The sequence below is a fragment of the Sprattus sprattus genome, assembly GCF_963457725.1.
Source record: "Sprattus sprattus genome assembly, chromosome: 3".
NCBI lineage: Eukaryota > Metazoa > Chordata > Actinopteri > Clupeiformes > Clupeidae > Sprattus > Sprattus sprattus.
In genome coordinates this window covers 49,436,914-49,504,413 of record NC_137922.1, presented here as the reverse complement: position 1 = coordinate 49,504,413, position 67,500 = coordinate 49,436,914, and the positions used below count along the sequence as shown (strand labels likewise).

General features: G+C 44.4%; 5 protein-coding genes across 5 annotated transcripts in view; 3 read left to right on the top strand and 2 right to left on the bottom strand.

Moving 5' to 3' along the window:
• erbb2 (erb-b2 receptor tyrosine kinase 2) overlaps positions 1–17,424 on the top strand; it is a 38,841-nt gene extending 21,417 nt beyond the window's left edge. The window contains exons 15-27 of the mRNA XM_080834915.1: positions 2,078–2,232; positions 3,508–3,552; positions 4,050–4,188; positions 4,707–4,829; positions 5,310–5,408; positions 5,991–6,176; positions 12,208–12,363; positions 12,720–12,795; positions 13,400–13,546; positions 14,408–14,505; positions 15,052–15,237; positions 15,642–16,005; positions 16,949–17,424. Of these exons, the coding sequence (XP_080691041.1) occupies positions 2,078–2,232; positions 3,508–3,552; positions 4,050–4,188; positions 4,707–4,829; positions 5,310–5,408; positions 5,991–6,176; positions 12,208–12,363; positions 12,720–12,795; positions 13,400–13,546; positions 14,408–14,505; positions 15,052–15,237; positions 15,642–16,005; positions 16,949–17,292 (2,118 nt within the window). The 3' untranslated portion in view covers positions 17,293–17,424. The remainder of the gene's footprint in view (positions 1–2,077; positions 2,233–3,507; positions 3,553–4,049; positions 4,189–4,706; positions 4,830–5,309; positions 5,409–5,990; positions 6,177–12,207; positions 12,364–12,719; positions 12,796–13,399; positions 13,547–14,407; positions 14,506–15,051; positions 15,238–15,641; positions 16,006–16,948) is intronic.
• A 5,358-nt stretch (positions 17,425–22,782) lies between these two features.
• On the top strand, positions 22,783–28,939 carry LOC308363248 (DDB1- and CUL4-associated factor 7). Its single transcript, XM_080836048.1, has 7 exons — positions 22,783–23,439; positions 23,685–23,843; positions 24,454–24,565; positions 25,223–25,341; positions 25,636–25,845; positions 26,556–26,673; positions 26,873–28,939. The coding sequence occupies exons 1-7, from the start codon at positions 23,305–23,307 to the stop codon at positions 27,043–27,045; spliced, it is 1,026 nt and encodes a 341-aa protein (XP_080692174.1). The 5' UTR covers positions 22,783–23,304; the 3' UTR covers positions 27,046–28,939.
• A 1,751-nt stretch (positions 28,940–30,690) lies between these two features.
• On the bottom strand, positions 30,691–55,125 carry kcnh6b (potassium voltage-gated channel, subfamily H (eag-related), member 6b; the record flags this gene model as incomplete). The annotated part of the gene is made up of 11 exons (XM_080835554.1): positions 30,691–30,945; positions 31,831–32,038; positions 32,279–32,441; positions 33,340–33,597; positions 33,823–33,928; positions 34,184–34,377; positions 35,112–35,364; positions 41,706–41,905; positions 42,171–42,567; positions 42,966–43,385; positions 54,955–55,125. 11 exons carry the CDS (start codon positions 55,123–55,125, stop codon positions 30,691–30,693), a joined length of 2,625 nt encoding a protein of 874 aa, XP_080691680.1.
• Positions 55,126–58,329: 3,204 nt separating this feature from the next.
• Positions 58,330–61,398, bottom strand: taco1 (translational activator of mitochondrially encoded cytochrome c oxidase I). The gene is made up of 6 exons (XM_080834264.1): positions 61,355–61,398; positions 60,710–61,002; positions 60,120–60,226; positions 59,736–59,869; positions 59,317–59,479; positions 58,330–58,987 (listed from the first exon to the last, which is right to left on the bottom strand). Exons 2-6 carry the CDS (start codon positions 60,996–60,998, stop codon positions 58,778–58,780), a joined length of 903 nt encoding a protein of 300 aa, XP_080690390.1. The 5' UTR covers positions 60,999–61,002; positions 61,355–61,398; the 3' UTR covers positions 58,330–58,777.
• A 2,071-nt stretch (positions 61,399–63,469) lies between these two features.
• Positions 63,470–67,500, top strand: part of pth3r (parathyroid hormone 3 receptor) — a gene marked incomplete at both ends in the record, with an annotated part of 25,293 nt that continues 21,262 nt past the window's right edge. Inside the window, one exon of the mRNA XM_080835553.1 lies at positions 63,470–63,535. Coding sequence (XP_080691679.1) covers positions 63,470–63,535 — 66 coding nt within the window. The remainder of the gene's footprint in view (positions 63,536–67,500) is intronic.

Sequence of the window (67,500 nt, the reverse complement as noted above, 5' to 3'; positions counted from 1 at the left end):
ATCCATCCATCCACCCATCAATCTATATATCCATCCATCCATCCACCCATCAATCTATATATATATCCATCCATCCATCCATCCACCCATCAATCCATATACAGCCGCGGAAAAAATTAAGAGACCACTTCAAAATTATCAGTTTCTCTGGTTTTACTATTTATTGGTATGTTTTAAAGTAAAATGTACATTTTAGTTTTATTCTATAACCTACTGGCAACATTCCTACCAAATTTCAAATAAAAATATTGTCATTTAGATCATTTATTTGCAGAAAAATGACAATTGGTCAAAATAGCAAAAAAGATGCAGTGTCTTCAGATCTCGAATAATGCAAAGAAAACAAGCTCATATTCATTTTTAAACTACACAATACTAATGCTTACACTTAGGAAGAGTTCAGAAATCAATATTTGGTGGAATAACCTTGATTTAAAATCACAACTTTCACTTGTCTTGGCATGCTCTCCACCAGTCTTTCACATTGCCGTTGGGTGACTTTATGCTACTCCTGGCGCAAGAATTCAAGCAGCTCGGCTTCTTTTCATGGCTTGTGACCATCCATCTTCCTCTTGATCACATTTCAGAGGTTTTTTATGGGATTCAGGTCTCGAAATTGGGCTGGCCATGACAGGGTCCTGATCTGGTGGTACTCCATCCACACCTTTACTGGCCTGGTTGTGTGGCATGGAGCATTGCCCTGCTGGAAAAAACACTTCTCAGAGTTGGGGAACATTGTCAGAGCAAAAGGAAGCAAGTTTTTCTTCCTGGACAACGTTGTACTTTGCCTGGCTGAGGTTTGTAAAAGACCATAAGGATTGAAAAAGCGGACTGGAGGTTCTTCTAAGTTCGTCTTCTCTGATGAGTCTGATTTCACAGTAGGTGCAAGACTCTCTGGCTTGTAGGCCTCTCCAGGTCTCCGTCTAACCATCAGACGACCATGTGTTGGGCAAAGCTGAAAATTGGACTCATCAGAGAAGACGAACTAGAAGACCCTCCAGTCCGCTTTTTTCAATCCTTATGGTCTTTTACAAACCTCAGCCAGGCAAAGTACAACGTTGTCCCGGAAGAAAAACTTGCTTCCTTTTGCTCTGACAATGTTCCCCAACTCTGAGAAATGTTTTTTCCAGCAGGGCAATGCTCCATGCCACACAGCCAGGCCAGTAAAGGTGTGGATGGAGTACCACCAGATCAGGACCCTGTCATGGCCAGCCCAATTTCGAGACCTGAATCCCATAAAAAACCTCTGAAATGTGATCAAGAGGAAGATGGATGGTCACAAGCCATGAAAAGAAGCCGAGCTGCTTGAATTCTTGCGCCAGGAGTAGCATAAAGTCACCCAACGGCAATGTGAAAGACTGGTGGAGAGCATGCCAAGACACATGAAAGTTTGTGATTTTAAATCAAGGTTATTCCACCAAATATTGATTTCTGAACTCTTCCTAAGTGTAAGCATTAGTATTGTGTAGTTTAAAAATGAATATGAGCTTGTTTTCTTTGCATTATTCGAGATCTGAAGACACTGCATCTTTTTTGCTATTTTGACCAATTGTCATTTTTCTGCAAATAAATGATCTAAATGACAATATTTTTATTTGAAATTTGGTAGGAATGTTGCCAGTAGGTTATAGAATAAAACAAAAATGTACATTTTACTTTAACACATACCAATAAAAAGTAAAACCAGAGAAACTGATAATTTTGAAGTGGTCTCTTAATTTTTTCCGCGGCTGTATATATACAACCATCCATCCATCCATCCATCAATATTTCTTTCCATCCATCCATCCACCCATCAATCTATATATCCATCCATCCATCCACCCATCAATCTTTCTATCTATTCATCCATCCACCCATCAATCTATATATCCATCCATCCATCCATCAAGATACAAATTAATTATTGTTATTATATGAATTAATGCGATTATAGTACATGAAAACATTATTATCTTGCATACTTTCTCGCATACATAAGTCTGATCGTTATTGTCTCCCCCTGTCCTTCATCACTGTCTCCCTGTGTTGTCTCTGCATCTCGACGCACCTGTTTATAACTTTCTTTGAACCCTAGGGGGCGCATCAGTGCCTGGAGTGTCTGAATGTGCAGGACGGTGCCATGTGTGTGGCCAAATGCCCAAGTGGCAATAAGGAGGACCAGTTCATGGTGTGGAAGTACCCTAATGCCACTGGCCACTGCCAGTCCTGCAACACCAACTGCACCATGTCGTGAGTAACTGTGACATCCACCCCACACATAAGATCTGCCCCAGCCTATCCACCCCACACATATAAGATCTGCCCCAGCCTATCCCCGCCACACATAAGATCTGCCCCAGCCTATCCCCACATATAAGATCTGCCCCAGCCTATCCCCGCCACACATAAGATCTGCCCCAGCCTATCCACCCCACACATATAAGATCTACCCCAGCCTATCCACCTCACACATAAGTGCTGCCCCAGCCTATCCAACCCACACATAAGATCTGCCCCAGCCTATCCAACCCACACATAAGATCTGCCCCAGCCTATCCACCTCACACATAAGTGCTACCCCAGCCTATCCACCTCACACATAAGTGCTGCCCCAGCCTATCCAACCCACACATAAGACCTGCCCCAGCCTATCCACCTCACACAGAAGATCTGCCCCAGCCTATCCACCCAGCATATAAGATCTGCCCCAGCCTATCCAACCCACACATAAGATCTGCCCCAGCCTATCCACCTCACACATAAGTGCTACCCCAGCCTATCCACCCCACACATAAGTGCTGCCCCAGCCTATCCAACCCACACATAAGACCTGCCCCAGCCTATCCACCTCATTCATAAGATCTGCTCCAGCCTATCCACCTCATACATAAGATCTGCCCCAGCCTATCCAACCCACACATAAGACCTGCCCCAGCCTATCCAACCCACACATAAGACCTGCCCCAGCCTATCCAACCCACACATAAGACCTGCCCCAGCCTATCCCCACACATAAGATCTGCTCCAGCATATCCATTACACAGAACATCACGGATCATTGTTATATCAGCTGTTCGGACATGTAATATTACCACCTATGTCCCATGTGTTAAAAGCACATACTGCAGAGAGAATGAGCAAAAGCTTTCCACCATTTAAGATGCAATCTGTGATTCTGTCGAAAGGTTGTTGATAATTCAGCTAAACAGCAAATCAAATTACACCCCTCTCCTCCGTGCTCCTGAAGCAACGTGTTGATTGGCTAGAAGAGTGGTGCATGGCTCGTGCTGAAGCACTTTGTTTAAGCCAGGGCTAGTGAGGCTGTAAGTTTGTTTTGAGCACGCACAAAGAATTTGCTGAATTTGACAAGAAGTGTATTGGATCAGAATCACATGCTCTCCCTCTAAATGTTTTGTACTGCAGAAGGTACGAGTAAAAGCGTCTACCATGAATTTGTTTTCCAAAGCGAGGCTTCAGTTTGACATGACCTGGCACATATGAGTAAACCCACTTTCTTCTTTTCAGGTGTCCACTGGATGAGCGTGGCTGTCCCATCGCAGTGAAAACCGGGTAAAAATCTCCACACATACACACTTGGAATCAGCTGATCAAAGTTATAGAAATCATCCATTTTAGTGATTCACTGCAGTAGTTCAGTTAGCCCTGCAGTTCATAGCGCTATGTATTTTACTCATTAGAAGCGTGGGGGTTCCAAAGAGTGGCCATACCATCAGGCAACCTTAATCATACATACATTATAGTAACTGATTTTGGGGCCAGACTGGCTCAGATCTGGCAACCCGGGCATACATACAATACAGTAACTGACTTTGGTGCCGAACTGGCAACCTTAATCATACATACATTACAGTAGGTTACAATACAACTTGAAAGCATGGCAAATTATTTTTATCCTTCTTGCCAACATGTATTAGAAAGTATCTTCAAGTGAATCTGCCATGTTGTTGTTTTGTACTGAAAATAGGACCTCATAGATCAGCTGAACAAAATTATAAAGTCAGCAGTGAGGGAGTGTTATAACGGTCATCTCCATGGTAACCCCACAGGGCAGGCACCTCCATCGCAGCAGCAGTGGGTGGAGTTCTGCTCTTCTTCATCCTGTTGGGTCTGCTGGTGTTCTACATGCACCGCCAGAGGCACCGCAAGAAGAAAGAGAACATGAGGAGGATCATGCAGGAGCATGAGGTCAGACTCACAAAGCATGATGGGAAATGTAGTTCTCTCTCTCTCTCTCTCTCTCTCCCCCCCTCTCCCTCTCTCTATAGTTTTTTTTTAACAACCTTTCTACCAGCATATAACCTGGTAATATTCCCAGAGGTGTGAGTGTCTTTGAAGTTTTTTGTACACTGAATATAGTAATGCTTCTGGAGTGGAAAGGATTGGTAGGAGTTGTAGGACTTTTACTGTAACATTTTACTGTACTTTGCTTATATTTTATATGGAATATTTCCACCTCCAAAACTCTATCCCACATAAATATGGCTGCTATCATTGGCACCATTCACTCAATTTCACTCAAGCAAAATACTAACTAGTATGAATTTCTAGTCTTTTTTTTCCATTTTCACTATGCACAACTGAATTCACCATGAACCAGCACAAAGCAGCCTTGAGATGAACCAGCATAAAGCAGCCTTGAGACGGACCAGCAATCAGATAATCAGATAATCAGATAACGGTTTATGCTTTTCCTTGCTCCGCAGCTGGTGGAGCCCCTAACCCCGAGTGGAGCCACGCCTAACCAGGCCCAGATGCGCATCCTGAAGGAGACAGAGCTCAAGAAGCTCAGGGTCCTCGGTTCCGGAGCCTTTGGAACCGTCTACAAGGTCAGAGGTCACTGCTGTTAGCAACAGATTCACTTCATGTGTGAGAGGGTTTCCATAGTTACAGGTGTTCAGCCAGTGAATATTGGACATTACAGATGGGTCCTAATTTCAGTGACGGGCAACAAGCTGTACTCAACTAAACTAAAGCTACAGTGAAGCGAGCTAGGATGCTTAGGATCTTGCTCATGGTATTATTTGACACATGGGAATGTCTGTTAAATTGTATTACATTAAGTAATATTGTATCATTGTACCCTCAGCCTAAGCAGACTATGCCTCGCTAGATATGTAGTTAACTGTGTGTGTGTGTGTGTGTGTGTGTGTGTGTGTGTGTGTGTGTGTGTGTGTGTGTGTGTGTGTGTGTGTGTGTGTGTGTGTGTGTGTGTGTGTGTGTGTGTGTGTGTGTGTGTGTGTGTGTGTGTGTGTGTGTGTGTGTGTGTGCGTGCGTGTGTGTGTGTGTGTGTTGTTTTCTCTATGTAGGGAATCTGGGCCCCAGATGGAGAGCATGTGAAGATCCCAGTGGCCATAAAGGTTTTGCGTGAGAACACCTCACCCAAGGCCAACAAAGAGATCCTGGATGTGAGTCAGTCTGTCTGTCTGTCTGTCTGACTGTCTGTCTGTCCTTTGTAACATGTCTTTTCATTCAGTGGAACGTTATGCACATCCGCTATTTTTTGGTCTACACTGAGCCAGTTTGACTTTCACTGAAGGAGGCAGCAGGGGTAGTAAGCCCCATTGCACTTGATATACAGTAGTAGATTGTGCATATCCACAATTTGGCACTAAATGATCCCACCCTGTTCTCCTTGCAGTAGGCATGTAGGGTAATGTGTGTTCATCTCTGTTCTCTCTCTTTTTACTTAATTTTATTGACAAAGCGCTTTATATTTTCTCTCTTCTACTTTATTTTATTGATAACTCAATAACTTATTGAGCACTTTGACTTACCAGTGTGTATGCTACTGTACATTAAATTACTTAATTTCCCTCGGGATTAATAAAGTATCCATCTATCTATCTATCTATCTATCTACATGCCTTGCCTTGGTACATACGTAGTAGCATGTTGTGCCTCACTGCCATTTTGGCTCTAACCAGACCACATGTTGTGCCTCACTGCCATTTTGGCTCTAACCCGACCGCATGCTGCTTTCCCCACAGGAGGCATATGTGATGGCGGGTGTTGCCAGCCTGTACGTGTGCCGCCTCCTGGGCATCTGCCTGACGTCCACTGTGCAGCTGGTCACCCAGCTCATGCCCTACGGCTGCCTGCTGGACTACGTGCGGGAGAACCACGAGTACATCGGCTCGCAGTCCCTCCTCACCTGGTGTGTGCAGATCGCCAAGGTGAGTCCACACCCAGCCAGTTAGCACACACACATGGGCCTGTTAACACAACAGATTACTATATATCACTATGGTGATGTCATACGTACTGCATATATGGGCCATTCTACCGAATTGATGCAAAGTCATGTCGGATACATTTTGAATTTTTTTATGGTTTATTCCCAAAACTTTGTCCGTATGTATATTGTACCATATCTAAAGTACACATATCTAGTAAAAGAACAGTCAAGTTTTATAGACCCTTTCGCCGTTGGTAAACAATGCTCAGCGTTCTAGGTTGCGCACGCATTCTGGGGGCAAAAGAAATGGCTTAAGTTCATACCTGCGTTCGCTTTATCCTAATGATTTCGGAAGTTACGTTAATACATTGACATTAAGTTATGGAATCCAACTTCCCGATCCATATTAGATCACGGATTGGATAGTTGACCCATCAAAATGGACAGATATTTATACATACTTAATAGAAAAGCCCAGTGTTTACACAAAAGATACATTACGATCATTCAAGTCACTCGATGCCTATAACTACGTTGTCTGCGGGCATGTCCACTCCAGGATATTAAGTATTGCGACCTCAATGATGATTTCTGCGTCCTAAAATCTGAGGTGCTACCAAGCCAATGACAAGGAACAAAGACAATAATGTATAAACCATGTGTTTTTATCAACAAACCCACCAACGCTACCGCTTCACGTTAAATTGTACATGCATGGCAATAAGTCGACCTTATCATAAACGTTTCATCGTCAAGGTTTACGTGTGGGAACTACATAACCATTGCAACCAGGAGACACAACTGTAATGTTAGCGACTGAGGGCTGAGAAGCCCCCCCCCCCCCCGCTAATATTTACACTCTTTTAAGTCTCCTGTACGTCCAAGCCCAAACCTATTCTTGAGCTTTCAAACATTTTCCAGGCTATTTGGCATCTAACAATAAAAGCCTTGTAACTCTTATTTATGCTACAATACAACTTATATTTGTTATGATAGCCACATTTAGTATACTCGTTTTTGTCTTATACCATTTTTTTTCTGACATTGCAGGCTATAGGGTCTTGTTGCAGCCATGCAGCAGCAGTGCTGTTAAAGATTGAGCTCTATGTTAGGATGGGGAGGACAGAGAGGGCTTCTTGTACATCAGGAGCATGTAAAACAACACAAGCCTGCATACAGTGTGAAAAGCCAGACTATGGTAAAATGATTCACTGTGTCCAATGTGACAGCCACTTCCACTACGGCTGTGTGCAAATTTAAAGAAAGCAGTGAAAGAGGTAAAAAAAAAAAGCATGAGCTTAAGACAAGGTTCAAATAGTTTAAATTTAATAAAGACAGTATAGTACATAGTCATTTATTTGTCTGAATATCATTTGTGGATTACATTTATCAGCAAACACAGTACATTTTATATCATTTGGAAACAACAGACTTGCAGAGATTTGTGAGGGCACCACACACATTCACACATTACCTATAGTAAATAGGAGGTCAACTTGTGACACTGGAATGACCGATTGTAAGATTTTAAAATTCTTCCACCGGCCAATAACTCTTTCTATGTGAATTCTTACAAGTGAAAGTTGTCTTGATGTGTCAACCTCATTAGCTGGTAGTTGTCTTTTTCCTTCGGTGAAATTTGGAATAAGCAGGGTGGCACCATACGCGGCAAGCTCTTCTCTAATTAAAAGCCCCTATCAGCTAAAATGTCATCTGTAGGCTCCAAAAGATCTAAAAATCCCATTGATTGGTAATCTGCTTGTCTGACACCCGGCCACCCGAACCTGGGGATAGAAAGGATATGGCCCCGGCGGGTGTAATGCCAACTAAATACTTAACTGTATTGTGGTGTTTATATGTAGACCATGTCTGGGCCTGGGCAGTCAAGTTACTAGGTCTGTCAATGAAAAACTTTTGGGCATGTTCTTTAAAACAGCAGTCTGACTTGGCCACTTTATAAGTGGTTTCAACACTTTAGCCATAGAAGGTAACCAGGTTCTCAAAATGTATGATATTGTGCTGTTCGATACTTTAAACCAGTGGCGGTCCGTCAGGGCCTTCAAGGCCTTCTCTGCTGGCCTAAACATCATCAGAAAATAAATGTAATAAAATAAATTTAATTTTAATATTTTCTTTTCATAAATATGTATTAAATGATTCCCCATAGTCCATTATCTTCATTTCATGCTTCCAGCGTTGTTCATTTATGTTAGAGCTTTCATCCAATCATATTTCCGCTATCATGTGTTGCCACGCTCCTTTAAATCTTCCCAGAGAACAGAAATCTTCCCTGAGGCCTTCAGAATTCACATTGAAGGCCCGTGTACATCTGATTGGCTATCACAACTTGCTGTTTCAGTTCATTTAAGTTGAATGAACTGAAACAGACAGTTGTGACAACCAATCAGATTTCGAGTTGGCGACACTGGGCCTTCTAGAAGGCCCGGAAGATTTCTTTCCTCGTGTTGAACGTGACACGTAAACGTCCTTTGATTGGATACTGAGGCAGACCGGTGCAGTGCTTCAGTGCTCAGTTTAGCTGGCTAAAACGACGTACATTGGTTTCAATGCTTATTCTTCTAGTTGTTTCAATTGGTAAGACTAAATATAATTACATTAACCAACTCAAATAAATTAGTTTACACAAACTTGATAATTCCAGTTTTTGATACAATTACAACGCCATTTTCAAGACGGAACTTTCAAGAAAAACTGGATATCGTGAGGATGGGAAGTTTAATGAAACTGCTTTGCAGGTGGGACAATGCGATGTTACTTGTTAAACTTGTTAAACCTCACATTGAGTCACATAGGCTACTTTTGGTGGACTTAATAAAACTTTGTAGACTAATCCCTGAAAATCGCCTTTTATTTTTAAGTTGTGACAGTAATATCCAAGCGATCATATAACTTAGAGTTTACTACTCTTAATGTATTGTTAATACGGGTGTATTGATTTGAAATGCTCCGGAAATATTAATAAAGTCTGTTGTACTCGACTATGTTAAGGTGATGCAATGCTCACTTATACTGCCTTTCTGTATAAAATATACTGGTTCGAGAGCCATGGCGTCATAATGATGGTATTAGGAGGTGGATTCACTCAGTTTAACATCGTGTAGGACATCGCTGAAGGCCTAGTCGTGAAATGCACGGACCGCCACTGCTTTAAACCTAAATGCTATGTCAGTGTTAGTGAGACCCAATCTAAGTTTCATAAGCACAATCAGTAGGTGATCTCCCAGGGTACGTATTTCAGTAAACTTTTCTACATTGCCTTTTAGTTTTTTCAATAACCAGTCAAAGATTATAGTAGTTATTCCTGTGAGAAAAATAAACTGTACACTGTTATTTCTGACTGAGTGGTAAGAATACTTGTTGTTCTGAAGCTCTTCTATTAGCTTCTTGTCTCATCTTCAACTGTAAGACATTAATGTGAAGACAGGAAATATAAGTTTTACTGACAACACATGTAAAACACAAATAATGAGTAGCACAAGAACATTTTACATGTTTGATTGAATTGAAAAAGGTGTTCTCACCAGGGCAAAGATCTGTAGTCAATAGGGAAGGTGATTTAACAGATCTCTCAGATAGCAGTTTATTCCTTTGAAAATCTGTAAGATTAGATTGCACATAATAGAGGTAACTACTGACTGCCATTTCTCTCAAAGCTTGCAATACAGAGCAGGCGATGTTACCTTGGATAGCTAGCTTTGATGCCATAAGTTAACATCACCTGCTCTAGTTTGCAGGCACTGTTGGCTGCTAACTTATCAAGAGCAAACACGCCTTACCTCTCCAATTTAGCTTCAGGTCTCTGGCGAAGGGACAATGTCGGGGCTTTCGTAGTTAATTGAGGCTTCTCCTAAGAGTAAATTAAGCACAGACTCAACCCACGATCATTGTATGCATTGTATCATTGTAGGAAATTAATAGATGAATGTACTATGAACTAGCTAACATTAACGGTTAGCTAACGTTAATGGTTAGATATCGTTAACGTTAAGTTAACCTAAAATTGCCAGGCTAATATAAGTTAGATATGGATAACATTAGCTATCTAGGGAGCTGTTTTGGCCAACTAAGTTCTCAGATTTAACTAACACAATTTCAAGTCAGCTAACATAAACAAAATTCACTTACCGGATATAAAATGTGACCCACATATGCGTGCATTTTTAATGATGTCTTCAGTCCAGTCCACTGGTTTTATAGCTTGAAGCCACAATCTACGCCTGTTTGCATTAAACAGTCTTTTCCCCGAAGGAATGCGGTAGAAATTGAGACTTTATTTTTAGTTGACCTGTTTTGGCATCCCACAACACAACAAGATGGCATTTTTTTAACGAAGAAACCGAGACGAAGAAATCCTTAGCTTTATCTCTCCAAAATCCTCTTGCACTGTCACTAACTATGGCTAAAATTGCCGCTTTTTTGCCTCCAGAATGTGTGCTCTTAACGTTTACGACGTAGGTCATAAAAGGGTCTATATGGTATTTTCAGAATGTGTTGGAATGTTTTTCCTCTTCCAAAAATTGTCACTACCGAAACATCACATTTACTATAGTAAAAAAGTATTATTATTGACCTGTTCAGATTGTGTTTCCTTCCCTTCTCTGGAGAGTATTTTTACAAATATTTCTTGAAGGTTTTCACAATGAAATCCATAGAAATTGATTTTTTACCAAATTTTCAAGTTCAATTTATTTGTTTCGGTAGTGACTGCACTGTTTCGGTAGTGACTGCACTGTTGGATGGATGTTCATTTCTCTCCCAAAATCATCCAAAAAGGTGCTCTGGGCCGCCCTTTAGTCCACACAACACATTTATTTAAAAATGATGGGATTGTTCTACTTACCATTTCATTTTGTCACTACCGAAATCATCTGGTCACCATATGTTTCGGTAGTGACTGTTTCGGTAGTGACAATTCTAGCTAACTTTAAGCATAAATAAAGAATTCTAGCAAGCACACGGCTTGCAAACACATCTTTGAAGAGGTGAACACACATACAAACTATGGGATTTAGCTACTTACCATTCAACCATGAGGGACAGGGATGCAGTGTCACTGCATGGTCAAAAATGCAGGGTCGTGGCTAAAACACAGGCTCAGCCAATGGACTAAAACTCTTGTGTTTCGGTAGTGACATGAAAACTAGGGACATGATTTTTTGAGTATAGTAAATTGATTTAAAAATTAAACCCACAATAAATCTAAATATTCCAAGTTCTGTTTCAACCCAATCATAAAGATCTTTGAAAAAATTGAAAAGTGTTATTTAAAGGCATTGAAATTTAGATGTCAGGGTTGGGGACAGCTTCTTCCGAATAGAAAGTACCCTATAAATGATGATTTTGTATATATTTAGCTTATCACTATCTCATGTAATGCATTGTATATAGACCATAACATTTTATAATTAAATATCTATGCCTAAATACCTAATTGTTTTGTAAATAGTTTTTATTGTTGAGGGACTGCATATTACACGAATTCGGTAGAATGGCCCATATACATACATATGGGTTTCCTTGTCAGATACAACACATGTGAGTGTGTGAGTGTGTGAGTTTGAGAGTGAGTCAGTGAGTGTTTAAGTGTGTGAGTGTGTGAGTGTGTGAGTGAGTGTGAAAAAATTTAAATATATGTATAAACTACTTAGCAAGAAATACCATGTATTGGCCAGCTTCCTTCTTCAGGTGTTCAAACTGACCTTCAGCTGACCTTACCCTCTATATAATCTGCAACCTCCCTGTGGACAGGAGGGGAAATATCCCCGATCATTTGTGATGATGCTCTGCTGGTGTTTACTATTGATCTAGTAGTTGGTGATGTTGTTTCACAGCACTCTGTGGCTTGTGTCTGTGTGTGTGTGTGTGTGTGTGTGTGTGTGTGTGTGTGTGTGTGTGTGTGTGTGTGTGTGTGTGTGTGTGTGTGTGTGTGTGTGTGTGTGTGTGTGTGTGTGTGTGTGTGTGTGTGTGTGTGTGTGTGTGTGTGTGTGTGTGTGTGTGTGTGTACACAGGGCATGAGCTACTTGGAGGATGTGAGGCTCGTGCACAGAGACCTGGCTGCCCGGAACGTTCTAGTAAAGAGCCCCACCAACGTTAAGATCACAGATTTTGGTCTGGCCAGATTGCTGGACATTGACGAGACGGAGTACCACGCAGATGGAGGAAAGGTAACAGCTTTCAAATTGTCATGATACGTTTTTATTTCTCAATCAACAACATACAAAGTACATAGATGTAAACATAAAAAATATTTGAAAGATATAAATATATAGACACACTAATGCAGAAGAAAATAATAAGTGTGTTTAGACAAATACCTTAGTCATTTACACAGTACTGCATTTTCATATCATATTTTGATTTGATAACTGTGTGAATGTGATCCTGCCAAGGTAAACTACTTGTCTATTTTCTCTCTCTCTCTCTCTCTCTCTCTCTCTCTCTCTCTCCCTCTCTCTGTGTGTGTGTGTGTGTGTGTGTGTGTGTGTGTGTGTGTGTGTGTGTGTGTGTGTGTGTGTTTTAGGTTCCCATTAAGTGGATGGCCTTGGAGTCCATCCTCCACAGGAAGTTTACTCATCAGAGTGACGTCTGGAGCTACGGTCAGTTGTTTCCTATTTCCAGCATATTTACTTAACACACACACAGACACACAGACACACACACACACACACACACACACACACACACACACACACACACACACGCACACACACAGACACACACACACACACAGACACACACACGCACATACACACACGCACGCACACACACACACACACACACACACACACACACACACACACACTCACACTCACACAAACACCAGACACACATATAACACATCAAACACTGTCCTGTGTTCTTGGTAGGGAGAATTCCTCCTTTCTTAGTTTACTGTGCACGCACACACAAACACACACACACACACACACACACACACACACACACACACACACACACACACACACACACACACACACACACACACACACACACACACACACACACAAACACAGACTAAACATTCAGTAGTTAGTGTTCGGACAGAGGAGTTTGTGTATTTGCGTGTGTGTATTTGTAAGTACATCAGCTTATGTGTGTGTTTGTTTGTGTGTCTCCGTACACGTGGTAGTGTGTGTGTTTGTAAGTACATCTGCTTGTGTGTCTCCTTACACGCGTTTGTGTGTGTGTGTGTGTTCCCAGGTGTTACCGTGTGGGAGTTGATGACCTTTGGAGCTAAGCCCTATGACCAGCTTCCTGCGCGGGACATCCCCGAGCTCCTGGAGGGGGGAGAGAGGCTCCCACAGCCCCCCATCTGCACCAAGGAGCTCTACATGATCATGGTCAACTGTGAGTCACCCCAATCACACATCAAGCCCACGCTAGTGTTAGCGGCTGCACCCCATGCTAGTGTTAGCTGCTACACCACCATCACACATCAAACCACGCTAGTGTTAGCTTCTGCACCCCATCACACATCAAACCCACGCTAGTGTTAGCGGCTACACCCCAATCACACATCAACCACCCCATTCACACATCAAGCCCACGCTAGTGTTAGCCGCTGCACCCCACGCTAGTGTTAGCTGCTGCACCCCAATCACACATCAAGCCCACACTAGTGTTAGCGGCTGCACCCCATGCTAGTGTTAGCTGCTACACCACCATCACACATCAAGCCCACGCTAGTGTTAGCGGCTGCACCCCATTCACACATCAAGCCCACGCTAGTGTTAGCGGCTGCACCCCATTCACACATCAAGCCCACGCTGGTGTTAGCGGCTGCACCCCATTCACACATCAAGCCCATGCTAGTGTTAATCAATCAATCAATCAATCAATTTTTGTTTATTTGATCAAGAGGGCAGTGTACATTCATGAACATTTGAGATGTAAATGCACCCAATTATAGCCAAAAGGCTAGTTTCCATTGGCAGTTTCCCTGCCGGGATGAAAAAGGCTATACAACCTTAAAAAAAGGCATAAACGTACCGTCATCGCACATCAAACCCACGTTAGTGTAAGAGGCTACACCATCATAACACATCAATCCCACGCTAGTGTGAACAACTACACCGCATTCAACCATAGATACCATATCTATACCACAGTTACCATAATTACTCGTTGGACTTCACTGTTTGTCTGATCTTCCCCTTACATAGTTACCATAGTTACTCATGGGGCTACTCTGTTTGTGTGATGAAATAGGCTGGAAAATTGACCCGGAAAGCCGACCCAGGTTTAAGGAGCTGGTGACTGAATTCGGTACAATGGCCAAAGACCCTGCCCGCTACGTGGTCATTCAGGTTAGTGTGTGTGTGTGTGTGTGTGTGTGTGTGTGTGTGTGTGTTCATGTATTGTTATTGTCAATACTGTATGTGTGTGTGCATATGTGCACCTGCTGAAAAAGGCACTAGAGGGAAACGTATACGTATTTCAGATGTTCAATTAAAAACATTTTTAAAAAGTGGAGGCTTTTCTTTCTTCCTGTTTATGTCTGTGCATGTGTGTTTGTGTGTGTGTGTGTGTGTGTGTGTATGTTTATTGGAATTGTCGTACATAATTGTATGTGTGTGTGTGTTTATTGTGATTGTCATACATAATTGTCTGTGTGTGTGTGTGTGTCTGTGTGTGTCTGTGTGTGTGTGTATGTTTATTGTAATTGTCATACATAATTGTATGTGTGTGTGTGTTCATTGTGATTGTCATACATAATTGTCTGTGTGTGTGTGTGTGTGTGTGTGTGTGTCGAACAGACCTTCACTATGTGCAGTTTACCTTGGTGAGCAAGTGGACTGTCAGCTGAATTCCTATTTTGACATAAATGTGTGTGTTTGTGTGTGTGTGTACAGAACGATGAGCAGATGAACATGGCGGGCCCAGTGGACAGTCAGTTCTTCCGCAGGCTGATGGAGGAGGAGGGAGGGAACGTTCGCGAGCTGCTGGATGCTGAGGAATACCTGGTTCCGCAGCCCGGGTTCTTCCGACCCCAGGGGGAGAACCACACCAACGGACCCAGCAGACACCACTCGCATCGGGTCAGAACCACCTCTGTCCTGAATCCAGATCTTTTCCAAATCTATCGAGACAGGCATCCACACAAGACAGTTTCACTGAGTGAAAGGATCCATCTTATTTCTCACATCCGTCTCTCTGCTCCTCTCTTTCTGACTTGCTTTACTGTTTTGGTTGACCTATTATTCCAACTGGTAACCATAGATACCGAGTTTTGGATTGGTAGATGTGAGAGCTACTCCTAAGGTCATACTTGAACTGACAGTCTTGTAAATGGATGTTAAACAGGGACATTTCGTTTCACCCATTTAGTTTGACAGTCTTGTAATTGGATCTACGTATGTGTAGCAATGTGTCCATCTACAATACACAAGGATATTGCAAAACTGCAAATAATCAACAGGAACATTTTGTTTCATCCAATCAGAGCACAGATCAGCCGCTGATGGAGGTTGACGGCGTGCCCGGTGGGCGGAGCATGTACTCGTCCAATAGCACGCTGGCACGGAGCCAGTACCCAACGCTGCCGGTGGGTGCTGGTGGGGTGTCGGGGGGCAGTTGGGGGTACCCCACCCTGGCCCGCAGTATCTCCCACCGCTCCCAGGGGGCGCAGTCCGACAACGTGTTCCTGGACGGAGGGGTGGACGGGGAGAACGGCCCCCCTGCCAGTCCAGGGAGGTACTGCATGGACCCCACCTTCCCCAACGGGTTCCCTGAAGGAGAGGTGGAGACGGACGGAGGCCACAGCCCCTTCTCAAACACACTGCCCCGCAGGCAACACAAGCAGCCAGGTGAGTGTGTGTTTGTGTGTGTGTGTGTGTGTGTGTGTGTGTGTGTGTGTGTGTGGTGTGGTGTTGTGTTAGTGTGTGTAAGTGTGTGTGTGTGTGTGTGTGTGTGTGTGTGTGTGTGTGTTTGGTTGTGTGTGTGTGTGTGTGTGTGTGTGTGTGTGTGTGTGTGTGTGTGTGTGTGTGTGTGTGTGTGTGTGTGTGTGTGTGTGTGTGTGTGTGTGTGTGTGTGTGTGTGGTTGTGTGTGTGTGAGTGGATGTGTGAGTGTGTGTGTGTTTGTATGCATTTAGAGTGGAGACGTAGTCTTTTGTCTATCCATTTGAACCAGTTCATGACAGAGGATGATCAGTTTGTGCACATTGTAGGTTAGCTCCCTGTACCATATGTGCAAGTGTGTGTGTGTGTGTGTGTGTGTGTGTGTGTGTGGAAAGGAAGGTTTGTGGGGTTGTGTTTATGTGGGTGTGTTGACTTATGGCCCCATGACTCATATCCCTTTGCAAATTACATGAGAGTGGGAAGGAGTGACACACTAAGTCGCTCTGTATGTAGTGTGTGTGTGTGTGTGTGTGTGTGTGTGTGTGTGTGTGTGTGTGTGTGTGTGTGTGTGTGTGTGTGTGTTTGATGGATTTGGCCCTAATCTGATCCAGATCTCCAGGATCTACACAGGTTCAGTGTCAGCAGCTGTCTGTCCAGTTGGGGAATACGATTAAAGGAGCTTAAAAGCTTCAAGTTGCTTAAAATCATATTTACACAAATTAAAGGCGCATTTATACAATACTCAGATGTAGTCAGAAAGATTGAGGGGTTGACAGTTGCAAGTTAGAAATAGGTGGCAGGTAAATCATAGCTTGTTGACCGCCAGAAACATGATTTTGTATCATTGTTGTTGCGCTGGCAAGGCAGCAATCCTGTTGTTTTGACTGACGTTGTCTATCCCACCTCCTCCAGAGTATGTGAACCAGGAAGTGGAGTCGGATCGTCCGAGCACGCTTCCCAGGAAGAGGGTGGAGTATCGGCAGCGCAACGGGATGGCGACGGGTCACAGCGTGGACAACCCTGAGTACCTGGTGCCGCCCGGGAGCCTCTCCCCCGCCTACGACAACCCCTACTACCTGGACCTGGTGGGCAAAGCGCAGGCGGTGGCTGCCGCTCACGACCGGAGCACGGGCGGGCACACACCAACCGTGTCCCCATCGCACCGGCACCTGAACGGCTTCGTCACGCCCACCGCTGAAAACCCGGAGTACCTGGGGCTGGCGGACACCTGGAGTGGACAGAAGGATCACACCTGAGATTGACACACCTGGGACAACTGAGAGAGAGAGAGAGAGAGAGGGTGAGAGAGAGGGAGAAGGAGAGAGAGGGAGTGGGGAGGTGGAAGAGAGAGGGAAGTTGAGAGGGAGATCTGGAAGAAAGAGTGGAGAACTGTGGAGAGTGCAAATGTGAATATGTGTGTGTGTGTGTGTGTGTGTGTGTGTGTGTGTGTGTGTGTGTGTGTGTGTGTGTGTGTGTGTGTGTGTGTGTGTGTGTGTGTGTGTGTGTGTGTGTGTGTGTGTGTGTATGTGTGTATGTGTGTGTGTCTATGTTTGTGTGTATGTGTGTGTGTCTATGTTTGTGTGTGTGTGAATGTGAGTGGGACCACTCTCTATCCTTGCCCTCCCTCCATATGATCAAACCATATGTAGCATTGCAGGGAGACACTACTGGACTCCTGATGTTGATGACGCACACAATCGTGTTTCATGGAAACCGTTTACAGAGTGCAAGAAAGTGGCTTCCACTGCCTTCTGCAGAAGCCAAACAGTTGCCATTTTCTCTCCACAATATTTTACTTTTTCCAAAGCAAATCAGGTACTACGCCAACGACCATTTGCATCACATGTGGTTGAATGAGAATGAACACAAAGTGAAGTCAGACTAACAAAATCTTATTTTTCTATTTCTTTGATACCACAAAGGGACTTCTTGACCTATGACCCCTAAGTCCTCTTCAGAAGAATCACACCTTAGCCTTTTGTGTGATGGTGGGTCAACTCCTCTGCAGTATGTCTAGGTCTTCTCTGTTTGTTTGTGCACAGTGGTGGATAGAGCACAGACAACAAGAATGGATGCAAAGCTTTGTGCAACTCCCAAGCAGATTTTTACATTTCCATTACCTTTAATGATATAGCAGAAGCTCCTCTCTGAAGTGGCATACAGAACAGATCTTGGTTAGAAGTCTTTGTGTGCCCACTGGTGATCAGGGAACCTTGCTCTACACGTAAAGCCACTGGAACACAGATCTGATTGCCTTGGTGATCCTGAGCCATCCCATAGCCACTTCCACAGATGCCTGTCACTTGTTCCTGCAGTAATCAGCCCAGCAGCAGTGGTGCACATCACAGTACCCTTGACGGCCGCTGAAAACTGGAGCCCAAAACTGACTCAGAACAGATCTGATTCAGAACCGATTCAGATCAGATCTGACTCAGACTGAATTTAGATCAGATCCAGATTTAGAGCAGCTACTCTCAGCTTTGAAAGCTGGGAGAGGGGAGTTGTAAGAGAGAGGAAAGTTGAGAGGAAGATCTGGATAAAGGGTGGATGACTAGAGAGCGCAATTGTGAGTGTGTGTGTGTGTGTGTGTTTGTGTGAGTTTTGGTGTATGTGAGTGGGACCAGTCTCTATCCTTGCCCTCCTTCCGCATAATCACACCATAAGTAGCATTCTGGGGAGACAGTACAAGCATCAAGACCAACTTTTGCTTTTCTTTACTTTTTTTTTTAATATATTTTGTGCAAAATGTGCATAAAACTCAAACATTCAGATGAACACTGGGAACGCTTGAAGTCATCCCCAAACACTTCATGACAATCATCTTGGATTTACAAGCAGAGTAGAGGTCTAACGCCAGTCAGTCATTCTGAAGTGTCAGTTCTAGAATCCTCCACTGTCATAAGTCCTCAGTCTTCCAGTTTTCTCTGCTGCGGGTGAATAAAATAGGAAGAGTAGAACGCCAGTTACCCCGGCCCCTCCCCCCGTTTAGCAGTTCTCTTTTCAATGCGCCATCCGCCCCTGCACCCAAGGCTACAAACACACACACACACACACACACACACACACACACACACACACACACAAACTTTGTGCAGAGTGCTTAATATTCATGGGTGCATTTTTAAGAATGCAATGTTCGTCTCTATGCGACCTCCAGAGGTTGTTGCCTGCGTGAGCACTCTCAATGCCTCCCTTGTGTGGCTCTGTGCTCTCCCAAATGTGCAACAGGTTTATGTGAGTTGTTTTGTTGTGTTTTTTTTTTTCATTTTTTTTTTTTTTCTGGATGTCAATGTTGTGGAGTAAAAAAAAAATGAAGGGGGACATATCAGGTTTCAGACTTTTTTAGAGCAGCTTTATCTGAGGGTTAGTCTTAACCCTTTCTGTGGCAACTATGTGAAACGCCATTTCTTTACAGTCTTAGGATTATCCACTCGCTTAGTCAACACCTATCCACACCACCTAACTAGGCCCCATTTCCTCCTCCTCCTCCTACCTCTGTGGGAAACCAACACATTTAGGGGAATGGTTCCTCAGTAATGGTTCCGTGGAGCGCTTTGGAATGACAGGAAGAGTTTGTGAATTAGATCGTCATTAAGACAGAGAGCTGTCCTTGACTAAACGGCCATTGTGAAAAGAGAGTCGCCCGGACTGAGAAGTCTATTGAGAGAATGCAGTGGTGTTTCCTGATGTAAGCCAAAACAATGACTTGTTTGTGTGTGTGTGTGAGTGTGTGTGTGAGACTGGCTGGAAGGGGGTGAAAGTATTCATTGAATTTGTGCCTATTTTCTCCATGCACGGGTGGCAGTGTTGTTGCACCCTTCCTGCATAAAAGACGTCAGTGTCCAAACTTGGTATGGCCTGTTGGTGGTGAGACTGCGAATGCAGTCATAATACTCTGACCAAGTGCGATAAATAATTGCGTTTTTTACCACTCCAAAGTATTTTAAACCTTTTCATCAGTCTTCAACCATTTTATCCACCAAACACCACCCTTTCCACATTTCTCAGCTTGACCACTGCAGCCACTACAATCATAATCTTTGTATTTTTCATTCACTTTTCACTTAAACATCAGCAATGATGGTATAGTTTTTCAACAGCATCAGCTTCTCCCTGGTCTGGTAGGCTGAATTTAATGGATTCATGCCAGACCTCGGCCAGATTTGGCTGTGTTCTGGGGAACTCCAATGTTCTAGAATGCAGAATCTAGAACACTCAAGTTCAAAAGTACATGCAGGATGTTCAGGGGCAGGTGCCTCCATGAATGAGCATGATTTTATTTTCATAAACTGTTTGCGTTGCAACTGGAAGAAGCTAAATGGCTCTCAAGTCAAAGGACTGCGTACGCTCATACTATAGCATTGAAAGAGAGAAGAAAGCACTGGGGTTTCTTAGCAACTGAGAGCCAACTGAGAGAGAGAAACTCAAATTGAGTTTGATCTGACCTGGTGGGCTATCGTCTAATGTATCTGTGGTTCTGGTCCAGTGTATATTGGGTTTCATTCTGACATTGAATCTCTCACAAAGTGATTGACAGGAAGAAAAAAAAACACTACTGTGTTATTGCAGACCTTATATTCAGCACTGACAGGAGATGCTTTAATCTAGTTCAACACTGCAGTTACCAAACCTGTTGGTTTTTATACAAATTTGGATATTTCTAGATCTAACTAAAATTAGATCATGTAAATCTGCACATGATTTGATCTTGCAGTCCTACACACACACACACACACACACACACACACACACACACACACACTCGGACCGGGTGTGAACCTCATATTTTTGAAACGTTGCTAGAGAAGATAAATGAATTCCAGCATACCGTGGGAGACCTGGACTTAGAGACTGCTAAAGGTGCCTTTGAAGGAATTATAAAATCAGTGTCTCTAATTGTGATTTTGAAAAAGTAAATGTTCCTTTATATTTTTTCATGTGAATGTTTTTTATATATATCATAGATGTTTTTATTGTGATGGCGAGAGGAGGATGTTGTTGTAGTAGTGGGTTGTTTGATAGTGCCTTTCTGTAAGTGAGCCAAGTCTAGGTGCATTTATGCTGTTGAAAAATAAAAAATAAAAATCCTTCCAGTACATCAGAAAGTCTTTAATGAGGCTATACAGTATGTAAATGAAAAACAATTTCTATGCACACAACCTTTTTGGGATACATTTTTAATGGTACTTTAGAATTACATGATCGACCTGGATTTTCTTTTTTAGCAACAACTACTGAATGCACCTAAACTCTCTTGTAAATACTGAATTGCTTTATAACGGTACACAAAAGCAGGTTATTCGGCCGAATTGGACTCAAAGCACTGCGATCATTAGGCCTGAGAGTGGCGCTCTCAGGCCGGTATTGATTCAATCCATTTCCCATTTGATGATCATTTTAAAGGTGCAGTCCGCGATTGTATTCCCATACACTTATTATCAAATTCCGCGAGTTGCTCTTGTCTTTGTACACAGTCCTGGCTCTGTAAATGGGAAACAAATAAAGTGACACAGACAGAGCTTCACAGCCAATCAACACATGTGCTCCAGGAGCATGGGAGGGAGAGATGTAATTTGATTGAGAGCAAATATCAAGAACTTCTCGTGAAACCAAATCGCAGACTACATCTTTAAATAAGGAACAGCAGATTGAAACAGATTTGGCCCACAACCTCCGCAGACCCTTTGTGGGCAAGGGCCAGGTCATAGATTATTGTCATTGTCCTGAGAAAAGGTAGCCTGGCTCCACTGCCAGTTGCTCCCAGCACTATTTCATACCAGGCTAGAGTAAAAGTGCAGAGACAATTAAAGCTATAGTCAACTGCTATATGACATTTAAAGGCCTTTTTGAAAATGCCTGAAGTGTGGAACATGAGTTCTACCACTTCTGGTAGTGTTATAATAGGCTGTGATCTTTGATTGAGTGTTTTATTTACTGGGCCTTCAGTGCTAAATCTACTGTTATGGGCTAGGATCACTAAATTGACAATATGAATAGGATCTGGTGCAAATATGTGAAATATTGTAGAGAATAATGAATGCTTTGAAGTGGAAAAATGTTTGAGATACGTTTAGCCTATACTGTGTGTGGCATATAAATTAATATGATACATCCTTCCACCATAGTGTCTTTTTTTTAATGTCATGTCTTCACTTATTTTATAAGGAAACAAATTAGGCTACTGGATTCAGTTGATTTAGTATAAACATTCTTTATCATTGGGAATAAGTAGAGGACTACTTCCAGTGCTGTAAGAATAGAGGGCAAGTTTTAAAGCTCAAAGGCATAGGACACGTGTTTTTCACCTGGACAAAATGCTTTAAAAATGCTACATTTGGGGCACAAGATCCCAGTTGCATGCAAGTAGATGTGGTTAGAGTCCGTTTTATCATGAGGTTAAAATCTTTTCTAATTTTAGGTCTATGCAGTTCAGTAGGCCTCTACCAGTTTAGACTTAACTTTATATGGATGAGAAACCAAAATAGAGTTATACAGAGAAACATGGTGTGTCCATCAATGTACAAAACTTTCAAATATTTTTGCCGAACAGGGCAAGGTTCCCGAATGGGCTTTGTAGGAATGTTGTGGAGGGCTAGGCAAATGGATAAGGTACATTAACTGTCAGAGGCAGTTCAGTGCTACGAAATACGAAACTCCACTTCCGGGTTGGAGTGGACATCCGAAAGCCGTCAGATCCAATCATATGGAGATTTTGCAGCTGTTGTGTGATTCCTGCTGACATCGACTGTAAATTAGGAGTTGGGAAATAGCGGAGCACATTTTCCATAGCAACAGCCCACGAAAGCCCTTCTGCATTGCTCTGAACGATGAACACGGCGTGTACCGTTTTCTAGGCAGATGAAGAGCTAGCTAGCCTATTCGTGTAGCTAGCAACAGATACAACTTGCTAGTTGGCTGTTTTTATTTCATTTCGACGACGCAGCCGCCATTGTATGTTAGATTAGTTACCAATTTCGGTGTCCTTAGGACCAACAAAGTGTATACTGCTTCTGGTTCCTGGAGATACCTTGCATTGTTTTATAGCTACATGTTTGGCGGTCTGTTATTAGCCTTTTGCACGCAGACGTCTACTCTAAATAAGGCAATACATGTCCAATCAACTAGCTAGCTAACTCAGCTAGCATACGTACAGCTTGCTAAATCTGACAGGTAAACAAAAAAAGACTCTCTTACAAGAAGCTGTACACAGCCGTGTGGCGGGTGTCAATTTGCAATTGCTGAAGAACTCCCTTGAAGGTGTTTAAACCATGTCTCACGGAAAACGAAAAGAAATCTACAAATACGAGGCACCATGGACTGTATACGCGATGAATTGGAGCGTTCGTCCAGACAAGCGTTTCCGTCTGGCTCTTGGAAGCTTCGTGGAAGAATACAACAACAAGGTAAGAAAGTATCCTTTAACTACTCCAATAAGCCGTATGACTATACTACACTGTTTGTATAGTATTGTGTGATGTAAGTATTAATGTGTAAATCAAATTACATTTTGAACCTCTACTTAATGGAATAAAGGGAGCCAGGATATGTCAACATAATGTGTTCTCTATCTACCTCTCTCTCACCCTGTATGGAAGTATTTTACAGGTGTGACCTGCACTGACAAGCGTACCTTTGTTCTGCCATACAGGTTCAGCTGGTGGGTTTAGAGGAGGAGAGTTCAGAGTTTGTGTGTCGGAACACCTTTGACCACCCGTACCCCACAACGAAAATCATGTGGATCCCTGACACCAAAGGGGTGTACCCTGACCTTCTGGCCACAAGTGGGGACTATCTGCGGATCTGGAGGGTGAGATTGCCATGGATAAACCCTTATCGTTTAGGCTTATAAGCCACCAACTCATGGACTAATTGCAGGGGTCTTATGCTGTCATAGTTTTGATCCTGGAACATTCACTGCAGTTTGGGGTTTGCCATACCCACTAAACATGTCCATTAGGAGTTAAGGGTGATGTAGGGTGATGACGTTTAATATGTTTCAAATAGCATTTCACAGAATCCATGACCTACGTAGACGTTGTATAATCTTTGTATCTTTGCAATACAGCAAAATTCAGACACCCCATATGCTTGAGCTGTATGTTACGTGTATCCAAAGTATCTTTAGTCCTAGTGCGTGTATAGCCACCTAATGGCCTCACAAGCTATGAGGTGAAACTGATGTATTTTTGCTGCTTAACCCAGAAACATTCTGGCTTTCACAAGTCAGCACAAATAGGCCGGTTTAAAGCCAACTGGTTTCATTTGCTAAAATGGATTATTTTAGCTTGTTTGTTTTTTTGTTGTCCCTTAGGTGGGAGAAACTGACACACGGCTTGAGTGCCTTCTAAACAATAACTTGAACTCTGAATTTGTTTGTTTGTTTGTTTGTTTGTTTGTTTGTTTGTTGTCCCTCTCAGGTTGGAGAGACTGACACACGGCTGGAGTGCCTTCTAAACAACAACAAGAACTCTGACTTCTGCGCCCCCCTGACTTCATTCGACTGGAACGAGGTGGACCCAAACCTGCTTGGTAAGCGGCAGTCAGAGGTGCTTGGAAGTTTTTGTTGTCAAACAACGCCTGAGTGTTGCCACCTAAGTGCCGCCACCTGAGTGAGGGGAGGTGTGGCGCAAGCAGCATCCCCAACCATTTATGGGTCTGAGCACCCACGGGGACCCGGGTTCAAATCGACCCGCGTTCATTTCCCAATCCCACTCCCCATCTCTCTCTCCAGTTCATTTCCTGTCTACCTTCACTACTCGTTCTGATTAAAGGGTAAAAGCCCAAAAATAAATCATAATAAATAATAAATAAAAAATACAATGCCTGAGTTCGCCTAAGTCCCTGTTCAAGCAGGCTCTGTGCGGCGCTTTGAGACCATTTAAAATAAATAAATAAATAAGTTGAATTGAAACCCAGAAGTGCTTCTAGACTACAATGTAAGCACAGTCTTTCACACAGACTCTCATGTTTGTGTGCAAGTTTAAAATAACTTTATTTTCAATCAAGGTGGGTAAAATATTGTGAATAGTTATATGTGTACCGTTCATTCAGATTACATCATTATAATTGGGCAGAAACACTTTAATGTTGGTTAACAAACAGTTTTTCTATGGTAAAACTGTGCGACCTAGAGTAGACTTTTGTGGAGTAACTTCCACCTTACCTCTCCATTGTCCTCTTTCTCAGGCACGTCCAGTATAGACACCACCTGTACCATCTGGGGTCTGGAGACCGGACAGGTGTTGGGTCGGGTCAACCTGGTCTCTGGCCATGTCAAAACACAGCTTATTGCTCACGACAAAGAGGTGAGAATGTCTAGAGTTGACCTGATGGGCTCAAGGCCTGACGGAGCCGGTCGTAGAGCTTCAGTGATGTGCCTGCAGTAATTGGGTCCTCCGTAGAATCAGAATTCGGATTCTGTGGTGTTGTGTCACTTACCTGCAATCTCCTGTGTCAAAAAGCATGGTCTTTCTAATAACTCAGATTAATTTCTTTGTTGTGAAATTAGAGGTTCTCTCAAGAAAGACATTCTAATTCTATAACTACATTCTGATACATCGGTGGCATTCTAAAGCACTCTGGCATCCTGTCTGGCGCAGGTTTATGACATTGCGTTCAGCCGGGCGGGCGGGGGTCGGGACATGTTTGCGTCGGTGGGGGCGGACGGCTCGGTGCGCATGTTCGACCTGCGGCACCTGGAGCACAGCACCATCATCTACGAGGACCCCCAGCACCACCCACTGCTGCGCCTCTGCTGGAACAAGCAGGACCCCAACTACCTGGCCACCATGGCCATGGACGGCATGGAGGTGGGGCCCTCTGTCTGTCTGTCTGTCTGTCTGTCTCTTTCTGTCTGTCTGTCTGTCTGTATGCCTGCCTGTCTGTCTCTTCTGTCTATCTGTCTCTCTGTCTGTCTGTTTGTCTGTCTGTCTGTCTGTGTCTGTCTGTCTGTCTGTCTGTCTGTCTGCCTGTCTGTCTCCTGCACAACGGAGGTCTGCCTCTGCTGTAATATGAACTGTTTCTGTCTGTCTGTCTGTCTATTTGATTTGTCTGCCTGTCTGTTTTTCTCGTCTGTCTGTCTGCATGTCTGTCTGTCTGTCTGTCTGTCTGTCTGTCCATCCATATGCTATTTTGTGTGTCTGGCTGTATGTCTCCTGTTTCTTGAGGCACGGAGGTCTCTGTGTCTATTTCTGTCTGTCTATCTATATCCTGTCTCTTTCTGTCCATTCTGTCAGTCTCTCTCTTTTTCTCTCTCTGTCTCCCATTTTTCTTTCTGATCTCAGTCTTCTCTGCATGTGTCTCCTGTAAATTACAGCTGTCTCCTCTGTGCGTATGGCCTCCTTACCCAAGCCTTTTTTTCCTCCTATTTGTTCTTCTCTGAACATTCAATTTCAATTGAGTTGAGTTTAGTTCATCATGATGTAGTCCTGTAGTCACCTCCTTCATGGTATTTCTAAATCTTCTTCGACATGCCACGTTGTGTCTCTAGTATGCTTCAGTAATGTGTTCTCTCTCCCAGGTGGTGATTTTGGACGTGCGCGTCCCCTGCACCCCGGTGGCCAGACTGAATAACCACCGTGCGTGTGTGAACGGCATCGCCTGGGCCCCACACTCCTCTTGCCACATCTGCACAGCAGGTTAGCACATCTGTCTTCCCTTTCTTCTTTACTTCTCTGTTTATATTAATTTATGAACACAACCGGGTATCTAGCAAGGCCTGGTATATGTGATTGCTAGTTTAAGATGAACAGATTTCTTGACTAAGTTGACGGAAATTCCCCCTTCGTCCTTCCCTCTCTCCTTCCCGACTCTCATCTCACCCCTTCACTCTCCCAGCGGACGACCACCAGGCGTTGATCTGGGACATCCAGCAGATGCCGCGGGCCATCGAGGACCCCATACTGGCCTACACGGCCGAGGGCGAGATCAACAACGTGCAGTGGGCCTCCACGCAGCCCGACTGGATCTCCATCTGTTACAACAACTGCCTGGAGATCCTGCGCGTCTGAAGCTGAGCCCCAATCTGGGCTGGACTGGGCCCGACCGCAGAAGGACTCTTACTCAATCTCATTCTCACACACACACACACACACATTCACTCACCGTCCATTTCTTTATCTCTCCTGTCTCTCTCTCGTTTCCATAACCTTCAATCTCTGTCTCTTTGTCTCTTTCGCATCTTTCGCTGTTGTGTAATTCCTGTCTCTTTCTTTCTGATTCTTTTTCTATCCCTGTCTTTTCCCACTCACTCTTCGCCCCCACTCCCCCCCCTTGCATCCCATCTCTCTGTTGGTCTGTTGTCTTATTCATCCCTTTATACATCTCCATGGACACGGAGACGAGCCACCCTCCTCCAGCATTTGTACCACGGACCCGTGGACGCCATGTGCAGTATTTATAAAGCTTGACGTTGATGCAGATCTTTTTCATGGCGTCACGGTGCCGTTTGATAATGTAGTGGTAGATCTTTCAGTTTGAGTTTATCTCTCACATGGCTTTGTACAGCGTTACTGCTTATTTGTAATATTCACAAAAAAATGTAATCTTGCAGGTTATGTTTTTTTTTGTTTGTTTGTTTTTTAAAGTTTGAGGTTGTTGTGGTTATTATTTCAATGTTTTATGGGTAATTTTAGTTGTGTTTTGACCATTTCTATGTGTTTTATGTTTTTTTTATATATATATATATATATATATATATACATGTACGTATTTTGGTCATGTGTAAGGACTTATCCACCCCCTCCTGAGACTGGAGCGATGATCTACAGTAAAGGCTTCTGATGAAGTTGCCACATGGCCAGCAGGTCGGAGATCTGAAGCAGATCTTCTCCTCTCATGCAGACACAGAGGACACAGAGACCGTGTTTAGCATCGTCAAAGCAAGCCTGACGTGAAGAAAGGACTGCACTGAGAGAGGTTTTCATCAAACCAAACCAACAAACAAGACGAGAATCTGACCTGCTACCCTCCCGCTGTCACAGTTTACGCACACACACACACACACACACACACACACACACACACACACACACACACACACACACACACACACACACAGTGGGCTTTCGGTCAGAGACTTGGTGTTCATTATTAACCGTCCTGCATGGTTTTGGGGTTGTTTTTTGTTTTTGTTTTCGTCTGGAAAACTGAAGTAACTATTGTGCAGTGATTTGAGTTGATTACCAGGAGAGTGTGTGAGAAAGAGAGAAAACAAAGGAGACGAAGAAGGTGCAGGAGACATCTGTGTTCATGTACAACTTTTATTGTATTTTCTGAAATGGATCTAAAACCTCAGTGAACAGGATCTCTTTCACTTTTTGAGTGTAACATAAAACAATACTAGTACTATTAATCATGTGCTGTCATTACATATTGTGATCCTTGATTGCAGCTTATTCTGGAATGGATCCGTGAGAGTAAACAGAACCAGGCTAGAATCACAACCGGGTCGGATCCTGCCCAGGACCAGCTGCTTTCGGGGCCTGTGTCAGAACCTGTCTCTGGGATGTTCTGGATCACATTGATCCACTTCTGTTCCAGTGTGTTGAGGCAGCCATTGTGTTTTCTCAGTCAAGTTTCTTTGTTTTTGTTTGTTTGTTTGTTTTTCTATGATATTCAAAACCAAACAGTAGCAACTGTGACTGGGAACACAAAAGTAGACATCTCGAAAGCAAACTCCCCAACATGTTTATGTAGTTTCTGTCTACATGACTATATCCATGTACACTAGTAATAAATAAGATGAAAATAAATACATAAGCCTTGAAACTGGACTTTTAAAAAACGATTGTCTGCCCCTGTGCTTTCGTTGATGTTGGAAGCAGTCTTTGTAAAATAACAATTTCTGCCACACTTGATGAAAGCCTGTTGCCATATTTGTAATGCGCAGGCCGTCCTGAAGCCCTGACGGATTCTCTCACATACATTTTTGCACGAGGTACAGTATAACAGTACAGATGAACTTCTAGATGTTCTAGGTTCTGAGAGTTCCTCGGTTCTTCAAGCATCATGAAGCAGCTTGAAAGGTTTGTTCCTGTTGGTAACAACTTTTTGTAAGGTCTTAAAATTCATTTTGATATCATGAAGGATGGAGGAGAGATAATCATAGCCGACATCCCCACAATTGTCCCGGGCGTTTCACTATGTGGTTTTATTCTACAGGTCTAAAACTCAGGAGAAATGTCAGTTTCAGTTCTTGCAGCACAAGATCACAGAATATATCACTGAAATACATCAGTTAGCAGCAATCTGCAGACTTTTCTCAGTGCTACCTGTGCTGTTATTGATGTTAGCTTGCCAGTTCCAAACACCAACTCTGTGGAAATGACAGCATTAGAGCACATACGGGCGGAGAACAGTCTAGATGGTGTGCACAGATTCCCCTGCTTGAGGATGAATGCTGAGGAGATGGACAAGCTTGAGGGTCAATTCATGACGTACCAAATGGATGTTCTGCCAGAGAGCATCACCAGCTGTGACAGACACACAGTGGCATCCGATGAGTCAGCTGAAGGATGGGAATGGCCATCTCAAGTATCCTTTGCTGTGCAGGGTGATGCTGGCTATCCTCTGCATCTTTCATTCCAACGCAGACTGAACGCTTCTTCAGTCTTGTCACAAAAAATAAAACCAAGTTCAGACCCAGTATGCAAATGGAGACCCTGAGTAACCTCATTACCCACAAACAGTTCATGGTGGCAAAGGGGTCAGTCTGCTACAAGCAGACGTACTCCAAGAAAACTCTTGCCAAGGCAAAGTCAGCAACCTATGACCAGCTAAAGTGAGAGGTCGGGGTTGATCAGATGGTCATGTCACGGCTAAAGATTCCCTTGAGTGTAACTCTGTTCTAAATAAGGCTGTGCACATGTGTTGCAGGTTTGTCAGGTGTTAATGTTTAATCCACCTGCTTAGTCAATACTGTATTTGGTCAGTACTGTATGTTAATTTATGTGTTTGGGTAATAAAAAACGTTTTGTGTACGTCTGTGTATAATTGTGTGCAACACTACAGGGAAAAGACGAAAGTATACACTCAAAATACTGCAGTTCTTTGCAGATAAACATGTCCTTATAGTCCTTACCTAGATTGCATCTCAGAACACGTAAAATCTCCGGCCTAAAATTTTTCTATGCTACTATTTTCAGAAACACAATGTTGGCAGCTCTGTGTTATTGATGTTAGCTTGCCAGTTCCAAACACCAACTCTGTGGAAATGACAGCATTAGAGCACATACGGGCGGACAGTCTAGAGCCATGGTGTGTACAGTGGTCTGAACTACATAAACCAGACATACTAGTAGGCAAGTACATTTGTTCGGATCTATGCAGATTTCTCTGCATCTCTTTGCTCATGTGGTCTGTATTAAGACTAGCCTACCATGTACGGAGTGGAAGCAGTCCAGTCCAGTGGAGTACTGGGCCTGCATGACCAGGGTGTGTGGCGGTTTAAACTACTCGAGTCTTGAGTTGGTTGGACTGTGGAGTTGTTGGAGTTTGTTCCTGTGCTCTCTGTAAGAACATGCAGTCAATCAAGCCTGTTAACCCTAAAGTAGGGCACGAACCTGCGCAGTCAATCTATCCTGTTAACCCTAAAGTAGGGCACGAACCCTTTCAGGTCTTGAGAGGCTGCAGTGGCCAGTGGTCCGGTCATGTCTTTAGCTGAAGGGGAGGACAGGGTCCGACACGTGCTTCTGAATCACGGCGAGGTGCAGCGACGCATCCAAGTTCCCGGGCAACGAGGGGAAGCGCAGGGAGGCACAGAGCGATGGAACGTCCATCAGCAACGACCTCACCTTCTCCTGAGCCTGGGGGTCAGGGGGCACGCTCCCCTCCTTGTCTGGCACCACGGTGACGTGAATTGCGGTCGGGAGGGGTTTCTGGGTGATCTTGGTCTCTGGTTGGGCATCACTCTAGGGGGTGGAGAGACAGAGAGAGGAGATGAGTTCATTAAAGATGACGTTCCCATGGAGAGACAGAGAGGAGATGAGTTGATAAGTGCACACACTCCTTTTCTGCTTTGGTTCTCAATGTGGATGCACTCCGCTTACACAGTTATTTAATGAACCATGAAAGTGTGAATGAAATGTGCCCACTGTTATGTTATCCAGCTTTTAGTGTAACTGAATTGTAAACACGGAGGAACTGTGAAGGTGCAGTGTATTATTCTAACCCAATACACTTTTTGTAAAAGTTCAGCTAATTGTTCCTGACGGTCCTCTAGCTGTCCAATCTGTGTTTGTGCTCAAAAAACACTCTGATGTTAGCACATAGTCCTGGCTCTGTACATGGGGAAAGAACATAGTGGCTCGCACCAATCCATAAAATATTCCAGCCAATCAACACATTGCCTCAGGACAATAGGGTCTATGCCTCTTTTTTCTAATTCTGTGACAGAACTGTTCATGTATTCCACGTTCGGTGTGGAACCCCTGTCAGGATTTATTGCCGATTTTCCTTACAGCACTATTTTAATCCATGAAGAAAGTTTTTTTCCAGTCAAAGACGCACTACGTAAAAACGGTCTATAAAGTGTTTTAAACATCATTTCATTTTTACATTTAATCATTTAGCAGACGCTTATCCAAAGCGACTTACAAGGATATATACACTGATGGCACACTGCACATCAGGAGCAATTAGGGGTTCAGTGTCTTGCTCAAGGACGCTTCGACAGGGAATCGATAGCAACCTTCTGATTACTAGATGACTTCTCTACTTCCTGGACCACTGTCACAGTGATGCACACTAGTAATGCTAACTAGCCGCTTGTCATCAGAACCAGACATGCTCAGTACCTGTAGTGAGGAGGCCCGGCTGTCCGTGGGTCGGTTCTGGAGTGGGTACATGCCATGAAGCGCTGGCGCCTCCGGCCTGTACAGGGCGGTGGGGTTGGGGGGGTGGTTGCCATGGGAGACGGTGCTGTACGCAGGGGGCACTGGGGTCATTTGGCTCTGCAGGAGCTGCAGGATGACATTGATGTCCGCCGTCATACGAGTCTCCAGCCTGAGGAAACCCATACGAGACACAATCATTCAGTACAGATATACCTGTTCACATCCACCACACACCTGTTCGCGCACCAACCAACATACGAGACACAATCATTCAGTACAGATATACCTGTTCACATCCACCACACACCTGTTCGCGCACCAACCAACATACGAGACACAATCATTCAGTACAGCTATACCTGTTCATACACATCTGTTCATTCACACACACACACACACACACACACACCTGTTGAGCTGGCTCTGAAATATGTCGAGTCGGGCTTTTAGGTCGCAGGGCCTGTCGTGCGAGCTCTGAGGGGGATGTGCGGCCCGCACTGACGAGGACCTCCAGTGGTGCTGGGGAAACTGGGCCGAGTGATCGGGCCAGAGCTGGTACAGCCCCGGAACCGCTGGGGATTAACACAGATCCAGAACCACAGGAAAGGAGAGGAACGTTAGAGAACCACAGGAAAGGAGAGGAACGTTACAGAAACAATGATATTGTCAGGTTGTGAGAAATGGGATGGTATAGTATACACTTGACTTTAAGAAGTGCTAAAATTAATACACCATACCGCACTACAGTATTTTATAGAATTTTACAGAACAAACAAACAACTGCACCCGTGTAAGTAAGGGACAATGAACGCAGGTCATTGTCGGGAAAATAAGCCCTGACAGGGCGAACAGCACCCCGACGCGAAAAAGGGGCTTATTTTCCCGACAATGACCGGCATTCTATACATTATACTGCTTATTATACGGCTACTTGCCAACACGAAAAAATAACACTGTGTTTTTTTTTTACAGTTTATTTGTTACCATTAGTGTTAAAAAGCAGAGAAAGCAGAGCAATAGTTCGTCAAATGACGTTGAACTTCAAACATTTAACAAACATTCTTTAGAACACAGCTGCTCAACCGTCCGCTGAAACTCCATTGATAAGTTACCGGACTACTTGCGGAATGCTACGAAGTACGTGAATCAGAGGCAAAAAGGCCACTTTCCTTGACAGCGGTCATTATTGCATAGCAACGGTCCGCTATCGGTTAATAACAGACCGCAGAACGTTTGGAAGCCCCATTCATGTAAATGGAGCATTCTACAGCATTAAGAAGAGCCGTGTAATAACACATTTAATGGATGGTTACTTTATCGTGTCTCATAAAACTTCATGCTTTCCCACTCACAGTGAAAGGCATTTAGTAGGTGTTTATGTAGTGTTATGGTGTCGTGTGTTGAAAGTAACACAAAATGTTTAAGTCTGAAAACACAGCCCTAGTTATCATCATACATCTCCCGCTCTACCTGGGTGCCCCCTGTCCATGCCACTCTCGATGCCCACCGAGGCACCCCCTCCTGGGTCCACGAATCGCACCACTGTGGGGGGGAAGGCCAGGGGGTCCTCCTCGGGGGGGTAGTTCTCATTGGACGGAGACTGGGAGCAGGACGTCCCACAGCTGCACAGCTCGTCACACAGAGGGGGGGCCGAGGAGGGGCATTGGGGGCGCCTTGGAGGGCGGCATGCCTGCGTGGGGGGGTGGGAGTCATCCTGGTCCATGCCATCTGGGGAGAGAGAGAGAGAAAACAGAGTCAAATGATGGTGTGTGTGTGTGTGTTTGTGAGATATACTCCATGTATATTGTCCTTGCAGACTTCCTGAATCAAATGTTTTTACTATGTCTGGGTGGTGAGATACAAAAGAAACCAGCTGTGTGTGTGTGCTCGTGTGTGTGTGTGTGTGTGTGTGTGTGTGTGTGTGTGTGTTTGGGGGAAGGTGTTTACTCCCACCTGGCCTGTTACGCCGGTCCATTGAGTTTCTGCGGTGCCTGGTCCGGTGACCACGGTTACCACAATCTGAGTCCTCACCAGGAAGCATCTGGATCACCTGTTCCACCTGAATACACATTAGAGATCAGTCAGTCATAATGTATGTGCGTGCGTGTGTGTGTGTGTGTGTGTGTGTGTGTGTGTGTGTGTGTCTGTACACCTGCAAGGTTGCGATCCGTCCCACTTATGTGATTATAAGCTCTGTGGTCAAAACTGCATGCGTGTCCACAATGTTTGACTGAAGAGTGTGTGTGTGTGTGTGTGTGTGCGTGTGTGTGTGTGTGTGTGTGTGTGTGTGTGTGTTTGTGTGTGTGTGACTTGCATCTCTCAGGATGAAGGTGATCTCCAGGTTCCTCCAGAAGCTGTCTGCGAATGCTGGGTACATGTCCAGCACCTCCAGGAGGTCCTCCCTCTGGATGTGGTGCAGGTCACAGTAGGTGAGGGACAGCACGTCAGCGTTACTCCTGCCCGTCTCTGCATACAGGTGGATTGGCTCCCCAAATGTGTCATTCTTACCTACGCCACACACAATACTGCTTAAGTTTCACTCAATTTTAATAATGTTTATAATGTTAATACTGCTTCAGTTTCTCTTTAATAATTTGGAGTTGAATTAATATAAAATGTTGTAAATCTGCAGCATTGTAATTCGTCTGTATTGCTCAGTTATTGCTTTTTAGCTCAGTACACACTTATGGACAGGAATGTAATTCCATCATTCAACCACTAGATGGAAGCATAAGCTTTTGCAGTGTTGCATGTTGCTCATTTGCTGACAAACATAAAATCACACAAAAATGAAAATAATGTTAAAATGATAAGATGATGACTCCCCAAACGTGTCATATTTACCTACACCACACACAATACTGCTTAATTTTCACTTAAGTTTAATAATGTGAAATGAGTGAGGATAATAGAGTTAAATTAAATTCATATTTCATTTTGTAAATCTGCAGCATTGTAATTTATCTTTATTGCTCAGTTGCAGCAAGGCATTCAGGTATACACACTAATGGACAGGAATGTAATTCCATCTTTCTACCACTAGATAGAACGTAAGCTTTTGCGTGATGCTCATTTGCTGACAAACATAAAATCACACAAAAATTAAAATAATGTTAAAATAATAATTGAAAGTACTAAATAATAATTACAGCGACTAATTATGCTGACTAATGACAATAAACATGAGTGTGATGTTGAAAACGAGGACGATGATGTCAATTATGAAGAGCATGGTCTCTCACCCAGCACGGCGAGCACCTTGCCTGGGCGCGACACCTGGATGGAGCCCCGGGAGATGAAGTAGAGTGCTATGAGCATGTCGCCGTGGTGATAGAGTGTGTCGCCGGGGGGCGAGTGTATGGTCTTGAAGCGCGTGGCTAGGGCTCGCAGGCACGCCTTGCTGGCGCCGTTGAACGCCTTGCAGTTCTGCAGCAGGGAGCGGTTCAGGTGCAGACAGATGTCCGCCTGCAGACACTCAGGGAAGCCTTTCAGGACCTGAGCAGGAGGGGGAGTGTAAAAGGAATTAAGTGTTAAAGGAATTAATCATTAATAACCCTGTCTGTTTATAAGCTTAAAGCTTTGTATTAAACATTAGACACTCATGTGAAGAAACACTGAGTGGAAAACTACTGATACATGGGAATAGAAAAGTGCTGTGAATGTTTTCGTCCACGACCTTGGCGTTATCAGAGTGGCTTCATTCCATTGCTAACATGTGAGCAATAAAACGACTAAGCCAGCCAAGGGAGATCAGAGCTCTTCTAGGGACTTCCCCAAACAAGACCTCTCCTTTGACTGTCAAGGTTCATTTAAACGTTTGTTCTGCCTCACAGTGTGGTTTGTAATCTAAACTTAAATGTCTAGAAGAGGGATTTTTCCCTGACATAACTTGGTCCTTCGAGCCGGATCCCAACATATCGACGAACCGGGAGCGGGAATTCCAACGCATCGAAGACTGTGCACAGCCTCCTCACTAGGTGGTGGAGAAAAACCTGTAGAGTGAATTCTCTGCAGGTCGGTGTGGGGACGCCCGCCTCCCGGGACGAAGATTGACGGGATCCGACAAAAGAGAGCAACACACTGAGGGGTGAGTATAAGAAAGTAGTGTGCAGATAGGCTGCCGTAGGGGATCATGTTCCCTAACATTACAAGAGAATGCTAGCAAAGTACAAATAGTAAATATGGCCAGTTTCCTGTAGAGAAAGTCTAAGGAAAAGAGGGTTCGACTCCCCACTATTTGTGACTAAGAATTGTGTGTGTGTGTGTGTGTAGTAAAACAGTACAAATAGTAAATATGGCCAGTTTCCTGTAGAGAAAGTCTAAGGAAAAGAGGGTTCGACTCCCCACTATTTGTGACTAAGAATTGTGTGTGTGTGTGTGTGTAGTAAAACAGTACAAATAGTAAATATGGCCAGTTTCCTGTAGAGAAAGTCTAAGGAAAAGAGGGTTCGACTCCCCACTATTTGTGACTAAGAATTGTGTGTGTGTGTGTGTGTGTGTGTGTGTGTGTGTGTGAAGAGGTTGACTGTGAGTTAAAACAAATGAAAAGCCTGTGAGGCCGGACCTCGGTCTAGAAGCTCGCTTCCCAGGCTCTTATTTGCCCTAAGAGGACGTCACAGTACAACCCCTTATTTGCAACAAAAGTAAAATGGGCAATTCGTGCACCAAACAGACTCCTATTTTGGAGCACTTAGGCGATGTAAAATGGATGAAAGGACATCATCCAAACCACTGTAAGTGGTTAGAGCGATGGGCAAAGAAACATGGGTTTACAGGAAAATTAACCATGGCGGATTGTGATAATAAAGACAATACTGCTTAAATAAAATAATACAAGTGCATAACGATTTGAGGATGAGGAGTTTGGCCTGATCAACCAAAAGTCTCTATCCAATGATTGAAATTGCCTAATAAAGCCGCAGGGGAGAGGTTGCGGGGATAAAAATGTATGTTTTCCAACACTGGACGCATACAGAAACTGTGATGATAACGGGAGTTCGTTACATGCACTGGGGAATTTCGTTTTTAAATGTAAAGTTGTTATAAAAAAATCGTGTGATTACACTAAAATACATGCTACGCAACAAAAAGAAGACGAAGACGTGTGGGAGTTTAGAGACCGTTTTGAGAAAACTTTCAAAGCTTACAGCGGACTGAAAGACAGCACACCAGATGAAAAAGCGATCTATGACCAACAACTAAAACAGGATTTACTGCAAAGTTTTAGACCAGAGATAAAGGGTTGGATCGAAAAACATTTCGTGACGTTTAGAAGTTCTGCAATGCCTGAATTCATGGAACAGGCTAAACACGCTGAGAAAACGGCTAAAAACAAAAAGCAAGACAAAGAAAAGAAAGATTCCAAACAATTAGTGGAAGCGTTTGTACACGCAGTAAGCGCCCCTGGTCGTGGTCGAGGCAGAGGCCGAGGCCGTGGCAGAGGAAGGGGCAGAGGAGGGAGTAGAGGACGCGGGCGAGCAGGCAGCAGTGGAGGAAAAGCGCATGACCAAAGTTACCACTCTAACAAAGAGGAGAACGATCGCAACAAATGTTACAAGTGTCAAGGCTACGGCCATTGGGCTAGAGATTGCCCAACCAAAGACGATACAAGTGGGCATTACGCAGACGACGAGTACACAGAGGAATGACCTCAAATAAGCCCTGGGGAAATGAGCGACGAGAATGAGGGTCTAGATGTGTGTGAGGAATTTTTAGACTTGGCTGAAATTTGTTTAAGCGAAAAACCAGAAAAAATGGTGTTCATAAATGGAGCACCGGTGCTGTTTTTATGCGACACAGGAGCGTGTAGAACAGTAATGAAAGATGTGGAAGGCTTAACAAAGTCAACTCAAGCTATTTTTGTAAAATCTGCAAATGGCCAAACTCAAAGACAGTATTTCAGCGAACCTGTTACCGTGTCACTCGACGAAACAGGGGACACAGTGCATGCACAAGTAATCATAGCTCCAAAATGTCCGTACAACTTATTAGGCAGAGACCTAATGACCAAGCTAAAAGTGGCTATTTTCCCGAACCTACAGGGAGGTATGGAAGCTCGACAATGCGACGAAGCTGACATACATCTCCTGGAAGGGCATAACACTCCAATTTACTCCTGGGTCCTAAAACCGTCGTGTCAGGACCCTGGAAAAACGTTAGAAACAATTCTAAGAAAAACCACAGACAGAATAAACCCTCTAGCAAAAGTTTTTGACAAAAACGAGTTGAAAATAACTCTGAGAACGAACTTAGGGCCCGATCACAAGTATGACGAATATGTACAGAAATTAGGGCCCACCAGAGTGACAGTAACTTATCTGTGCTGAAAAGATAAAAACTTGCATTGTCAAGTAACATTGCCGCCCCAAGTACAGAAACTGACAGCTTGGGAGCCTCCTCCGTACATGCAGCTGTCCGCCATACCAAACGAAAAGAGGAACAACTTAGACAAAGAAGCAAAGCGAGTGAAACAAATACGAGACTGGAATCCTGAAAAGGAAGGCGTGGAGAAAAGCACCACCACAGGGTGGAGACGAGTCAATCTAAATTACGTAATAACATGCACGCCAACCGTAAATGTTTAGAAATTTTACAAACAAGACAACAACAAGCGTCACAAGCAGAAAAGAAACTATGGAAAAAACACGGCTATACAATGCAAGACAGAATCTATGTTAGTATGGAGGGAAAACCAATTCTACCAAAGTCTATGTATAAATGGGCTGCAATATTGAGCCATGGGTTGACACATGTCTCAACAGGAGGGATGTGTGGCCTGGTGCACCAATATTATACCACATATGGCTTTCACTCATACTCAAAAAAATTTGTTTGCAATGTGAAACATGCATACGGCATAACCCGAAGGGTGGGGCACGCCCTGACAAGGGACAGTTCCCCACCCCGCCTCATCCGTTTCATACTATCCACATGGATTTTATACAACTAACAAAACAACAGGGGCTAGAATACGTTTTAGTCATAATTGATGCTTTCTCAAAGTGGGTTGAACTATTGCCTTGTTCAAGCCCAGATTCAGCAACCGTTGCGAAAGCACTTTTTAGGCGAATAATACCGACGTTTGGCATACCCCGAGTAATACGAAGTGATAATGGATCGCATTTTGTAAACCAAACAATTGACAAAATAGCTCAACACCTACACAATGACCTAAAACACCACACTGCGTACCACCCCCAGTCAGCAGGGCTGGTGGAAAGGCATAATGGTACAGTGAAACTCAAACTAGTCAAAGCAATGAAAGAGACAGGATTAATGTGGCCTGAGTGCTTAGACATAGTCCAATTGAGCATGAGAATAACCCCAGTGGGACCACACAGGTTAACACCGTTTGAAGTACTGTATGGAAGGCCATATACACTGCCTGACTTTGATCAAAGCAAACATTCACCTGACGATGAGTCTTCTTTAGTGGATTACTTAAAGAAGGTGCTGCAAAGAAAAGAAGTGTTGGCTGCAAGTACTGTTCCTTCTCTCTCTGTGTCCCCACAGGCAAAGCCAGTCAGTCCAGGAGACTGGGTGTTCATAAAGGCTGTGAAACGAAAGTGCTGGAGATCCCCCCGTTGGGAAGGCCCCCACCAAGTACTCCTCACCACACCCACAGCCGTTAAAGTAAAAGGACGCTCCACGTGGGTCCATCTCTCTCACTGCAAACTACGTCCAACGCTGCAGGAGCCACTTGTGGAAACAGAGTAAGCCCGGTTACAAAGGGAGGTCACTGTTTTAGAGGTGGCTTGTCTCAACCCGGTGAAGAAAACCAACCCTGTTTTCACAACTAGGGCACCTGTGACCATGGCCAACGCAAGACTCAACAGAACCCGAGTGGGGCTTTTTAGCCTAGGAATCGTATGTATATGTGTTCTAACCTATCTCAGAATGTGTGCTCCACAACAGGAGCACCGGGACAGACGATGGATAGCGCTGACCTCGCTGAATGGCACAACAGGCACAGTCTACCATCTCAACTCCTGGTACCGTTATGTTCATGGTCTAGCAAAAGGATTGAATAGGTCTGACTGTTATGTGTGCACAAGAATGCCTGTGTCCTCCCATTACCCTAGACTCACGATAATACCGTTGTCTAAAAGACAGAGTGAGTGTGTGGCTGTTGTCTCGTCTGATGAACCCCTCTATGCAAACCTTTCTGAGGTACTAATGGCCCGAGGTAACGATACTAACAGCACTGTAGTTGCCCCTTGTGCAGAAACCCACCCACTGACGGCTGTTCCCGTAGATGGGGTGATATCACCTTACGCTGAAGTCACCCCAGGGACAGTGTTTCCTCTTTGCTTCAAAGGATTGGTTAGTGACCATACCGTAGTGATATCTCATAGGCCAAGGACAGGTGGGCGTAAGAGACGAGACATTAGGCCACATGACTCAATCTGGGGCACTGACGTGCCCGATGCTTACAAGTTGTGGGGGGATGGCACCAAAGTTACTCTGTCACTGTTTCCCTGGGCGGGGGTAGGAAAGCTCATGTTACGTATGGAAACACTCAATTACACATTTGGAACCTTTGTCAATGCCTCCATCATGGAAAATGAAGCCCAGAACAGAGAAATTGAGAGCCTTCGCTTTATGGTTTTGCAGAATCGATTTGTTCTTGATCTGGTCACTGCTCCCGCAGGAGGGGTTTGTGCCCTTATAAATGAAACTTGTTGTACATACATACCAGATGAGATTAATGCACATGCTATAACCGATGCGCTTGCTAAAATGAAACAAGTTAGTGCAGCAGAGACCCAGGACTTCGTAACCAAGCAAAGCTCAGGCTCATGGGATTGGCTGAACTGGTTCCGTTCTGGTAGCTGGCTAATCATAGTACTTAAAGCATGTACACCTTTTGTGGTGCTGTTAATTCTACTGTGTGCCTGCCTTGGTTGTTTGAAAGTCTGTGTACAGGCTCTGGTGAAACGGACCATGACTGCCATCTTCTTGGAGGAAGAAGTAGCGGCCCTCTTGGGTGACAACGACGAGGACGATGCTATTTGACGAGACAAAGGAAAATCTTCACTGAAAACTTTGTATTCTGATGTTTTGCATCTGTATGGTTATTAGTATGATTAACAGGAGGGAAATGTAAAAGGAATTAAGTGTTAAAGGAATTAATCATTAATAACCCTGTCTGTTTATAAGCTTAAAGCTTTGTATTAAACATTAGACACTCATGTGAAGAAACACTGAGTGGAAAACTACTGATACATGGGAATAGAAAAGTGCTGTGAATGTTTTCGTCCACGACCTTGGCGTTATCAGAGTGGCTTCATTCCATTGCTAACATGTGAGCAATAAAACGACTAAGCCAGCCAAGGGAGATCAGAGCTCTTCTAGGGACTTCCCCAAACAAGACCTCTCCTTTGACTGTCAAGGTTCATTTAAACGTTTGTTCTGCCTCACAGTGTGGTTTGTAATCTAAACTTAAATGTCTAGAAGAGGGATTTTTCCCTGACAGGGAGAGAAGGGCACAACTCACACTCCAGCTCGACAGTGAGATCTGGTGTCTATCTGTGTGTATGTTAACCCTAGCCTTTACATGGAGAGGAGACTGTTGTCTTTACAACAGTGTGTGTGTGTGTTTAAGTGTGTGTGTGTGCGTGTGTGTGTGCGTGTGCGTCTGCGTGTGAGTGCGTGTGTGTTTGTGTGTGTGTGTGTGTGTGTGTGTGTCTGTATGTGTGTGTGTTTGTTGAAGTGTGCGTGTGCGTGTTTGAGTGTGTGTTGAAGTGTGTGTGTGTTGAAGGGTGTGTGTGTGTGTGTGTGTGTTTGAGTGTGTGTGTGTGTGTGTGTGTGTGTTTAAGTGTGTGTGTGTTCCTCACCGCGTTCATGTCTATGCCGTTGGTGTAGGTCCATGCGTGTTGGAAGTACTCCTCCATCCTCTGCTGCAGGCAGCCGGGGATCTGGTGGAAGCGGATGAACTCTTTGACCCGCAGCATCTGGGTGTGGTAGCGAGTCATGCCGGAGTAGAGCCGCTGGATGATGGCCGACACGTTCCCAAAGATGCTGGCGTACATCAGAGCTGAGGATGAAGAGGAGGAATGGAGAGACGATGAAAGAAAAGAAAAGAGAGAAGAATAAAGAGAAGGAAATATATTTACAATTATTTGTTTGAATCTGACCCGCGGTAATTTCTCGATCCCACCCCCCCAATCTCTTTCTGCCTCCCACTTAACTCTTCACCGTCCTCTCTAAATAAAGTCCCAAAATTCAACTGAAAAAAAAACAGCTTGACATCTTTGACCCTTGGCAAGGTTCAGGAGTCAAAGGACGCAAAGGGCACTCACAGCCGATGAGCATGACGCAGATGGAGAAGATCTTCTCGGAGTTGGTGTTGGGCGAGACGTTGCCGAAGCCCACGCTGGTGAGGCTGCTGAAGGTGAAGTAGAGCGCGGACACGTACTTGTCCTTGATGGTCGGGCCCGAGGTGGGGTCGCTGTAGTTGTAGTTCTTCCCCATCTGGATGGCCAGGTTGTCCAGCCAGCCGATGGTGGTGTAGGGCCTCTCCACGTAGCCGATGGCATACCAGATGCAGGCCAGCCAATGGGCGATCAGCACGAACGTGCACATGAGCAGGAAGAGGACGGCCGCTCCGTACTCCGAGTAGCGGTCCAGCTTGCGCGCCACGCGGACCAATCGCAGCAGACGAGCCGTCTTCAGCAGACCAATCAGAGTGGTTGTTGTCTGAGGAAGTAGGGGGAATAGAGTAAGACAGGAGTTCCAGATAAGACCCTAAAAAGGGATCCAGCCAGGATCAAACTCTGGTCTGGGTTGGGTCTGAGCCAAGCCTGTGCTATTATTAGTAGTGAAGCTATCTGGGTGAGCATCATTCACTGTTGGGAGGATAGCAGCTCTTTACTTCTACCACAACCAGCAGGTCTATCTATCAAAAGGAAGGGGTCTGGTGTTTGGCAGACGCTTTTATCCAAAGTGACTTACAAAGGCTGTTTGGAGGGTAGCAACGCTAACCACTGTCTCACTAACACCCCTTGTGGTGTATATCTGAACTGCACCATCGTAGCTATGCTGCTCTGGCAGGGTAGAGAGTCTGTCTACACATGAGCAACCGTGCAGTGCCTCACCTCATCTGACCCCGACCTGAACACGAGCAGGTCAAAGGGGATGGCCGCCACCAGGTCTAGGACGAACCAGCCCTTCAGGTAGTTCACGGCGATCCGTTTGGGCTCCGTCACCACCTCGTCGTTGCGGTCCACGTAGGTGGTCCGCAGGTTGATGATGATGTCCACGATGAAGAGCACGTCCACGATGACGTCGGCCACGTTCAGCGCGTTGCACGCGTAGCTGCAGTCGCCTCCCCCCGCCTCGCGCTCGTCCAGGAGGAAGGCGGCAGAGTAGGGCGTGAAGACGGCCGTGTAGAGGACCAGGATGAGGATGACCCAGTCCCACACGGCCTTGAAGGGGCTGTAGTGGAGCATGATCCAGGGGTGCGTCTCTGTTTGCAGCTTATGCTCAGGCAGGACATCCTCTGCTAAGGACAGCACCTGTAGGGGGGTGGGGGGCAGAGAGGAGACAACCACGGTTAGAATTAGGGGTGAACTAGTCTCGCCACGCCAGTGTGTTGTAAAGGTACAGTCAGCGATTCTTGCAAAAGGTTTTTGTTATTGGAGCTCTACAGCCAATCAAGTTGCATCCCTCCCTTCCATTCTCCGGAAGCAATGAGCTGATTGGCTGGCCCGAGCCATGACGGTGCACAAACACGGGAGAAATTAGCTGAATTTGACAAAAAGTGCATTACACCTACATCACCAAGGCATGCACTCTGGAGATGACATTGCAGTAATTACATTATACATTACATTACATAATATTAATATGGACTGAATGGGAATGAATCAAGCCTGGTAGACTCCTGAGAATCTCTGACTCCTTGAATTGGTCTCGGCATGTGTGTGTGTGTGTGTGTGTGTGTGTGTGTGTGTGTGTGTGTGTATGTGTGTGTGTGTGAGTGTGTGTGTATGCATGTGTGTGTGTGTGTGTGTTTGTGAAAAAATAAATAAAACAAGAACCCTAAACAACTAGTGGTCAAATGAAGTATCGCAGTGCTCTTACAGCCCCTGACCAACGTACTTGGTCAGGGGCTGCTGTTTAGCCTAAATGATAGAAAGGATTGCTACCCTAAATTAGATATGTAGATATGTGCCTATGAACCTATCCAAAGAACAGACCAATATATAACCAATGACAAAACCATATCTGATCGGACTCGTTTGTTTTAAAGATTTCTGAACGAATGAAATGAGTGATGATTTAAGTTACTAACTAACTAACTAACTTTCAAATTAAATTGAAAATGTTAGCTTTTCAAATGTAGAAGCAATGTTTACACAAGGCTATACAACAACTAATGGACATCTGTTTTTAAATTAGAAACGGGTAATAGGCTATATGAGCACCTTAATCTGTGTACTGTGGCACCGGGACGGCTGTGGTGTTTTTCTCATCGTCAAAGGTTGCGTGTCATGGAATGTTTGGACACCACTGGCCTAGAGGATAGGGGACAGAGAGGAGGCGACTACATTAGAATTAGGGATTACCTAGTCTTGCCACACCAGTGGGTATTAAAGGCACAGTCTGCGATTCTTGCGAAAGGTTGTTGTTATTGTTGTTGTTGTCGTTAAGCTGATTGACTGGCCCGAGCCACTTTGCTTGTTCCTACAGAGCCAGGGCGGTGCACAAACATTCGAGAATTTAGCTGAATTTGACAAAAAATGCATCTCATCTAAATCTCAATAAGACATGCACTCTGGAGGTAATGCCAAGCTAATGTGTATTAACATAACGTATAGGTTTGGAGAGTGATGTGTATAAATATAACGTTTAGGTTTGGAGAGTGATGTGTATAAATATTACGTATAGGTTTGGTGAGTAATGTGTATTAACATAATGTATAGGTTTGGTGAGTAATGTGTTTTAACATAATGTATAGGTTTGGTGAGTAATGTGTATTGATTGATTTGATTGATTGATTTATTTAGGCCTCGGAAGACACATTGAGGATTAAGATCCTCATTTTCAATGGTGCCGAGGGTACAATAGCAGTTAATACATTAGGGGGAAAAAATCAAATAAATACAAAAATAAAATAAATATACATATAAAATAAATACAGTAAAATACTATGGTTGGGTCAACATTTACAATAATTGCAGGAGAAGGCAGGTGTACATATGATTACACTTGTGAATTCCCTAAGTGAAATGAATGAGCACAACCTTAATGATTTTTGGACCTCATTTCAAATGAAGGGTGCCTTAAAAAAGAAGGCTGTCTTCCCCAGTTTTGTGTTGGCATGTGGCAGATGTAATGTAAGCAAGCTTTGGGAGTGTGTACTGATGGTGTTACGGTTCTAGCTTATGAGAGAGCAGAGATATGGTGGCATTAGCCTAATGATTGTTTTATAAATTAAAATCCTCCAGTGAACCTCCCTTCTTTCAGACAGGGCTGGCCAGCCAACCTTGTTATACAACAGTGCAGTGGTGTGTGCCATAGCGGTCTCCAGTTATAAAACGTAGAGCAGAATGGTACACAGCATCCAGGGTTTTTAGGGTGTTGTGGGATGCATTCCCATAGATTACATCGCCATAATCTAAAACTGATATAAAAACATATTCAATAATACGTTTTCTGGCTGGAAAAGTAAAACAGCATCTATTTCTGTATAAAAAGCCCAATTTGATTCTTAGCTTTTTAGTGAGTTGTTTCACATTTGGTTTAAAATCAAGCTTCTCATCTACCCAAATGCCTAGGTACTTGTAGCTGGTGACCCTTTCTAGAGCGGAAACATTTGTAGAGCAGAGTTTTAAGCTGTTAAAATCAGTGCTTCGAGCTTTAGTAAAAAGTATCCATTTGGTTTTTGCACAATTAAGGACTAGCTTCAGGTCACTTAACTGCTTCTCTAGCATGTGGAAGGAGAGCTGTATTGAATTTATAGCAGAGTCAATGTTTGAGGCACTACAGTACAGAACTGTGTCATCCACATAAAGATAAACTTGACAAAGTGGAGTGAGTGTGGAGGCAATTTCATTGTTATAAATAATAAAAAGTAAAGGCCCAAGGACAGAGCCTTGGGGTACCCCCTTGTCAATACCTAAAAAAGGCGATATTATTTTGCCCACCTTTACACATTGGGAGCGACCAGTGAGATAACTTTTAAACCACTGAAGGCTCATATGGTCAAAGCCCATAAGTGACAATTTGATTAAAAGCAGGGGGTGGTCAACAGTGTCAAAGGCCTTTGAGAGGTCCACAAATAGTGCGGCACAATGTTGCTTATTGTCCAAGGCAGCAATGACATCATTCACCACAAGGGAGGCTGCAGAAATAGTGCTATGTCCGGCTCTAAAACCTGATTGAGATGGACTAAGGAAAGAGGATAGTGATAAAAATGATTTTAACTGGGAATTAATAAAGGATTCAAGAATTTTTGAGAGACATGATAGTTTTGAAATTGGCCTGTAGTTGTTTATGTTATAACGTATACATAACGTATAGGTTTGGAAATAGCAGTGGAGTAATGTAGACGAGAGGAAGGCATATGTCAATGACTTGAGCTGTCCCCTTTTCACACACACATTTATTTAGGGTAGGATGTGGAAAGAGACATGCCAACACCTTCATACGAGATTTCTTTTCCCCTTGATGAAGTGAACATGAAAATGACACACAACGTAAATGAAATTAGTTGATTAGTGATTTGCCATTGCTGTGGTTAGCTCTCTTTGGCAGAAGATTGTTGATTTCAGCCAATACATTTAGACCTCTCCCTTCAGTGATCCTAAATCAATGTTGAATGGCTGGAATGTATTGCTCAGTCTGTGCCCCTGTGTTTGTTTACCAATTACCGAATGCACACACAGAACATACCGCTGGGAGACTGTATAGCAACACCAATCTTTAAATGCACACACAGAACGGACCGTGAGCAGACTGTATAGCACACTAATCTTTAAATGCACACACAGAACGGACCGCTGGGAGACTGTATAGCAACACCAATCTTTGAGTGCACACACAGACTGGACCGCTAGCAGACTGTATAGCAACACCAATCTTTGAGTGGACACACAGAACGGACCGTGAGCAGACTGTGTAGGAACACCAATCTTTGAGTGGACACACAGAACGGACCGCTAGCAGTCTGTGAAAGAACACCAATCTTTGAGTGCACACACCGAATGGCCCGCTAGCAGACTGTGAAAGAACACCAATCTTTAAGTGCACACACAGAATGGACGGCTAGCAGAGTAAGTAGGAACACCAATCTTTGAGTGGACACACCGAATGGACCGCTGGCAGACTGTATAGCAACACCAATCTTTGAGTGGACACACAGAACGGACCGCTAGGAGACTGTAAGCAGAACCGGCTGAACTGGTTCAGTGGCACGTGTGCATAACCTGGAGTCGGAATTGGATCAGAATTGGATCAGATAGCAGACCTTTGATCATTAGTGGGTAAGCAATAGAACTTATATATTGGGATTTTATTTTATTTTATTTTATTTTATTTTATTTTATTTTATTTTATTTTATTTTATTTTATTTTATTTTATTTTATTTTATTTTATTTTATTTTATTTTATTTTATTTTATTTTATTTTATTTTATTTTAGAATTTTTTGTCAATTTTATGTCTGATATATAAGTAAATGCCTTTTATTAGGTTGTTTAGCCTTTTTCACTCTGGCAGGGGGACTGCCAATGGAAACTGCCAATGTTTATTAATATACACTGTCCCTCTTAATCAAATAAACAAACTGAAACTGAAAACTGAAACTGAAACTTCTCCTTTAAGTGGGTGTGTTGTGCTGATGTCATGGCTGAGAACACGCTCAGATAGCAGACCTCTCCTTTAAGTAGGTGTGTTGTGATGATGTGATGGCTGTGAGTGTGCACACGGTCAGATAGCCAGTGTTGGGGAGTAACAGAATACATGTACCGGCGTTACGTATTTGAATACATTTATATTATGTATCTGCGAGTTCAGGTACTTGTTAGTAACACTACTGTGGAAGCTTTTATATGTTTAAATGCTTCCAAATGGTTTTAGTTGCATGTATTCACGCTTCACTTATAAAATGCAATTCAATGTGGAGGTAATCCAAGTATTCAGAATACGTTACTAACATAAGTTAATGTAACGCAATACGTTACAGATTACATTTTTGGCTATGTATTTTGTATTCTGTAACAGAATATGTTTTGAAAGTATTCTTCCCAACACTGCAGATAGCAGACCTCTCCTTTAAGTAGGTGTGTTGTGCTGATGTGATGTCTGTGCACACGGTCAGATAGCAGCCCTCCCCTTTAAGTAGGTGTGTTGTGGTGATGTCATGGCAAAGCACACGGTCAGATAGCAGACCTCCCTTTTAAGTAGGTGTATTGCGGTGATGTCATGGCTGAGCACACGGTCAGGCAGCTGTGGCGCTGATATAGACCTGAGATGGCTACTGCAGAGCTGTGCAGAACACTGGGTCTGGGAACGCACATGTGCCACTGAGAGAGAGAGGGAGAGAGAGAGGGAGTGATAGAGGGTGAGAGAGAGGGAGAGAGAAAGGGGGACAAGAAAGGGAGAGGAACAGGGTGAGAGGGAGAGAGAGAATTGGCATTTCCCTCTGGCAGCTGAGGCGACGGTGTACTATGTTCGTGTCTCCTACACGCTCTGTGAGTGAGCATGGCCGAATCAGACTGTTTGTGTGTGTTTCTCTCTTTTTTTGTATCTGTGTGAGTGTGGGTCTGTGTCTGTCTGTGTGTGTGTGTGTCTGCGTGTGAGTGTGTGTGTGTGTGTGTGTGTGTGTGTTTGTGTGTCTGCCAGTGTGCGTGTGCGTGTTGTGGTAGCTCAAGCTGCTCTTAGGCTCCCACTTAGGTTACACAGGTTACTATAGGTGAAGAGTACTACAAGGCAGGCTCTAGGACCCTGGGGAGGTGTTCTGGGGACTAGGCAGGTCGGGCTTTCTCTAATTGGAAGCTCACCTGTAGATTATTTGACTAGTGGCTGATTAGTGCCAATCTAGTAAAACAGGAGAGAGTCAGTAAAAGAGTCAAAGAGTCAGTAAGAGCTGACTGGAAAGAGAGCGACAGAGAGAGCGAGACCGAGGGGAAGGTGCCAGTTGCACTAGGTGCAAGGGTTTCCCCCTATTTTATGTTCATTTTGACTACCCTTTTGTTGTAATGTTTGAGTAATTTACAGAGTTAATAAAAGCACATGATTTGGAATTCCCTTGTCGCGTCGTACTGAGAGCTGGGCTGCGACATATGGTGGAGAATGCGGGCAGACTGACTCATCTGAAGTGACGATATGTGGACTATGGATCCGGCGATAGAGGAGATGCTGACCACCTTCTTGCAGGGGCAGCAAAGACTGCAGAGAGCCCTGCATGAGCTCTGCAGAGCGGCATCATCCGATTCGTCTGATGTGGACCTAGATAAGGTCTTGGAGAAGCTGACCCAGGGGGCCGAGGGACTGAAGGTAACTAAAACGCTTACTGCCATGAATGAGGAAAAGCAGCGTGAAGCAGGTTACCAACCGCATGGAGCGGCTGACACTGTCCAGGCCTGAGATGCTCTACCAAAGATGGCCAGGACCAATGAGCATGTCTTCCTGGGTGAGTTCATCGATAAAGAAGATGATGATGATGGTTTCATAAATTACAATGTCAATGAAGAGTGTGAGGCTGGGGGTGGCGAGGATGCTGTTGATAAATGCTGATGCTGATGAAGCAGGTGGTGAAGATGACCATGATGAGTCGGAGGAAGAAGTCCCTCCACCTAAGAAGGCAGCTCCAGCAAGGTTCACTACAGCCAATGCCACCCCTTCAGCACCAGCAAAGGAAGTTTGTATGGTGAAGGCTAAGGAAGAGTCGGGGGAAGATGACTTCGACAGCCAAGAGGTAGATGACCAAAACGGTGATGCCTCTGGACTGAGTGGAACAGAGTTGCTGAAAGCTGAGTTGTCATCTCGGGACGCCATCATCGAGCGGCTTCGGCAGGAACTGCTGATGTCTCACCAGGTCCGTGACACCCAGTGTGCTCAACTGAACGTCCAGGAGCAGAGGGTCTGTGAGCTGCGGAGAGAGCTGCAGGAGAGCCAGCTAAAGCTGCAGAGGGAACACGGCCGCCTCCAACAGCTGCAGAGGTAGCGTGCTGCTCAGCAGAGCCAGGAGGACCAGCTCCGCTCTCAGCTAGCCGAGGCCAGAGGGCGTCTCACACTGGTGGAGGGTGAGAATGAGGCTCTCAAACGGGAGAAAGAAGTTGAGGTGGAGAGGCTCAGTGCAGAGCTTTGCTCCATGCGAGTGGCACACACTGACGCTGCAGAAACCCAGAGAAAATGCACAGATGCAGACAGAGGTCCAGGAGAGTCAAAGTGCTGTTCAGGAGGCGACAGAAGACGGGGAAGACACTGGCGTGGTCTCCAGTGCACAACAGGAGAAGACAGAGAGGGGCGAAGAGACAAACGGCAGGGTAAGTAGATGGCTCCTAAACTGCCACTCTTGTAACCTCTCTGTCGTTCTCAGACCCGGATGGGGATGGCGCTGTGGAGACCCAGATGTCCTGTCCTGCCGTGAAGACTTTTTGGTGTCATGTATCCTGCTGTGGATGTCAGGTCGGGGACGAGGGATATGTCGCATTCCCCTGGTGGCTTGGCTGCCACAACACAAAATGGCCGCCATGCTTCGACCTGGTGCACAGAGACTGAAATCTCAAAAGGAGAACGAGCGGCAGAGAGTCCACGACCGGAAGGGGGAAGGGTAGACCCCAAAGCCAGAACGAAATGGACAGACAAACTGGGAACGGACACGGAAAGACCAAAAGTTTGAGACTGGCTAAGATGGACACTTTATGTTGCATTGCAATTTAAATTGTGGTGAAATGGACATTATGTTGAATTGAAATTGTGGTGTTTCCCTGAATGTGTGTTTTTTTGGGTGACACCTGTATTTAGGTTTAAAGAAAATAATTAAAACCTTCCTTTTAGCCCCGGGAAGGGCCTAAAGTTAAGGGGGAGGGTGTGTGGTAGCCCAAGCTGCTCTTAGGCTCCCACTTAGGTTACTATAGGTGAAGAGTACTACAAGTGACTAACCTTTTGTTGTAATGTTTGAGTAATTTACAGAGTTAATAAAAGCACATGATTTGGAATTCCCTTGTCGCGTCGTACTGAGAGCTGGGCTGCGACAGTGTGCGTGTGTGTGCCTGTGTGTCTGACTCCATATACTCCAGATGACTCCAGCCCATGGTGTGTGTATGTTTTGACTACTTTGGTGTGTTTCAGAGTGTGTATGTCTGTGCATGTGTGTTCATTTGTGTGCATGTGTGTGTGTGCTACGTGCGTGCGTGCGTGTGTGTGTGTGTGTGTGTGTGTCTGCCCTGGTGGACTGTCTCTGACTCCATTGAATATATTTAGTGAAGCATGAATTTTGAGCAGTGTTGCCCAGACTGTATCGCATCAGCAAGCACATGGGGTCATTTCCAGACGCACAACCTCTGCATACTATGCCACGCCACACACACACTGAACATAATTAACCTGTACTCAAAATAATGGATTTAATGAAATACACGGACATGGATGAGGTTTCAAAGCAGGAAAGTTCCTCAGGGAAACAGATGCTGGAACTGTCCAGTTTGCAAACAGCAATGAGGTATGACTTTCCAAAACCAACCTCTTAAACCACTGTTTTTTGTAGTTTTACTTCAGAGGTTTTTGATACAATGTAAAGAAGTTTCATCTAAGTGGTTAAAAGTAAACCGAGCCCCCCAAGACACCATTTCATCATATAATATATCCCTAAAAAGACAAGACAGAATCAGCCTGTCATATTATCTTTCCCGAAACACACAAAACAGAATAAGCATGTTTCCTCTGCCTATAATGTTAGTAATGTAGATATTCAACTGTGATACTTTCACAACCATTAGACTTGAATTCACTTCAGTTAAAACATCAGTAAGGAGCTTTGGTTGAAAATTAGCAATCTAACTACTGAAAAGGCATTAGAAAACCTTACCAACACCAACAACGGCACAGTTGTCTAGCAATCTAACTACTGAAAAGGCATTAGAAAACCTTACCAACACCAACAACGGCACAGTTGTCTAGCAATCTAACTACTGAAAAGGCATTAGAAAACCTTACCAACACCAACAACGGCACAGTTGTCTAGCAATCTAACTACTGAAAAGGCATTAGAAAACCTTACCAACACCAACAACGGCACAGTTGTCTAGCTATCTAACTACTGAAAAGGCATGCAAAAATCTTACAAACACTAACAACAGTGAAGCTGGCACTGAAAAAGGCTTGCTAACATGTTAAGTCATGTATTTTGGGAATCTAGTTGGCAACAACGTGCTTTTTTAACATTTCCGCACGGTCGGCCCGACCAGGACAACAGAACTCCATAGTTGGAGCAACAGGGGTGTCCTTCACATGAAAATTAATCTGAAGATGATACCAGAACTAGGTGATGATAGAACCAGGCTTGTTAAAAGAAGTCTCTTTAAATTACCTCAGTTTTCACTCATCCATCAATCAATAGACATGATAAAAAAAAAATACTAAATAAATGAATAATTCTAAACACACTGAACGCTTTGTGATAAACAAGATCCCCCAGTCAGATCCGATCTGGCAATAACGCTCCGGAAAACGGCCACTGACCGACATACTGATGAGACGGAACTCTGTCCTGCGATGGAGATCGTCACTGTGGTGATGTTCAGCATCGGTCCAGCACCTGCTTCCGCCGATTGTGTTTAATCCGTCAGTGTAGTTTATTTACCTCACGCCAATGCAGTCAAAAATGAGTTTAAACTGGGCAGCAGTGGTGAGAGAGACAGAGAGAGACAGAGAGAGAGAGAGACAGACAGACAGACAGAGAGAGAGAGTGAAAGAGAAAGACAAAACGAGATTGGAGATAGACACAGAGAGAAATCGAAAGGTCCGGTAGAGATTGAGATAGAGAGAGGAAGCGAGCGACAAAGATGGGGAGAGGAAGAGAACGTTTCCTCACAATCCCTTTAAATCTTGTTCCAGATTAGACTCTTTTTCAATTTCCCCAAACTCATGGACTTCAGATTCACCAGGAAACAACATTCACACACAACAAACAACCCCCCACGATGCACACACACACACATACACATATACACACATTCAGACACACAGTGGCGAGATACATCGTCCAAAACCGCAATGGGCAGCACCTGAACTGCTCATTGCAAAGTTGAGCGAGTGTGAGTAAGTGTTCAAGAGTGTGTGTGTGTGTGTGTGTGTGCATTGTTTGTGCATTTGTGCATTGTTTGTGTGTGTGTGTACGTGCATCGGATATGTGTGTACGTGCATCGGGTATGTGTTTGTGTGTGTGTGTGTGTGTGTGTGTGTGTGTGTGTGTGTGTGTGTGTGTGTGTGTGTGTGTGTGTGTGTGTGTGTGTGTGTGTCTGTGTTTGTGTGTGTGTGTACGTGCATCGGATATGTATGTACGTGTATCGGTATGTGTGTGTGTGTGTGTGTGTGTGTGTGTGTGTGTGTGTGTGTGTGTGTGTGTGTGTGTGTGTGTGTACGTACTCGCATTGTGAGTGTGTGTGTATATGTGTGCATGTGTATACGTATGTGTGCATGCATCGTGTATGTGCATGTGTAAATGTGTGCTTGGAATTGTGTGTGTGTGCATGGATCGGGTGTATGTACTATGTGTGTGTGTGTGTGTGTGTGTGTGTGTGTGTGTGTGGGTGTCTGACACACAGATACTTCACACCATGTTGTGACTGCGGCGAGAGTAAGACCTGAGCCAGAGTCAGACGCCCTCAACACTGAGTGAACCCAGCAGCATGACAGGCTGGCGGAGACAGACATTGGCCCCTAGTTTGCCAGAATACTGCTCATCATTACATTAAGTGCAGCTGAATGCACTAAGCACTGAAGCACTGGGTGGAATGGAAAATAGTGTGGGTAGAATTGAGAATTGTATGAGACATGGAGAATAGTAGGGGACATGGAGAATAGTAGGGGACATGGAGAATAGTATGGGTAGAATGGAGAAAAGAATGGGTAGAATAAGGAATAGTAATGTAGAATAGTACGGGAAATAGGAGAGAGCAAGAGATAGGGCACAACGTATGACTACGAGGACAATGTGGAATGAGGCACAAAACTAATTAAAGAGTTCAAGTTGATGTCAAAGGCAACATGATGGGGGAGGGTGGTAATTATCATGAACACTGTTGTTCCACTGTCCTGATTTAACTCATCTAAATAACACACACACACACACACACACACACAAATACACACACTCACAAATAACACACATGCATGCGTGCACACACGTACACACACACACACACACACACACACACACTAATAACACACACGCACGCGCACACACACACACACAAATGAACAAGAGAGGGGAGGCACAACATACAGCGACACACACTCACACACACACATACCCATACAATTACCCAATGTCAGTCGGCCAGGGCAGCAGTGCCCGGGGCTGCTGTGTGTATAAATGTGATCCGTGGAGCGATGGAACCGATTTTCCTGTGCCCCCCTGGACCCCTTCACCAGTGCCCTAATGATGTTTCCGCGAAAAGCCCCGCCACACTGCGCCCCACGTGCCAACGATAGCACCCGGGCATCAATAATCTGCCCCGCTCCACTCTCCCTCACCCTCTACAACAAGGGGAGCGGAAGGGGATACATAATTTCATTGACAAAAAAAGAGCATCATATCTGCTCCTCTAGTTTGTTTTAAATAGCAGTGTGTGTTTGTGCGTGTGTGTGTGTGTAGGTGCGTGCAGGATTTTTTTGTCAATCAATTATTATTATTTTGTTCTTTTGTATTGAATTGGTTATAGGACTAATCAATGAACAGTTTTATTAATCAGTTATTGGTATTTAGTACTCTTTGCAGGTGTTCCCCACACCCCTACATGTGTAACCTTCTCTGTTAGGTTCTCTGAATATTCCTTCATATTGGTAATTTAGTACCTGCGTGGAGTTTTTTGTGAGGTTCTCTGAACGTTCCTCCACATTGGTTTTTAGTACCTGCGTGACCTTCTCTGTTAGGTTCTCCGATCGCTCCTTCACAGCGGTGGGGGTGAGGAGCTGGAGGGGGGTGCTGGTGGCGGTCTCGGGCGTGGCGGGGTGGGCGCCCCGGCCCGAGTGGCACAGGTTGAGCGCCCGCAGGGGGAACCAGCGAGAGCCGGAGCACTTCATGAGGGTCAGAATCCAAAGAGGAACTCAGAGAACCGGACTGCAGGTCTGTGGAAGATGAGAGCAGGGTTTCCGACCGAGGGGGAATGAAGGACATCAGCAGAGAACGAGGGATGCAGAGGGGAGGAGAGGAGAGAGAGATTACAAGAGAGAAAAGATGAAGGAGTGTTGGTGAGATTTCTCGACATGACATCAGTATGATCATATTTATGGACCATTTTAAACTGTCTGTTAGCTTCTAATGAACGGAATACACACCTGAATGGAACAGTGTGTGTGTGTGTGTGGGTGGGTATGTGAGTGTGTATGTGTGTGTGAGTGGGGGGGGGGCGTGTGTGTGTGTGGGCGTGGGCGTGTGTGTGAGAGAAAGAGATGTTGAATGACTGATGGACAGCTTTACTGCTGGCGTGACACACATCGTTCCCTGGCATCCCCAACTTCCCCCTCATCCCAGTCACAGCATAGCCTGACGATGTCATACTCATGATTCTAGTCAGAATATGAGTCTGAGACCGAACCATTGGACTGTGATTATGGGGCGTGTTTCAACGAACCAGGAAAGAAAATGCCTCTTTGCTGAATTGGATACCTAGAACCAATCAGAGCAACGTAGTATTACCATCTGATAGATTAAACTTTTCCCGTAGGAAGGACGGCAAAAACATCTTTTCAATCGACAAATGCCTTGATCGCGTTTTCTCTGTTCCTCTTTCAAAATGAATGCGCTGTCAATATCTGTTGAGATATGCCTGCTCACGTTAATTAATTAGCATTAAGGCTACAAGCTACAGTTTGTTTTAATGGGTTTTTGGTGTACGCGTTAGCAATGACCTAACAATAATGGTCTAGAGAGCTTTAGTTAAGACAAACAATACTCTGCAACATTCGTGTTGCACATGCACAACTAACCGAGTCAATGTAGACATTAAAAAGTCGTGTAGATAGCTTAATTCACATAAAATATTCCCCACTAAGCACCTGAGACACGGCCATCTTGGCCGGAGTTTGAATCTACCGGTTAATTCAACTCAAGCGTTGGTTGATTATCTGTCCATCAACGTATAAAGCCCGCCCTTACAATTTGATTGGTCAGATCACTTTTTCGAGGCCTTGAATACCTCCCAACTAGCTCAATTCCAGACTGAATCTCCCATACCAAAAATGTTGTGGGCGGAGTTCAGGCTGGTATCCAGGCTAGTCACAGCACAGACCAACCAATCAAGCTCAGCTGTTCACTTGTTGCAGCCAATCAAAGATCTCACTCAGTGGTGTGTTTTGCCAACCTATCAGAGTTAGACTTTCCTTGGAAAAGCCAAACAAACAAACAACCCAAGCTGGTTAAACAACCCAAAGTGCTAAAAACACCAAGGTAATGGGTACAGTACCCGGGGATCACACACTGATGATATGGTGTCTGCACTGTCCTGGGAATCACTTCAGGAGAAGAGTCTCCAAATGCTTAATGAATGAATGTAAATCATATGTGTAAAGTTAAATCAGTTTTCAGTGTCTAGTAGTCATTGTACTGAATCCATCGGTGTTGCAGCCACCAACCAACTCCTTACATGTCCCTACAAGTCTTAACACATAGAATAGATAGATACAATCAGAGTTGTTTTGCTGCCGATTTGCTGAAAATGCTTACCTTATCCAAGTTGTCCAGGTCCAGCTGGTTTGATCTGAAGATACCTCCGTTTGAGATGGTTTGAGATTTACAGGGTCTGATCTCCCCAATCTCCTCAGTTTGACTCTGCAGTCTCACAGTCTCTAAAGATATCCAACAGACAGTCCCGCAGTCTCTACAGATGTCCCACAGACAGTTTCAGTCTCTACAGATGTCCCACAGACAGTTTCAGTCTCTACAGATGTCCCACAGACAGTTTCACAGTCTCTACAGATGTCCCACAGTCTCTACAGATGTCCCACAGACAGTCCCGCAGTCTCTACAGATGTCCCACAGACAGTTCAACAGTCTTACAGTTTTTACAGATGTCCCACAGACAGTCCCACAGTCTCTACAGATGTCCCACAGACAGTTTCACAGTCTCTACAGATGTCCCACAGACAGTCCCGCAGGCTCACAGTCCCCACGGCTGTCCCACAGAACACTCCTCCTCAGCCTGTGAGATGCTCTTCGAAAACACCACACATCCAGGTGACGACGCTGCCTGGTCAGATATAGCACTAATGAGAAGAGCAGTCTTGTTTTGTCTCACACACAGGATGAAGGCAGGACAGATTGTGCAAGTCTCCCATTGTCTGCGCGTGACAGCGGAACGTTCCGGATCACTTTAGACGTGCCGACCGACACCTCGGCGCACTTCCTGTTTACTCTCGGACGCTCTCTTCCAGGGTCGAGCCCTTTTGGTTCGACCCGACCCAAGATAGATGTGTCGCTCTCTCGCTCGCTCTCAATTCATCCGCTGTTCCCGAGGACCAATCAATGGCTCTCGCCCAAGCAGGCCACTCACCCGAAGCAGTCAATAGAAATGAAAGCACTAGACACAAACATATACATACACACCAAAATACACACACACAGACACACACTCACGCAGACACACACACACACACACACTCACGCACACACACACACACACACACACACACACACACACACACACAGACACAGACACACACAAAACAGAAAAAAAAAACTAAATAAGAAAAACACAATCCTTTGTAAAAAAAATAAAATCTGTCTTTAAGAGCTGCCTGCAGGCCTATTTCTCCGACGTGCGGTGGAGATGTGGAGAACAGCCCTGCTGACGGTGTTGGTGAGGAGGGTGAATGGAAAGCATCTGAAGCAGTTGCACAGCATGAATGACACATTGATGACCAGTGTGTCGATGCTTGGTGCCAACCAATCAATGCTCTTAGTGCAAATACAACGGTTAGTGGTCCAACTGTTAATGTGGGTCTGTATTGACCGTCTGCTGGTTCCTCACATTCCTATGATGGGAAGCGAAAGCAGGGGGGGCCCCAATCGGAACTGTGACCTGGTTAAAAACACAACAACCTTTCCCTCTGACCTTCAAATTCTTCCACTGGCCCTGACTGTGGAAACCTAACACAGGACAATATATTTCATTTCATTTCAAAATCAATATGTAGCAGTTTATATTTAAAAAGCCATTTGCAGTGTGTGTGTTTATAGTCACATCCAGTAGGTTTGTATAGATTAGCCAGGCTCAAGAGGGGAAATACTTTAATTAACTTAAATCATTTTTATTTGAGAGCACAGATTGAATGCACAGGTCACAAACACTCACACTGTCAAATGCTCATTCTCACTCTCATCCACACCTCTCAGACAAACCCCATTCCCACACTCCCGTTTCCGATAAATTAGTGACAGAACAGAGGCCCTGTGTGCTCATCAACCTTCATTCCTCCAGGATTCCACATTCCTCTATCTGCACATCTCTGAATCCTGAAATCCAAATATGTTCAAATCTGCACATGTAAGTGGTCCTGGACATTGACTCTCCTGCCGTCTGTCTGTCCGTCTGTCTACCATAGGTCCATCTCTCCCCTCCCCTCAGAGAGAAGGGGGGGGCAGGGGGGGTGTTTAGTCCTTGGCCTCGATTTTCCCACACACACACATCAGGGTTTAGTCCTTGGCCTCGATTTTCCCACACACACACATCAGGGTTTAGTCCTTGGCCTCGATGTTGTCCCACACACACAACACATCAGGGTAGTCCTTCAGCGCCTCCAGCAGCTCATGGGCATCACTCAGCTGCTCCTCGCCCAGCGGCGCCGTTGCCGTGGCTACGTACTCCAGCCCCGACGACACTGTGGTTACGCCCAGCTTCTCCAGCTCCACGCGGACCCCCCGCATATCAGCCATGCCGCAAATGAACTACAGGAGGGGGAAGGGACAATTTACTAATTGCACACTACAGCAAAAATGCATCATCAAGTCTTCTTTCAGGAAAGTCTTTTCCACTCCACTTGTCTTCACATACCTCCTATTTGGAGAAAGCGTACACTAAATCCCTAGGAATTACATTTAAAATATTTAAAAAGGAATGTACACTTATGTGTAAAGTGCCTTAAAGGGTAATACTGTAAAGATGAATTTGTTTCTTCAAAAGTATGCCTTTACCTAAAGTAAGAACAAGTATGACAAAAGCTGATCATTTGAGTGAGAGAGTTGGCGTGTGTGTGTGTGTGTGTGTGTGTATGTACCTGCAGCATGGCTTTCTCCTCCTCGTCCTCTGTCTCCTGCACATCCTCAGCTCCCGCCTCAATTGCCAAATCCAGCGCCTGGTCCGAGGACATGTCCCCCCGCATTGCCATGACGACGCCCTTCCTGCTGAAGCTGTGGCGTGCCCCGTCACACACTGCCGCCCTGTGGACAACCAGGGAAATGCACATGAAAACAGTATCAGGAGTAGGGAGATACACCTGTATTCAACATAAACCTGTATTCAACATACAACTGTATTCAACATACACCCACACCCATTCAACATACACCTGTATTCACACTAACGGAGGAAGAGGCAGTCCTAAAGAAAGAGAGAGATGTGAGGGCAGGCAACAATAAGAGGGAGAATGGAAGTGAAAGACGAAGCATGTAGAGAAAGACAGTATTGGTTTCTGACCCGTGTTTGCTGAGGAGGTGTCTGATCTCCTGGTTGGCACGATTGTTGTTTTCAGTTATCACCTCTACCAGAGCCACGTAGCCGCCCGGTCCCCGGACCTCGTACAGGTGCTGAGTGCCTCCCTTTGATTTCTCCTGACACAGAGAGAGAGAGAGAGAGAGAGAGAGGGAGAGAGAGAGAGAGAGAAATATATAGAGAGAGAGAGAGAGAGAGACAGACAGACAGACAGACAGAGACATTAAACATTTGACCACAACCATACTGTTTGTCTGTGGCTTTATTTGTGAATTCATATGTGAGCGTTCTGCCCCTCCTAAATGGCTCATTGCTATTGGACACTCATTTCTGCCCCTCCTAAGCGGCTCATTGTGATTAGACACTCACGGCTCCTTTGATGGAGTTCTCGATGGTGGCCTTCGGGATGCTCTTGTTCCGGCACTGCTCAATAATCTGGGCCAGCGCCAAGTTAAACTCGGGGTTCGTTCCCCCCTCTGCAAAAACAAAAGTAAGATGAGCACGATGAGTTTCTTGGTGTGATCACACACACATGTTAGTCATCGTGCACATCAAGATTCGCAAACATGCCACGACACAGTACAGAATGCAGACCACATACAGCATACACAACATGCAACTATGTCTTTTTAATATGGTACATGCTTTGCATATCACACAACAACACATAGATGCAGCAAGAGACACCAAGCAGTTCTCACATGGATTTTTACCTGGATTCAATATAATCAGTACTGTAGTATCGTTATTGGGTGAGGCATTTAGCGGAAAAGGTTTGCCTAGGTGAGTGGGATTTATCAGTCTAGGGGTGAGTCTGGTAGAAAGGCCATGCCGTTTTCTCAGCTGTGTGTGTGTTTGTGTTTGTGTTTTGACTTTTCTGTGTATTAAGTTGTTGTACTTCTGCATGTACACACACACACACACACACACACACACATCTACTTATGCTTAGTGCTTACCTCTTACAGCAACCCGAATCATCATAGTCAATTTCGCCATCATCCTTGCCCGCGCAGCATCTCTGGGGATTTTAACGGTTTTGACTTTCGACCATTTGTTGTGACCAGCGCACACAGGCGGGGTGTAGTAGATGCCCCGGACTGGCTGTGAATCCCATCTGGAGAGTGAAGGCCACACTGACGCACAAACTTGGGTGACACAGCCGATTCTCGGAACCAAAGACGCCTGGCTCAGGGCTACCCGGCAGGAATAAGGCAAGAACGCCAGCAGCACCGCGCCCCCCGCCATTGCCCTTGAGTTAGTTAGACAAAGTAAGACTTCACCAGACAAGTTACCTTTTAATCTAGAAAATACAGACGATTGCCGTATTGTAACTGTAAAGAGTTATTGTTTGTACTGCTTTCGCTGTCATTCAAAACTTGAAAAGCTATATTAGGCAGTTAAGAAGGAATGGAATTCTCAGATTCCATTTGACTTGCAGCAGCACTTACAGTTAAATAACGTTAGCTGTAGCTATGTGCACAGTTATTATGGGGAAAGCTAAACACTACCTTAACGCTAGTGCAGAAGCATTTTTACGAGCAAAATTCGTATGATTATAATCTGTGTTAACGTTAAAGATGTGATCATAAAACAAAACTCACAGTGTGTGTCGCTGGTACGGGGCTGAGGTACAGTGGGACACGCGGATATCCTGCGACTCATCAGCCGTCTGTAATTCAAAATAAAAGCCATTACAACACAACTGTCAGGTTATTTCATGAAGTTGGCCATATGATGGCGCCCTTGCCACTAGGTCATGACTGTCGCGCACAACAGTTTTAAACCAAACAAATAAGAAGCACCTCATATTTTAAAAATGAAATGGCACACACAACCTCCGTCTTCCACTTACTCCATTCTCTGGCATTGTGACTGAATCGCCACAATTTTTTTTCAAGACAGTCTAGGTAGTAGTGTGACAGGCACATGCCATACTGCTCAGAGACATGCATGACTAACTCACTTCCAGTCACTTAGGGCTGAAGGTGAAGAACAGCAAGCTCTGCCAAAAGCCATCGGACAAGCAACCCTCAAACAGTTCTCAGCAAGAGCAGGCAGAAGGACAGGTAGCATATCCAGCGAGAGAATGTGTGTGTGTGTGTGTGTGTGTGTGTGTGTGTGTGTGTGTGTGTGTGTGTGTGTGTGTGTGTGTGTGTGTGTGTGTGTGTGTGTGTGTGTGTAGGCATGGGCAGTATTTCTGATACATGCATTTTAAATTAAAAATACTATTTTGTAATTTGTATTTGATGGGCCTTTAAAAATTGTTATATACTTTGTATAAAAATAAAATAGTGTTCAGTATTTTGCTTTTTAAAAATAAATGTTCTCAAAAACCGTATACATGATCTGCATGCGTCTTTGGGATATAGAAGAGTGTGCTTTTATAGTCCTCCTGGGGACAAGTGCTGCCCAACACAAACTGGTTTAAAAGTGACATTTCTCTGCTAGACACAGACCATGACACCTGCCTGTAAATGTTGAGCGTGCAGGCATTGTAGGGAATTGGGTAATGGGGAATACCCATCCTGATACAGCGCTTCTCAAAACAGAGGTGTAACATGCCTTGTTGAACAGTGAAAAGTTGTAAGAATAATGACCAAATATGCCTGTGCAGAATGGAGACTTGTGATGTCATATAATGTTGCCATTCGAAATATATTTTAGTATTTTTAAAATAAAGAACCCATGACACATGTTGTGGTTGCTTTATATTGTGTTTTAAGTTGGATACTTTTACAACTTGAGTATTTTGTATTTCATCTCAAGTGAATTTGAGATGAAATTGTATTAGATTGGCGGGGGAGGGGGATGAGAGGGGGAAAGAGAGTTGGAGGAGGGACAGAGAGAGAGAATGAGAGAGAGAGAGTATGCATGTGTGTGTGAGAGAGGGGGGAATGGGAGGGGGGATGAGAGGGGGAGAGAGCGTTGGAGGAGAGACAGAGTGAGAGAGTACGTATGTGTGTGTGAGAGGGGGGAGTGGGATGTGGAGAGAGATGAGCAATCTTTCTCTAAAGCTGCAGGAACTCAGTAGTGTACATCTGTGAGGGGAACAGGCTGGGAGACAGAGGAGTGAGAGACACAGACACAGACACACTCAAAGAGAAAGGGAGAGACCCAGACGCATGCAAAGAAAGAGAGAGAGACAGACGCACTCAAAGAAAGAGAGAGAGAGAGGAGTATCAGGAATCTGGATTGGACTTATTAGCACTGTTTTTTCTTTCCCATTGTTTGATTCCTTCAGAGAAGACTGTGATTTTGACACTGTTTTTTCCACGCTATCATCATCAAGAGGAATACTGTCTCTTTGCGTACTCTTCATTGAAGTATTTTTTTCCTCTAAGAAGAAGGAGAGGGGGAAACCAGAAAATAAATCTTTTAAAAGAAGAAATCATTTTCACAGCTGTGTCTCATTTAAGAGCTTTTTCGAGCGTTAGAGCTGAGGACGGAGCTGGATCAGAGAGAGATGCACGGGAAGAACGCAGGACTCTGGGGAGGACTGGGACCCCTCCTCGTCGCGGTGAGACCGTGAGAGGACTGTGGCAGTCTACAGAACGGGATCAGGAGGAGTCGAGAGAGGGGGTACAGTCCATAGAAGGGGATCAGGAGGACACGAGAGAAGGAGTACAGTCCACAGAAGGAGGATCAGTAGGACACGAGAGAGGGGGTACAGGGGGTATAGTCCACAGAACGGGGATCAGAAGACGACACATACAAGCATGGCAACCCTGGTTGGAGTGATCGCACTTCTGGTGTGCTACATCCTGGTGTCGGCAAAAGCTTTGGTGAGTGTCTTTGAATTTGTGTGTGTGGACCTGATATCAAATTGATCATAGAGATGTAAAGTATACATCTAATTTGCATTATAATACAATCAAATTCTGTAAGAGTATGGAATATCATAGGAAACCGTATTCTTTACAGCATATTTAACTAAAACTGTCAAAATCTTGATCAAAATTGTACAGAATACAAAAGAAAGTAAAAATGCAAAAAATATTTGTATTTATTGCAAGAAAAACACAGCCAGCAACTTTTTTGTTAAAATACAAGAATAATAAATAAACATTAACAAATTAAAAGGACACCGTCCATCGCCCATGAAGCCTAGACACGGGGATAGTTCTAGTCCAACCTGTAGTGTGAGTGTAGATCTTCAGCCGGACATCTTCCCTGCGCCATGAAGCCTAGACACGGGGATAGTTCTAGTCCAACCTGTAGTGTGAGTGTAGATCTTCAGCTGCACAACGGTAACACAGACAGGCTTCAAGCAGTCACACTCACAGGCTTTTAACATACTGAAGATCAAGAATGTGTGCTCTCAATGTGACCTTTATTGAGTTTTTGAATTGTTTTTAAGTGAAGAAAACAACACAATTTGAAAAGAGTTTAAATTTGTTTAAGTTTTTAAGTTTGCTGTTATTTGTTTGTTGTGAAAAGAGATGAGGTTTGTTGGACATTAGAGAGGTAACACACAAGAGATGTTGGACATTACAGTAGAGAGGCCAACTACATGTATTTGTCCTGTATGTGGGTGAACTGTTCCCACGTATGGAAGTGAACTGTTCCCTGGTATGGAAGTGACCTAAGACCAGTTCTCTGCTGTGTGCTTTTGATTTGATTCAGTATTTTATGTGCTGATGTGGATGACTGCTGGGCAGCACATAGGAGGCTCCTAATTCACGACTTTTGAAGTTTCCCCCTAAGTGTCAATGTGAGTGATGGGGAAGACATCAGAGGCTCGTGTGGTTTTTGAGCATTCGTTTGGTGTAAGTTCGGATGTGTCTGTGAATACCACTTCAGAGTCAGACTGGCACTTCTGATTGCAGTGCGATATCTCCATCTACGCCTCCCCTCAAGGATCCATGATTATTTCAGTCGCCTTGTTTCATTGAGACCTCCGCCAAAGGAGAGGTGAAAAGCCTGTGTAGGTGCTTGTGGGAAAAAAAGACGACAACAACGACAGAGAATGGTGTAGAACATGACAGTGACTCACTCTTTCCGCACAGGCCGGGCGGACGGACGGCAGTGGCTACAACTGGCCCTTGTCTGGGTCCTGGACAGGCTAGAAGAGGAATCAAACTGTGAGATTCCTCAGGCTTGAAGAAAAAAAAAAGGAAGGAACACTGACAGACAATATGACAGAAACCAAGCTTGACCTTTCACCTTTAACCTTTGATCCCCCTCCCCAGAATACACGTTTGTTTAAACAAACACACAGGCAATGCACACATATGCACACACAATAACACACACGCATATGCACATAAAGACACACTCACTTTGTGTTCACCCTTGTTTGTTCACGAGGGTCTGCTATCGCATGAGTGCACGTGTGTGTGTGTGTGTTTGTGTTTTTGTGTTTGTGTTTGTGTGTGTGTGTGTGTGTGTGTGTGTGTGTGTGTGTGTGTGTGTGTGTGTGTGTGTGTGTGTGTGTGTGTGTGTGTGTGTGCGCGTGTGCGTGTGCGTGTGTGTGTGCGTGTGTGTGTGTGTGTGCGTGTGTGTGTGTTTGTGGGTGTGTGGGTGTGTGTGTGTGTGTGTTTGTGTGCGCGTGCCCGTGCCCGTGCCCGTGCCCGTGTGTGTGTGTGTGATATACAGCTACAGGACCCCTTCTGACAGCCCATAGCCAACAACACTCATTTGACCATAGCTGAGCTCTTGTATTGGTTTAAAGGTACCATCTACGATTCTGGCGAAAGGTTGTGGGGCTCAGCAGCCCCACTCCCTTACATGCTTTTAAAGCTAGGTGCTGATTGGCTGGAATAGTGTAGGGCTCTCTCTGTGTCACTTTGCTAGCTTCCCATATCCAGAGCCAGGGCTGTGTGCAAAACACCAGAGGGTTATTTGAGCGCAAACACAGGACCGACAGCTAGAGAGACGCGAGGAGCACTTGCCTGAATTTAACAAGAAGTGTACGGGATTAGAACTGTGGACCTCTCCTTTAAGTTCGTTCCTCGCCCTGTGTGCCATGGAGAAATTATAGTTTCTGATATATTTATTTTATTGAGCCCTACAGATTTTATGTATTCTATTGTTGTTATTAAAACCCTCTGGAGATATTAATGTGGTTGGCCTATGCCAATGTTACGTAAAAATAAATGCAAACATCAATACAAAAATTCTGTCTCGTTGTAATAAAGCATCGTGCTCTCTTAGTAATTATTGAGCACCTTCCAGTCCTCTTGCTCACAGACTTAACATATTTATGTTGACGTGTTTATCAACACACACACAAAATCACAGTGGTCACTGATCCGGAAAATGACCCTTGTCGGTGGGGAAGACTTTACCCTGAGCCCAGGGGCCAATGAGGCCAGGCTCTCCTGAAGCTGTCGCTTGCTTAATTGATTCCTTTCCTTCGTCAGCGGAATACCCTGCCACTACTCATCGGCACTCCATTCCAGTCCACACACACACACACACACACACACACACACAACCACACACACACACACACACACACACACCGACACAGACACACACACACACACACACAAACACCCACCCCCCCCCACACACACACACACACACACACACACACACACACACACACACACACACACACACACACTCCTGACATTAGAAGTGGGCTTGATCCTCTCGCACCATAGCAGAAGTCTGTAGTAAAGAATTTTGAGGCGTTGTTTGACCTTCGATCTAAAACCTGATGATATGTTTGTTGGTTAGGGCTTCATTTCACCAGCTGAGAGTAATTGCTAAAGCAAGACATATACCAAAAAACTGTTTTATTCAGAAAGGCGTTTCCTACTTTTTTTAAACGAATTATTCTTTAAATTATGCTTTTGTTATGGGCTGTTTTTAACAATGTAGCACTCTGAGATTCTGTTTAAATGTAGAGTGCACTACAAATTAAATTAATTATTATTCTTATTATTAGGCTACATATACCAAAAAGGTTATGAGAAGGTGGTCCATGCTTTTGTATCTTCCAGACTGGACTTTTGCAATGCACTACGCTCAGGGATCAGCCAGGCCTCACTTCATTAGTACACAAGTGGTCCAAAATGTGGCAGTTCAATTTTCACTGTAACGACCGAGACGTTTAACCACATTACACTTAGTCTAAGAATTATATTTGGCCTGTAGTTAGGTTCAGGGTTGATTTTAAGGTTGTATTATTTGTTTTTAAGGCTGTGAACTAGTTCAAGCCTAATGTATAATATTTCTAATCTCCTGATCCCTTACACTCCACCAAGGACTTGAAGTCCCTCCGATTAGCTTCTGCCTGTCTTACCTGGTTCTGATTTTAAATCAAAGGGTGGTTGAACTTTTCTGTCATTGGACCAAAATTATGAAATAATCCATTTCATGTTTGGTGTGCTGCCTGCTTGGACACTTTTAAAACCAGATTGAAAACTCTCTTTTATACACGGTCTATTCCTGGGTGGTTTAAGCTGCTTTTAGCTCCACCTACTTCAGTCTGAAGTGAGGCTTTTATTCGTCTACTTACTCTTTGGTCAAGTTCCTTTTCGTTCTATTTTTGAATTTTATTCTGTTCTATTATCCATATGGTTCTATTACCGATATGATTCTATGGTTCTATTATCCATATGGTTCTATTATCCATACATTATGGTTCTATTATCCATATAGTATGGTTCTATTATCCATACAGTATGGTTCTATTATCCATATGGTTCTATTATCCATACAGTATGGTTCTATTATCCATACAGTATGGTTCTATTATCCATATGGTTCTATTATCCATACAGTATGGTTCTATTAG

Excerpts from the sequence above, each read along its gene's own strand:
- LOC308363248 (XM_080836048.1), top strand. The coding sequence starts at position 23,305 with ATGTCTCACGGAAAACGAAAAGAAATCTACAAATACGAGGCACCATGG. Across the intron at positions 24,566-25,222 it reads GGTGGACCCAAACCTGCTTG|GCACGTCCAGTATAGACACC; the intron begins GTAAGCGGCAGT and ends CCTCTTTCTCAG. Across the intron at positions 26,674-26,872 it reads TTGCCACATCTGCACAGCAG|CGGACGACCACCAGGCGTTG; the intron begins GTTAGCACATCT and ends TCACTCTCCCAG.
- taco1 (XM_080834264.1), bottom strand. The coding sequence starts at position 60,998 with ATGGCGGGGGGCGCGGTGCTGCTGGCGTTCTTGCCTTATTCCTGCCGG. Across the intron at positions 60,227-60,709 it reads GATTCGGGTTGCTGTAAGAG|AGGGGGGAACGAACCCCGAG; the intron begins GTAAGCACTAAG and ends TTGTTTTTGCAG. Across the intron at positions 59,480-59,735 it reads CACCTCCTCAGCAAACACGG|GGCGGCAGTGTGTGACGGGG; the intron begins GTCAGAAACCAA and ends GGTTGTCCACAG.